Genomic DNA, 72089 nt, shown 5'->3' with positions numbered 1-72089 from the left:
AGAGAGTCTCGACCTTGAGCTAAGGTGGCCTCGAGGTTGGTCAAGAACAGTAAAGCAAGAACAATTAAGTAAAGAGACAATTCTGATGAAATATGAGCCAAAAAGTAAGAGAGTATATTCTTTGTCAATAATCGATGATGTTTACAAATGATTGGGGTCCCCTTTATATAATAGGGGAACCCTAAATAAGGTACATTTCTATTTACAGTAAAGAATCTTATTGGGACAGTTGTCTAACCGCCTAGTACAGATTCGTATTCCAGGATTTACGCCACGATCTTGGGGATGTGGCAGGAATCTTGCTCATTCTATTATAAATTCATAACGACATTATCTCGAGGTTGAGTATACTCGGCTTCGAAACTCATTGCGTACTTCGATACTCATGCCTTGTACTCTATCACCGGGCTCGAGCCTGGTCTATCAAGCTCAAACTCGACTCATCCTAAACTCGGGCTTAAGGCAATCTCTCGAGCCCGTAAAATCGGGCATACCTGATTTCGACAGTATATAGTTTCATTTTCATATAGGATTCAAGCAATTTTCATGTAGAAATTTACGGCTCCAAAAGGTTTTCACGTTGAAACGTTTTCAAATTAATTTGAAAATTTTGGAGGAAAGGGTTATTAGTGCAACGAAAAATCCAGTTTTGATGGTCTGTTCATATGCTCTATGCTACTCCATTAATGAGAATTTTTGGATAAATGATCTGGATACACTTCATTAATTTGAGTTGATTAGATTGAGGCCACATAAATAGTGTATAAAAAAGGGTTTGAAGGATAGATTATTAAAAATATCCTTCTTATTTATAATTTTTTAATTGGCATGTAAAAGATAAAGTTGACAAGTAATATGGGACACGGAGTATCACGTTCGTCAAGTAAAAAAATATCTCGTTGCACTAAACTTTCACTATATATAGAGTTCCAGAACTATTATATGCAATCTTACCCTGTATTTCTCTAAGAGATTGTTTCAACCCTCTCAAAAATCCCTCCTCTCTTCACATTTTGATAAAAAGGGAACCACATTTTTCTACACGTAATTGTTTTCACGTTTAAACATATAACATCCTCATCACATATGTAACTAACTCTCCTTCACTTCCCATTTAGATCGAGACAGGAAATCACAAGCAACAAAATCTCTATAAATAGCAATATTTGAACTCCACAATTTCATGCAATAACAGAAGAAAATGAACTCCAATTTTCTTCCCATTCTTTACCTTTCTCTCTTCCTTTTCCTTTCTTTTCCCTTCCCTTCTCACTCAGTGAGATGCAATCCGAACGATAAAAAAGTCCTTCTAAAAATCAAGAATGACTTAGGTAATCCCTACCATTTAGCCTCATGGGATCCCAACACAGATTGCTGTGATTGGTACGTCGTACAATGTGACCGGAAAACCAACCGGATTAATGCTCTCACCGTCTTCCAAGCCAACATCTCCGGCCAAATTCCGGCCGCCGTCGGCGATCTCCCTTTTCTCCAAACCTTACAATTCCATCATATCACAAATCTTACAGGAACCATTCCCCCAACTATTACAAAGCTCACAAATCTGAAAGAGTTAAGACTCAGTTTCACTAATCTCAGTGGCCCTATTCCTGAATTTATTAGCCAACTCAAGAATTTAACTTTTCTTGAATTAAACTACAACCAATTCACCGGAACAATCCCACCATCACTTTCTGAACTCCCTAATTTATCAGAAATCTACTTAGACCGCAATAAACTCACTGGACAAATTCCAGAATCATTCGGAAAATTCAGAGGACAAATCCAAACTCTTTACCTTTCACATAACAGCCTCACTGGCCCAGTACCAAAATCTTTAGGCAATTTGAAATTTACAACACTTGATTTCTCCAGGAACAAGTTAGAAGGTGATGTTTCTTTCTTGTTTGGAAAGAACAAGAAAATTAGGTTAATTGATTTGTCGAGGAATACATTAGAGTTTGATCTTTCGAAAGTGGAGTTCCCGGAAAGTTTAACGTGGTTGGATTTGAACCATAATCGGATTTTTGGTAGCTTACCAGAAGGATTGAAAAATTTAGAGTTACAGAATTTGAATGTGAGTTATAATAGGCTCTGTGGACAGATTCCACAAGGTGGGAAGTTGCAGAGCTTTGACGTTTACTCTTATTTGCCTAATAAATGCCTTTGTGGCTCCCCGTTGCCGGCATGTACGTAATTCCGGTGACCGGGAAAGTGTTACCTTTGTCGGCTACTTGGTAAGTAGGAGTACTATATTAGGTTTATAGGGGAAATGTAATGTTTTAGACTAGTATTCGGCTATTAGCTCAATAATAACGAGAGTGCATGACAGCTTTTGGTATGTACTTTCACGTCGTAATATCAAAATTATTTTGTATGGCCCTATAAACGCTTAAACATGCTTTGTCCACATTCTCTTCTGATAAATCAACATGCTTGGTTTGTGGTAACTGGTAAGTTATTAATACTACTTGAGATAAGATCACACTGTCCGTTGCCAATTTTGGCTCACGGTTGGAGATGAAAAAATTGGTGATAAAGATGATTTTTTGTGAGATCTAATAAAAAATTTGCAACAATGAAAGGTAAAAAAAAAAAAGGCTTATTAATGGTGGTAAAATGGAAGGGGAATGAACTATGTAATGAAACATAAAGAATAAGGTGGAAGAATGACGCTGGGTGAGATGCCATCCACTTCAGTGAAATGTCATGCCACTTACTCACTTAGGATGGTGTTGCCATGGTAGAGGGCTTCAACGGCAGAGGGGTAATTTTGTATTAATTTTGTAACGTGGGGCAGTAGTGAATGAATAGTATACGGAAGATATACTTAATTCTTCTTTTCTTACAGTAAAAAGGGTATTTTTGAACATTTTCCTTTATGATTATATAGAGAGCTATACAGCTCTATCATTTTGCATGACCTGATTTGATGACAACCCCACAGTGGATGAATTTTATTATTAGAGAATCAACTTGCCTTTTTAGTGCAAGTGGTTGAGTGCTTCTTTCGCAAAACTCGAACGAGAATTCTGAACTTAACTCTAACCACTTTCATATTGAATATCGCATTTTTATAGGAGAATTACACTCCTTATCATTTGGCTCAATAGCTCATAAAAAATGGTCCATCTTTGAAGCCCTTACCCAATATAGCCCAAGTTGTATATAATATGAAAATTACTTTTCACACATTAGCCCACTCCTTTTAATTTTTTTTTTCTTTTCTCTGTTCTTCTTCTCCTCGTGTCCTAAACTTTCTCTATCATTATTATTCTCCATCAACGCTCCTCCAGATTCAAAGTGGATAATTACTATCTGGATGAAGAAGAAAAAATAATACATTAAAGAATTAGTTTTTTGGAGTCATATGTAGATCACTTCCTTCAATGGAGTGGAAAGAACTATGTTTGCACTAAAGAGATTCATTTGGTCGGTTGTTGGATCACCAAACTAGAAAGAAGTTATTGGCATGGTCTCAGGCTTATCCTCATTCCACGTGTAATTCTAATTCCAGTTGTTGATTAAAAACTTGGTAAATAGAAGTCACGATTAAAGGTGTTTCAAAGCTTCGATTTCAGAAATTGCGTTATTTGATTTGTTAGTTGTTTGGATTGGGTGTTGTCCCAATTGATTGGAATAATCAAGAGGAGTTCAAAACTTAAATTTGAAGTGACTTGGAGAAGATTTAGGCTAGATTTGAGTTAACTTATGATTTACCAGGTTACAGGGGGGAGACCAAAAAAATGAGAGTAGATTGACTGGTTTTTCCAGTCAAGTATAGTTGATTTCAGAAGATCCCCAACAAAGAAGAAAAACATGTGACGCTCCATTGATAGGATTCATCTGTATAATAATATATAAAATTGTATAAATAATATATAATAGTATATAAACAACTCTCATACACAATAATACATTATTTACATGTATTTGGTAAATTTCTCACATATTCTCTTCTACACGTATATACATAGGTATCACGAATATTTTTTTATAGTGCTTATACATCTTTATACACTTTTATACAACTATATACATAATGTACCTCTTTGTATAAAAGTGTATAATGTCGTATAAACATCTCTCACGAACTTCTTATACGATTTCACTTGCAATTCTGTGACGACCCGACCGGTCATCTTAAGAATTAATGCTTCGATCCCCTATTAATTGATTTTCCAAGTTTATTTCTGCTATTTTAATTTGCCGGAATGTTCGATTTTGAGTTTCGGAGAGTTTTGGGACACTTAGCCCCAGAATGAGAGCTTAAGTGTTGGGAAGTTGACCGTAGTCGGAACAGTATGAAGACGGCATCGGAATGTAAATCTGACGGTTCTGTTAGCTCCGTTGGGTGATTTCGGGCTTAGGGGCGTGATCAGATTGTGTGTTGGAGGTCCGTAGCTAATTTAGGCTTGAAATTGCGAGAGTCGAATTTTTGAAGTTTCCGATCCGATAGTGAGATTTTGATCTAAGGGTCGGAATGAAATTCTGAAAATTGGAGTAGCTCCGTAGTGTTGAATGTGATGTGCTTGCAAAATTTCAGGTCGTTTGGACGAGATTTGATAGACTTTTTGATCGAAAGCATAAGTTAAGAGTTCTTGGAGTTCTTAGGCTTGAATCCTATGTTAAATTGGTGATTTGATGTTGTTGTGAGTGTTTCGAAGTTTTGAACAAGTTTGAACGATGTCATGGAATGTGTTGGTACAATTGGTTTGAAGTCCCGGGGACTCGGGTGAGTTTCGGGATGTTTTAGGCCGAAAATCATAGCTGTTGCAGGTCCAGAAGAGTTGCAGGCCTAGGAACCCACCAGTGTGGTCCGCACAAAGTCCAGTGCGTCCGCGGTGGGGCCTGTACAGCCGCACAAAATGCAGTCCGGTCCGCGGTGAGGAAAATTTCACTGGTCCTACTTCGGAAACTCATATCTTTTGATCTACAAGGAATGTTGGGATGATTCAAAAACGTAAGTTGTAGCCCTTCGTGTCTAGTTTCCAAAAGGGTAAAGAAATCACAATTTGGACATCTATAGAGAAAGTTATGGCCAAAATATTAAAGCTTGTCACTGCAGTCAAAACCTATGCGGACAACAGTCATTTTTGTGCGGACCGCACAGGTTTTGTGCGGACATCACTCATTTTTGTGCGGTCCACAGTGGGGGAAATCCGTAGGGTGTCCTATAAATACGAGGTTTTGGGTTTTGTTTCATATTTTGACCTAGAGAGCTCGGATTTTGGCGATTTTTTAAAGGTTTTTCAAGAAATTCATCGGGGTAAGTGATTCTAACTCAGATTTGGCTAGAGTACATGAATCCATCATTGAATTCATCATTTAATTCGTAATTTGTGATGGAATTTGGGAAGAAAATTTGTGAAATCTTTCAAAAATATAAAATGATGATTTGAAGGACCAAATGGTATCGGAATTGGATAATTTTGGTATGGTTAGACTCGTGAGGGTATGAGGATTCTGAAAATATAAATTTTACCCGATTCCGAGACGTGGGCTCGAGGGGAATTTTGGTCATTTTACCTAATTTTGTGTATTAGCTTAGAATTTCTTCATAGTATCAGTTACTTGAAGTGTTATTTATATTATGCAATTGAATTGAATAGATTTGGACTATTTAGAGTCGAGTACTCGTGGCAAAGACGTGATGTTGGGTTGATTTTGAGCCGGTTCGAGGTAAGTGGCTTGTCTAACCTTGTGTAGGGTACCTTCCCCTTAGGATATGATATATTTTGTAATCGAAATGCCTTGTACGTGAGGTGACGAGTGCGTACTTGAGCTAATTGTTGAAAATCCAGTTTACTTTAAGTATTTCAATTGAGTTCTTTTTTCCTGCTTTATCTACTTGCGAATTCAGCCTGTTGTAGTTTAGAAAAGCATGTTTAGTTGACTTAATTGCCTATTTGCTTAAACTGCTTTAATTGCATTACGTGAAACATGTTAGGCTAGAATTAACTGTTTACTTGGTACGAAATTTGCATTTTATTGAGTATTCTTGGGTTGCTTCTATGTGTTTTTTTTTAATTTGGGAATAAAAAACGACATCTCGGGAGATCCCCTATACGTATTTATGATCTGGACTGAGGCGCGGGATACCAAGAGATCCCTGACACGTATATTGAGGATACCAAGAGATCCTCGGGATACCAAGAGATCCCTAGCATATATTGAGGATACCAAGAGATCCTCGGGATACCAAGAGATCCCTAGCATATATTGAGGATATCGAGTGATCATCGGGATACCAAGAGATCCCTAGCATATATTGAGGATACCGAGAGATCCCCGGGATACTAAGAGATCCCTAGTACATGTTGAGGATACTAAGAGATCCTCGGGATACTGAGAGATCCCCGGTTACTTTCCTTGTGGTTTGCCTTCATTTCTGTTTCTGTTATTGTGCTCTTATTATCCTGTGTAGATTCTTATTGTAGATTCTCAATTGTACTGCTTATCTTATCCTATCATCTTTATATTTATCTAATCTCAGTAGGGCCCTGACCTTCCTCGTCACTACCCAATCAAGGTTAGGCTTTGGCACTTACTGAGTACCGCTGTGGTGTACTCATGCCTCTTCTGCGCATGTTTTTCATGTGCAGATCTAGATACCTCTACTCAGGCTTACCATTCTTAAGGCGAGGCAATTCTACGGGACTTCGAGATATATCTGCTGCGTTCGCAGACCGAAGAGTCTCTTTCTATTCCTGCATTTTAGTATTTAGCCTTTTTGTACTTTTGTTTTTGTTAGACATTCCGGAGTTAGAGCTATGTAGTATTTCTTTTTTTTTCTTAGATTGTGATTCGTGGGTTTTTGGGTCTTGGATTTGGATATTGGTTTCGAGATTTATATATGGCGTATATCGAGTGGCACATTTAAACACTGTTATTGCCTTATTTCTGCTTTAAAAATTGTTTTACTTCCGCAAGTTTTGGTTATCTTTCGCAATTTAGGCTTACCTAGTCGTAGAGACTCGGTGCCGTCACGATGGTTCACGGAGGGCGAACTGGGATCGTGACAAATTCTTTTTCAAAACTAGTCCAAAACTCCATCGAATGACTTCAAACTTTGTATACAACCTAAGCCTATTAATCGGGTCGGATGACCCGTTTTTAGCCCGCTTCAACCCGGATCAGCCCGGTTCAGCTCGCTACTGTTCACTATTGGGCGGGTTGGGAAGGGTTGGTTAGGGGGGTGGATTGTGGACGTTCACGATCAGCTTAACAGTGCACCTAACCCGCTTAACCCGATATCGCTTAACGGGTTGAACACGGGCTGCAGCCCGTTATCAGCCTGGTTACCGTTGGAATTTTTTTAAAATTTAATTGGACCGTTCCCAACGGTTAAATTGAGAAATGACCGTTGGGGAACAACCAGAGTTTGCAAAAATGGCCATTTCGCTTTCCCTCCCCCTCCTATTAAAAATATAGCCCTCACACCCCTAATAATTGAAAAATTACATTTTTAACCTTTTAAAATCTATCCCCCCCTTCTTCTTCATTTTTTGTCATAATTCACTCTTTTACTACTCTAATTCTCTCTTGATATTATAGTTCTTAAATTCTCAAATCTGAAATTCTCAATTATTTATTATTTCAAGTTTCATCAATTATTTAGTTTAGCCATTACAAAATTATTATTATTATCAAATATCAATTATTCAAGTGAAGTATGGTATCAAGTATTCAAGTATAAAGTATCAACTATCAAGTTTCGGTCTATCAATTGAAGTTTGATTTTTGATATCAAAAATTCAAAATTAGTGCGGTATCTGGAATCCCGGTACACTCGTTCCATTTCTTTCTCTTATTTGGTGTACACTTATTTTATTATTTAAGATTATTAATTTAGTTTCTTAATTTAATTTCTTACTTTAATTTCTTACTTTAATTTATATAATGGATTTACTTAGAGTGGCCAAAAAAGCGTGCACTAGTAGAGGTGGTAGTAAGAAAACTTCAAAAAGAACAAGAGGTGGTGTTGGTTCTTCTAGTAGTTTTACACATATTTCTGAAAGTTTACCTGAAAATTTAAATGTAGATTATGAGCGAATGCAAGAAAATTATGGTGTAGATGATGATTTAGATGCTATGTTAGATGATATTCAATCACCCGATATCTTGAAACACCACCACCTACACCTGGTAATGCTAGTCAAACTCAAAATATTAGGGGTGCAACAAGTAGGCCTCCTCTCCCTATTAAGAAGAATCGACAATTAAGAAGTAAGTGTTGGATGTTTTTTTAAAGACTAGAAGATCAAAAAAATTATGTAAAATGTAAAATTTGTAGTGAACATTATAAACATGAGCCCGGTAAAAGAGGGGGAACAGATCAACTTTGTAGGCATATGGAAGAGAAACACCCTCTTGATTGGGGAGTAGATGAGTCATCTGGACAACAAAAACTTAACCCGAGTACTGGGGGGTTATTTGGGAAATACGATATTAAGAAAGATCGGGAAGAATTAGCTAAAATGATTATTTTAGGTTGTTTACCTTTTAGTTTTGCTTCTTCACCGTATCTTGTTACTTATATTCAAAGAATTTATAACCCTATGTTTAAAGGTATTCCTAAATGTACCTGTAGAACTGATATCTTTAGGCTTTTTGGACAATATCAGACATATATAAGTTATTTGTTGGCAAGTCTTCCTTGTAAAGTTTCTCTTACTTATGATATTGGTCGTGCTGTGAATGAAAATGATTATTTGACTGTTACATGTCATTGGATAAATGATAATTTTTGTATGCAAAAACGTATTATTGCTTTTAAACATGATGAAGATCAAAGTCATACTGGTGCATTTATAAGTAATACTATACATGAAGTTGCTATATTTTATAATCTTGCAGAAAAAGTTTTGTGTATGTCATTTGATAATGCTTCTAACAACAATGCTGCTATTACAATATTAAAATTGCATCTACACCCACCACTTCCTGAAATATTTCATGTTAGATGTGCATGTCATATTTATAACTTGATTGTGAAGAGTAGCCTTGAATTATTTAGAAATGAAATTATTTTAGTTAGGAGAGCTGTTGGTGTAATTCAAGGAAATAATAGAAGTGCTAGATTAAATGTATTTAAGGAAAAATGTGTACACTATGGACTAAAACCAAGACTCATGCCTAAAGAAATAGTTACTAGGTGGAATTATACTTATTTGTTCTTAAGATGTTGTTATAAATATAGAATGCCTATAACTGAAGTTGCTAATTCTCATTGTACCGATCCTAACCGTTTGTTAACATCTAGAACTTGGGAAGTCATTTATGATGTTGTACAATTTTTATAAAATTTTTATGTGGCTACACTTGAGTTTTCTGGAGCTTTTTATCATACCATTTCAAATGGTTTAGTTCATATTGCTGAAATTTCTCTTTTACCACATAATTTGAAGCAGAAAAAAGGATATGCTATTGTTGTTGAATCTATGCTAGATAAGTTTAAAAAGTATTTCTACCTAATTCCCTATATTTACCTAATTGGTGCTACTTTAAACCCTACTGTCAAAATGATAAAGTGTCGCCAATTAATTAGAGCTTTATATACTTATATGGATATTGGACCAACTGAAACTCCTGATATTGACACTTGTATTTCTGAGCTACACACACATTTACAAACTTTATATAATTATTATGCTAACATTGTTGATGCTTATTCGGTTGTAGATGCAAATATTCTTTCAACTAATCCTTCAACATCTGGAACAACTATGGATGATAATGATTGTGTTCAAGATTATCTGATTTGGTCTACACTAGGAGAGCATCAATAAACCAGTAGCAGGAATATTGATGAACTACAATTCTACTTGCAAAAGTCACCAGAGCCCCTCACAAAGGATTTTCTACCGCTGGGTTGGTGAAGGAGCAACTCAAATCAATTTCCTGTTCCTTCGGCCATGGATCGAGATGTGCTAAATGTGCCGATTTCAACAGTCGCATTAGAGAGCGCATTTAGCCAAGCAAGCAGCTAGGAGATACTCGTCATTCATTGGGCAACAACGTTTTGAAAATTCTAGTGTGCTTCAGAGATTGGATAAGATCAGAACGGCGAAATCAAGGGCGTGACGAGGTAGACGACAAGGAGGACCAAGAAATTGGAGATATAATGGTTTATGGTTCCAATTCAACCAATGCCGGAAACCAAGAACCTCATGTTGACATGGAAGAACTTACAAGAATGATGCAAAGCATGTGATGTACTATTTCTTATCTTTTATAATTATTGTAAACTTTTAGTTTGCAAGTTCAAAAATAAAAAAATCAAAAAAGAACTTGCAAATTAATTTGAAGTATTAAAAATATAAATGATAGCCTTCGGAGTTTGTTCCTTATATTGCTTATTGGTCTTATACTCTTATTAAATAATTTTTTATAGCCACTTACTTTCTAATTTTAATTTTATAATTTTAAAATACAAATTTCAAATTTAAAACTTCAAACTTTAAACGGAAAAGGTCCAAAAATATCCCTAAACTATGGTATATAGCTCACTTTTGTCCTCCATTAGTAAACTGGGCCAAAAATATCCTCCCCGTTAGCACAATGAGCCACAAATATCCTTCAACCTAACAGCCCTCCACACAAGCCATTTTAATCCTACATGGCATCCACGTAGCTGTGACATGGCAGCCACATAAGCGGGCAGCCTTCTAAACCTGCTCCGAAACCCATTTCCGACGATGGCCTGAAACTCAACCTTTGGAGTTGGTGTTTTTGCACAAGAAAGGGATGTTATTTTCTTCGCGTTTTTTGGGTGGTTTTAACTTTTAAGTGAGGTTTTACGGCTGGTTTCTTGTAGTTTTGGAATGAGGTTGAGCAGCGTTTCTTAGCTGCCATTTTGGGTCATTTTGTGGTGTTTTTGGTGCTTTAATGGTGCTGATTTCACAGCTTGTTTTGCTACATTTTTTGGGGTGTTTCGTGCCTGTTTCGTTGCTGAATTTGGTGATGTTTTGTGACTGAAGTTTGCTGCATTTTCACCAGAGTTTTTAGAGCTAAAAGTGCACAAATTCATGGCTGAAATGGGCTAGAGGTGAGTAGCTTTTTGGAGGAGAAAATGGTGGCTTTCATGGCTGGTTTTTTCAGCAGCAACACAGCTATTTCGACGGCTATTTTGGGGATCGTTTTTGGACAGAGAAGAGGGCTGCTTTGGCGGTGAAAATGGAGGCGCTAAAGTGAGGAAAATGGTGCTTCAAAGTTGCATTTTCATGGCTGAAAAATGGGATATGCTGTTTTCATGGCTGAAAAATAGTGCTTCAAAGTTGCCGAACTGTTTCGACGACTGCTTTGGAGCAGAAATTTTGAAGGGAGATTGGGTCTAGGAAGAAATTTGGTTTTTGTTATGAAATGGAGTTTGGAGTTGGGGTTACGGCCAGATCTTTCTTTGGAAATGGGTGTCGGAGCGGGTTTAGAAGGCTGCCTGCTTATGTGGCTGTCATGTCACAGCTACATGGATGCCATGTAGGATTAAAGTGGCTTGTGTGGAGGGCTTTTAGGTTGAAGGACATTAGTGGCCCATTGTGCTAATGGAGAGGATATTTTTGGCCCAGTTTACTATCGGAGGATAAAAATGAGCTATATACCATAGTTTAGGGATATTTTTGGATCTTTTCCGAACTTTAAACTTTAAAGTTTAATTCTAACCCTTAAAAGTTTGCAAATACTTAACTATCAATAACATTGAATAAGAAAAATAAAATTTCATTTAAAAAAAATAACTGGAGCCCGGCCCACCCGAATCCGCTAAGCCCGAACCCGTACGGGCCCTAAAAAACCCGAAATTTCCCAACCCGCCAAGAGCCCGTTTTCCCAGCCCATTAACCAACCCGCCCGCTAACCGAACGGGCTGGGGTTTTCCCCGTTCAACCTGTCCCAGCCCGCCCGATAAACACCTTTAATACAACATACTTAGACTATTTCTAATAAGTTCAAATAATACTCACTCCAAATTTCTCACAAAATCATATTTAAAATTTAATAAGATTTGCATTGAAGAAGAAGAAGAAATTTTAGGTTTTCGTGTCTGTTTTTGCATTTTTATAGATGTGATAGATATGTATAAACTTGAGGAAAAAAGGAGATGGAAACTCAAGGATCTTTCACGCCGGAAGATTTGGAGAATAAAAAAGGAAAAATAATTCGGATATGAGTTTATCTATATTTAGCTACACATTTGCAAACTTATAATTGGGCTAAAATACTGCAAGGTCACCTTATGGAGTGATCTATTGCGTAATTCTTCCCATTTTTTATTATTTTGATTTTGATTTTGATTTGCACGACAATCATATCTGTTTTTCAAAGTAGTACTTAGTAGTTTGACATGATTAATAAGCAATGGAGACAATAAACTATTTCTGATAAATCTTTTTCTTTCCTTTTCGTTTCTTCTGTGAGCACGTGATTTTTTGCCTCATACGAATTACTCTAAAATAATTCCCAGAATTAGGTCTTTTCTTTAATTATGTGTTATTTTAGGAATTAATGTGTGATTTTCCTGATTTTTTGCATATTTTGAGTGTATATTTAATTTATACATAAAAAATACAAAAATATAGCATCGACATGTGGAATTTGATTTTACATTTTTTTTGGTTATTTTAGTAAATTGTTGTTTTACAAAAATGAAAAAAACAAATCACAAAAAATAACGTATTCTGCATTTTAGTGTTTAATGTCAAAATTTTGTGATTTGGTATTTAATTATTTGTGATAATTATTATTTAGAGTTAATTAGTATTTTTTAAGTTAATTTGGATTTTATAATTTAATTTAGGATTTTAGTTTTAATTTTTTGAAAAAAGGAAGAAAAGAAAAGAGAAAGAATTAATAAAAGATAAGAAAATCGGAATTGGGCCAAGTTTTAATTTAATTCTTCAAGCCCAAGTGAAATTCTCCCATACCCATCCAAAACCCGTAACCCGTTTTCCCCAGATCCGACCCGGATCCATCTCTTAAATTAACTTAGAATACACTAAAGAGAGGAGCAGCCGCAATAGACCCATCACCCCACCCCCTCGGCTTCGTCTCCTTCAAGACCCACCCCTCCCTGAAAAGACACAGTAGAACACTGCTCCAAGACCACATTTTCTTCACAAGAACAGTCACGCATATACTTACGGGAGAGACAGAAAATCGGGACAAAGGGAGAGGAGAAAAGTTCTAAAGGGACTTCGATTGAGGTTTGGTTCTGAGTTCGTTCGTCGATAGGAGATTTCCGTTGCCAAGTCGAGTTTCGCCAATTGGTTCGCGGTCTCAGCTGCATTCTGTTGCTTTATTGTTGATTTCCTTCAACTTTTCTCCATTGTATTCATTTGGGGAGCATTCGAGCTAATTGAAAGTTCATTTGAGTAAGTGTTTTAGGATACGCTTAGAGTGTTTCAACATGGTAGGATTATATGCTCCTCGTTGATTTCCATATGGTTTTGAGTGTGATTTTTTGTATCATGGACATATATATACTTGGGTCTTAAGTGGAATACGCTAATTTTTTTCTGTTAAGTATGAGCATGAAGCGGGTTTAATTGTTCTCTCTATGTGATTTTCAGTCCACGGTTTAATTTGGTCAACTTAAGGTTGATGGATTGTTCTTATTATTGCCAAGATCAGTTTAATCTTCAAAGATTTAATTTCATGTTTAGTGTAGTTAAATATACATTTATATATGTTGCTTTAGGATCTTCATGTTAGGATATCACGAGATTAGTGCTCTTTGTCAAAGTTCAGATGCCCATTTTCCCTTTGCTGCTTGATAGCTCCATCCTGATAATTGCTTGGGTTGGTTTTCTTGTTTGATCAATTGGTAGTACTGGTTAGCTTTCTTGGAATGTATATTTGGCTTAATAAGTACGTTTTCAAAAATTGGCAAGTGTTGAAGGAGGAGAAAAGTTACTGAATTCTTATTATTTTCCATTTTGGTTGTACCCTGGGGCTATATAACATGGTCCAAATTTTCTCCTTGGTTTGAAGCCTGATCATGCTTAATTCCATTTCTGATTCGTTGGCGTTGATCTGTTATGCTTTCTTCATTTTACTAGTAGTATTAAAATTTTGGACAAATTATATTGCGTTTGAGTTTTTAATTGGTTACTAGCTACTGCTGATTTCTGTAAGCTCTTGTTGAAAAATTCTTTGCAAGCTTGTAATCACATTGAAGGTTGTCGATTAAGCATATACTAGAATAACTTCTGGTTCTGAGTGTAATTTTGGTTTCAAATTTGCATTTTGTTGAGAAGCTGAGCGTAGAGGGTGTTGAACTAAGTTTAGGAGATTTAGTTGTCTAAAAGGATTCAAATTCCAACTGTGGTTAAAAGTAATCAGAAAGTTTTTAAAGATAGCCTAAGAATTGTTTAATAAAAGGGATTATCTACCTAACCAACTAAAGAAGCTTCTAGTAGTGGTAGGGTTTAGATTTCACTATTGAAAAATTTAATTCAATAAGGTTTGAGTGGAATCAACTTTTAAAATGATGAAAGGCCATTTTGTGAATGAAAGGGCATTCTCCATTGCCTATTTAAGGAGTTCATAGATAGAGAAAAAAAGACGAAGATAGAAACACAAGAGAGAGTCAAAATAGACACCAGAGAGAACAATATAGAAAGTAAAGAGTCCAAAGAGGGAAAGAAAAAAAAAGAGAGCTGAAAACAAGTTCTAAAATTCAAGAAATGAGATTCCATATCTGAGAATCATAAGCCAAGAAAAATAGAAAGAAAATTGGAATTTCCGATGAAGATTTGAAGAGAAATAATTTGAAAAATTCGATTTTTTTCTTTCTGGGCTTCGAAAAGTTGCTCTTGAGCTGTGGAATAGCTATATCGTCGCTGTTGTTGCTGCAACCGTACTGAGCTCTGTTTGGTTTCGATTTCGCCTTTATTTGGCCAACCTGTTGGTGATTTCACTGTTCAGCTAGGTCAGTTCTTAAATTCCTTGTATTATGTTTTCGTTGAATGATTGACAATCGGGCGAATTCCAATTAACTATTTCATATATGCCAAAGTTAAGAATTCTGTTACTTTAATGTGCCATGAATGTATATTTTTAATTTGATTGGAACGTTTAAATGACTCAAAAATGAGATGTTTTATGTGAATTACTCATTTCATGCTCTCAATTAGGACATTGTTGTTAGTTGTGAGTTTTTGATTGGTTGGATTTGTAACGTCAAAGCTAAGAGATATGCTCTAAGAGTAGTTCATATGCTGCTGGTAAGTTATTGTATGCAAATTTGACATTAACTGACTCTCAACGATTTCAAACATCATTTCTATCCTAGTTCAGTAAGGTAGTTCGTCACTGGCGGATGGATTTTGAATTGAGTTTCATCCGTAGGAACAGCTTCGCATTTTAGTCTTGAAAATATTCTGTCAGGTTCAAAGCGATCCATAGTTGCGGAAAATTAGCTCCAAGACAGATGCATTACTGCTGAAAATCAGCCGTGAAAACTCCATTTTTCCGCCACGGAATCCAATTCTTAAAGCTACCTTAAATCACTCCAAAATCTAGCCATAACAAGCAGTAAAACGCAGCAAAACCCGCTGCAAGGCTGCCGAAAAACAAATCCAAAGCAGGCCCAAATCTGCGCCCCAGAAATGCTGAAAGCAGATCGCCAAAATACCCCCAAAATAGCCCAGTAACGACCTAAAATACAACCCTTCTTCTTGGTGAAAATTAGCTACAAAACAGCCCCCAAACTACTCAATAACGAGCTCATATCCACTCCAAAAATGCAGCAACACCAGCTGCGAAGATCAGTTGCAAATCAGTCCAAATACTACATTAAATTCCACCCCAAAATAGCAGCAAAAACAGCTACAACACAGCCCCCCCCCCCAAGACCACCCGTTAACCACCTATTGTGGCCATTTAATACCACCAATAACTTGACTCAATCCAAGTTCTTAATCTTTTAAGTTTTGGTTTGTTCTAGGTTTTGGTTCAAGGTCGTTGTTAAGTTTGTGGTTGACCGATTCTGTTCCATTAGAAGTTCCGTGTTTCGCCTTTTGATTGGAGAAAAATCAAAACTACCCGAATTCCTTGTATCGTTGCATCACCAGAAGTTCTTGCATCTAAATAAATTTCCAGCAATCAATGTCCACCTCTTACGGCTTATTTTTTCATATTCTCTCATTCTTGTTATTTAAGAAATGCTTGATTAGTCTATTTCGTGGCCTTGGAGTGTTTTGTTAGTCAAATTTCTTCATAATAGTTTCTTGAATTGGTGTTTTATATTTTTACTCCATGACAATGAAATACTCCATGAATATATGAAGAAAGTACGGTAAAAAGGTTTGTAGTACAAGCTTGTTCAATATAGTAAATAGAAAGGATCAGTTTTTCTGTCATCATGTTACCTTCTTTGCTAATCATATTCTGAAATTACGCTTGTTAATTTGATTTGATTTGGACACTACATAAGTTAAAAGGGTTGATGACAAAGTTATTTTAGTTGATTTGTTTGAACTTACAACAATCCTAAACTTAGGAAATAATTAATTCATGAAAATCGTAGCTTGTTTTAGGCACGCTATATTAAAAATTACCTTCCTAAACTCAGGTGTGCATTTATGTGGCCCAAATTCAAATCTCAACAACGTTAGATAAAATATGTCGCGGATCGCGGGTGCACTTTATGCAACATGATTACGGGTTCCATAATTAAGACCAATGTATGCATTCGCGCAACGTTGGGCAAAACAATCTTAATCTTAATAAAATATCGTGGTTGCGTACATGTTCGCATGACATAATTATGATTCTAAAAATAAAATCAGAGTATGCGTTCGCGCACCTTTGGCCAAAATTTCTTAATAATAATAAAACATTATTAATTGTGGACACGTTCGCGTGACATGATTCTTGACGCGCCAAAAATGGGTACACGTACGCGTGATCCATTTAAGGATAATTTTCTTAATTTAAAATGCGGTAAAAGGTAAATTCACATAGGTTCTAAAATCAGTAATTAAAAAATTTAGTCAAGCCAAGTATAATCAAAGCGACCGTGCTAGAACCACGGAAGTCGGGAGTGCCTAACACCTTCTCCTAGGTTAACAGAATTCCTTACTCGGATTTCTGGTTCGCGGACTGTTAAACAGAGTCAATCCTTTTCCTCGATTCGGAATTTGAACCGGTGACTTGGGACACCATAAATTATTCCAAGTGGCGACTCTGAATTTTAAATAAATAAATCTCGTTTCGATTGTCACTTTAAATTGGAAAAAACTCCCTTACACCCTTTACGGGGTGTAGAGTAAAAAAGGAGGTGTGACAGCTCTAGCGACTCCACTGGGGAACAAACCCAGAATCTCTGGTTCAGGGTTCCAGAATTTAAGCTTAGAATAATTGTTATATTTGGCTTTATTTTTATATAGTTTTATTCACATGTTTATGCTTAATATGCGAAATTTTGCTTTTTACCGCTTTGATATTATCTGAACTGTATATATAAACTGTTACGAAACCCTTCTTCTTTCTGAGTCTTCTGAATTTATGGTGCACACGTGCGCGTGGCCCACCTTTCTGTTAGAAGTCATACCAAATAGAGCGAAGTTGGGCCAAGTAACTGGGCCGGGTAGACTTTCGTGCTCCAGGTATGTTGCCCCCACTTCGGCTCAAGCTATCCGCTTGGGTAAGCCAGGTCCAAAACAGTATACCCCAGGTTTTACACTTAGAATAACTCAGCTTCATGCCGGATCCCTAGTAGGAACGTTTGTTTGCATCATGTGCATTTGACTTCGGAGACTCAACACAGGGGTTGGGTCTGTCTAGAACAGGTGTACCCGAAATAAAAAGACCATCCTGATGCATCTTATTTGCTACTTGTGCATTCATTTATTTCGGATTTGCATATTGACCAGCTTATAGGAAAAAGTTAGAAAAGGAAAATCAATGTGAGAACCGAGAAAGAAAATTGGTTGTTTTCGAAAAAAAAAGCAATTTCCAAAATATTTTGAAATTCTGTCGAAATTTTAAAAAGAAAAGGAAATGTTGTGTTTCTTTTAAAAATAGTTTTATTATTACGAACTACGTAAGTTTGATTCTCGCCGGATGTGAGACACGTAGGCAACCCACATCGGGCCCAACTAATTTAATTAAAAAAATAAAAAAAATAAAATAATTAGATAATAAATAAATAAAAAATGTGGGTACAAAAATATCGTTTTGTTATAAGTAAGGCTATACCATTCTTGTCCAAAATATGCAGAATGTCCCCAAAAGGGCGCTGGAAGGCTGTTTTTACAAGAACAACCGCCTTTGGTCGTTTTGTTTTTTCAAATAAAAATAAAAATAAAAATTTGTCGGCTAGTAAACACAGCCTTTAAATCTTCTTCATCGAAGTGTTTTTTTTATATACGAATTTTTTTAGAAATATTAATGATTTTTTCAAAATGAGTCTTGATTTTGGGTTTTTAAAATCTAAATCACTCACAGGTACAAAATGAGCACCATCCAAAACCCACCGTTCACAGATGTAGATGAGTTTCTATTTCGGCTTCAGATGTGGTGGCATGAGTTAGGAGGAGATGGTCAGAAATGAGTCATTAAGTATTTGGGAGCTCTCACAGATATTATGAAAGTTAAACCACACGATGATTTGATTACGGCGCTAGTGACTTTTTGGGACCCTGTTCATAATGTCTTTCGCTTCTCTGATTTCGAGCTTACTACCACATTAGAAGAAATAGCTGGATATTTCGGTTTTGACAGAGATTTGAGAAACCAGAATCTTATATTCCCAAAGGCTCCCTCAGTACACCGATTCTTTGGTCTTCTAAATATCAGTAATCAAATCAGAAAAAGCAATGTTGTCAAAGGGTGTTGTTCCTTCAACTTCCTATATTCAAGGTTCGGAAGGCCGGATGGATTTGAAATTCATGAAAAGGGCCTCACTAACAAACAAAACAAGGACACCTGGCAGATTCACCGTTGCTTCGCTTTCATTGTGGCTTTTCTGGGAATCATGGTCTTCCCAAACAAAGAGCGGACGATTGATATTCGCATAGCCAGAGTCGTACAAGTCCTCACTACCAAAGAACATCACACTCTTGCCCCGATCATTCTCTCAGACATTTATCGGGCGTTGACTTTGTGTAAATCCGGTGCAAAATTCTTCGAAGGTTGCAATATTTTGTTGCAAATATGGTTGACTGAACATCTTTGACATCACCCCAAGTTCATACAGTATGGTCCAAGCAAGGACAATTTCATCAAGAGTTATGAAGAAAGAATAAAAGATTATAAATCTCCAGAAGGGGTGGAAGCCTGGATATCCCACTTAAGATCTTTAATGGCAAGTCAAATTGAGTGGACTTTAGGATGGCTCCCGGTAAGAGAGGTGATACACATGTCAACCTTGAAGAGTTATTTGTTGCTGTTAGGTTTAAGAAGCGTCCAACCGTATGCACCACAGAGAGTTTTAGGACAACTAGGAAGATACCAAGTAGTGCCTGATGATGAAGATTTGAGTGTGCAAGTGATCGAACTACACCCCGAAGCTACTCTCCCTGAGGCTTTAATCCAGCAGATTTGGAATGGTTATCGATACTTGAAAGATGATACCCAAGTTCCAAATCCTGCAAAAGGTGAGATAAATCCGGGTTATGCTAGGTGGTTTGAGAAAAGATCTCGTGTGGATGATGCACCAGAACCTGATCCTAGAAGGCCCGTAAAAAGACCGCATGTTCAAGCCTTTGATGACAAAATCCAAGAATGGTTGGCTTGGGGTGAAAAGGAGAAGGGGTACAAAGCAACTATTCGTGCCTTAGAAGAAAGCCTGAGGAACCTCAATTTGGAGAGAGACTTACAAGCACAAGAAGCAGAAGGTGAAAAGAAGAGTCTGATTAGCCAGAACAAAACTCTCCGCGCTCAGTTTCAACAGATGAAGAAAGCCTCTGAAGCGCCAGTGAGAAGTTGGAAAGATCAGAAAATCATTGCCAGTCTGATGGAAAAAATGCAAGATTATGACTCCATCTTGACAAAAACTGAAAAGGCGTTAGACAAAGCTAATGAGAAAATCATACAGTTAAATGAGGAGGCCAAATCTAGTAAGGAACGCCAAGCATTGAGATGTGAAGAAGAAATGGTTCAATTCAAGAGAGAGAAGGACCATTGGATACATTCAGAAGCTCAACTCCATGCACAGTTAGAAGAAATGAGAAGGTACAATAGAGAACATCAACACACAGATATTGATAGGGAAAGAGCACAGGCAAGACTCGATCAGGCCAGACTTCGAGCTCAATTGGAGTCAGCTTTAGATCGCGAATACCACATAAGAGATATAGCCACCACTCGCCAACAGCAATTGAAAAACCAAGACCAAAATCTCCAAGATTTCAGAGCACAAATCCATGATTTGGCTGTTTACACCTCTCAAAGTTATGTAAACTGCCAAGGGATGAATTATGGAAGGTTTCTAAAGCATGCACCTACTTTTGCCCGTCATCTTGCGATGGAGTTAGAAAGAATGTACCGTACACTAGGAGGTCAGCCGGGTCAAGCCCCACCGTGAGCAGATGTTCCAGTAATCAAAAGCAAAAGATTGTGGAGTGAAGCGTGGTCATAGTTGTTGGAACTTCTTGTATAATAGTCATGTTTGAGTCCGTGTCGAGTCTTTTAAACCATTTTCTTAAAATGTTGTCCAAATGTAATGTCATTTCTGTCTTTGTATTGTTTCGTTTGTCAGAAATAAATGAAATTATTAATAATTGTTTCTACCAGAACTACGCTCGGTCTGATTCATGCAGGGTCATGATACGTAGGCAATCTTTATAAGATTCGACCACAACCAAAAGAAAAGAATAAAATGAAAAGGGGAGGGAAATAAAAGATAGGCGACAATAAAAGGTAAAGGTCAGGAAAAGCTGGGATGACACAAGCAACCGAGCAAATACATGATAGAAAATGGTTAATCGCCTAGGTGCATTGCATCCCAACGTGTAATTGCATATGTGTTAAACTCTCAAAACTAACAAGTTTGTTGTTTTGCTAGAGAATTTAAGCAGTTAGTTTATCTAGAGTATACTGGCACATTATCATTACCAAACCAGATCAAAAGGACCAATACCAGAAATCATGTCTATCCCGGATGTCGACACAAGTGTTGAGGTAGAGGAGTTGGACGTTAGTAAAATGAGAGAGGAGATGATCAAACTTAAGCAACAGATGGCCGAGATGTATCAGACCTGGTCTAAAGGACAATCACCCCCAGCTTACCCTGCTAACCCTGCTTCCACCCCACTAACGGCTCAAACTCAGGATCATCCTGCCACCGATCTATCACCGAGCTTTCCCATTTACCAGCACTACCGAGGCACCACTTCTCATACACCACAATCTACACCCCCTAAACCAATTCCATACCCTCATCCACCAGTAACTCTTATCTTCGTAGCACCTCCACCAGCTACACTCCACAAATCTCCTAGCGAGCCTATGTTCCAGGCCCAAGACAACCAATACTACTCCTCGGAACCCACTTTCAAAGCTCCAGAAACCCATTCCTATACTCCTTACTTTGACCTCCCGATAGAAGCGGATAAACTAGTCAAAAATACCGAACATGAGGAGATGTTTAGGAAAGTTAAAAGCTTAGAACAATCATTCAGAGACATGCGGGGGTTAGGAGGGCAAGTCAGCGTGGCCTACAAGGACCTATGTCTGTTCCCATATGTGCAATTACCGGCAGGTTTCAAGATGCCCAAGTTCGATCTATACAACGGGCACAGCGATCCAGTAGCCCACTTGAGGGGTTTTTGCAGCAAGATGAGGGGAGCTGGAGGAAAAGACGAATTGTTAATGGCTTACTTCAGTCAGAGTTTGAGTGGATCAGCATTGGAATGGTATACCCGCCAAGACCATGGGAGATGGTACACATGGGATGATCTGGCGCAAGCCTTTGCTTGTCACTTCCAATACAATCTTGAGATCATTCCAGATTGACTGTCCTTGACTAAACTTGAGAAGAAGCACAATGAAAGCTTCAGAGAATATAGTTTCCGATGAAGGGAGCAAGCAGCAAGAGTAGATCCCCTAATGAAGGAAAGTGAGATGGTAGATTACTTCCTACAGGCTTTGGAACCTACTTACTATGGACATTTGGTCTCAGCTGTGGGAAAGTCATTCAACGAAGTAGTAAAGATGGGGGGCATGGTAGAAGAAGGCCTCAAGTCGAATAAAATCATGAGCTATTCGGCTATCAAAGCGACTACTCAGGCTATTCAGGGCAGCATAGGAGGGATTGGAAAGAAGAAAAGAGAGGAAGCGGCAATGGTTGATTCAGGAACTTGGTCCGGCTCCAGAGGTTCACCTTACCACTACAATCAACCTCGACCCCACCAACAAACTTATCACCACAATCCACCCCAACACTACTATCCCCCACCAGAACCTCATTTTTCCGTCCACCATGCACAAGCATACAACCAACCTCCTGCCCACACTCAATGGCGTGCTCCTGTCCTACCAAATACTTATCCACATTCACGAGCCTACCAAAACACTCCCAGACCAAGTTTCAGGCCGAGTCAAGCACTCAAGGGTGAAAGGTTGCAGAAAAAGAAAACATTTACTCCGTTGGGAGAATCCTACACTAGTTTGTTCCACAGGCTAAAACAGCTAGATATGCCGATACAGTCCAAACTGCCAAATCCTCCTCCAAAGAATCTTGACTATACTATTAGCTGTGAGTATTATTCTGGTACCCCGGGTCATGATACAGAAAAGTGCTGGCACTTGAAAAGTGCGATACAGGAGTTGATTGATATCAACAGAATTGAAGTTCAAGCTCCTGAAGCACCCAATATCAACAGGAATCCGATGCCAGCCCATCAGGAGGCAAATATGATCGAAATAGTGCATGCGGAGGGGGAACCGAAGAAGCCATCACAGACCGTCATGATGATTCAGTCCAGTGGAGTCAGGACAAACGAACAATCAGTAGATGAGAAGTTGGTGCTCAAGCAGATCAAAAAGAGTGTTGAGCCATCTATGGCAGTAGCGAAGGGGTCTTTAAGCAAAGTTGCGACGAAACAGGAAGGGGTAAAGGTGATTGTACCAGGAGCGGCCAGCAAATCCATCATAATCGTGGAAGGAGCCCGCGCAGATTGGGTTATTATCAAGCCAGTAATCCAATTACCAATAATCAACAGCAAGGCTATTCCATGGAATTACGAGCGGGTAACGATGATGTACAAAGGGAAGGAAGTCAAAGAAGAAATCTGTGAAGTACAGGGTTTGACTCGCTCGGGAAGGTGTTTCACTCCCGAGGAGTTAAGAAGAGCTAAAAATAATCCAGCACTAATAAAGAAAGCCGTAACTGGAGAAGAAGTAGAAGAATTCTTGAGGAAGATGAAGCTGCATGACTACTCTATCGTGGAACAATTAAGAAAGACGCCCGCTCAAATTTCCCTATTGTCATTATTGATCCATTCGGACGAGCACCGTCAAGCTTTAATGAAGATCTTGAATGAGGCGCACGTTCCCGATAAGATCTCCGTGAATCACTTGGAAAAAATAGCCAACAAAATCTTCGAAGCAAACAGAGTCACATTTTCTGATGATGAATTGCCTGTAGAAGGTATTGAGCACAACAGAGCTCTTTACCTCACATTAAAATGTGAAAACTCTATGGTGACCCGGGTATTGGTTGACAACGGGTCAAGCGCAAACATCTGTCCTCTCTCCACCCTAAGCAAGTTGAAAATAGAAGATGAGAGGATCCATAAGAACAGTATTTGCGTGCGGGGATTTGACGACGGAGGTAAAGATTCGGTTGGGGACATAGTGCTGGAGCTGACAATAGGGCCAGTCGAGTTCACAATGGAGTTTCAGGTACTGGATATAGCTGTTTCATGTAACTTACTATTGGGTCGTCCATGGATCCACGCTGCTAAAGCAGTCCCATCAACATTACACCAGGTAGTCAAATTTGAATGGGATAGACAAGAAATAGTTGTGCATGGGGAAGACAGCTTATGTGGTCGCAGCAATGCCATTGTACCAGTCATTGAAGTGGAAGATGAACAGGGACCGTGGGTCTACCAGGTTTCTAACACGATGTTGGTAGAGAATGTTCCGGAGGGGACATACATCCCAAATCCAAAGATAACCGTCACATCAGTCATGGTAGCCTATGAGATGTTGAAAAATGGTTTTGTACTCGGTAAAGGTTTGGGCTTTTCTTTGCAAGGCATCATACAACCGGTGTCTCTTCCCGAAAACTTGGAAACATTTGGTTTGGGATTCAAGCCCACTGCCGCAGACATAAGAAAGGCCAGAAAACTAAAACAGAAGGCCTGGGTCCTTCCAAAGCCAGTCCCACGTCTTTCCAAATCATTTGTCAAGTCCGGTACCAGAAGTCGCCCGGTAACAACAATTCCCAGTTCTATGATTAATCCTGACGAGGAGTTAATTGAGAGATTTAAAAAATTGTTTGATGGTGTGAACATGGTGGAAAGCGGTGAAGGTCCTAGCAACGTAGAAATTCAATTCGTTGGGCCAGAAACAAAGCTTAATAATTGGAAAGCCACTCCTCTCCCCATTCGAAGGGAGTCTTGGTAGTTTATTTTGATTTTCCTTCAGTTTGTCTGGATCATTCCAGGGTTGTAATCCAGATTTTTATCTTCCATTCTGTTTGAAGTGTGCAAACCTTGTTACATTCAATGAAATGCAGTTTCCCTTTCTTTATCATTCCTGATAGTTTTTCTTTTGTTTTTCTTTTCTTTTCTGTACAGTTCTTTTTACGTCGGCTCTAGTGATATGTCATGCATAAGGAATCCTCAGCCTAGTCTTAAAAATCAATCTGATTCCAAAATAATAGTTCGAGAAGTAGATTGTGATTACGAATCAGAATACGATGAAGATGAGGCCTTCGAAGAGATTAGTAAGGATTTAATTCACTTCGAAGAAAAACCCAAACCCAACCTGAATGATACAAAAGCCGTCAATTTAGGAGACACAGATAATATCCGAGAGACTAAAATAAGTGTCCACCTCGAGCCAAAGATCCGGGAAGAGTTAATCAAAGCACTCATCGAATTCAAAGATGTTTTTGCATGGTCATATGACGACATGCCGGACTTGAGCACTGATTTAGTGGTCCACAAATTGCCCACCGATCCAGTATTTCCTACCGTCAAGCAAAAATTGAGGAAATTCAAAACTGATATGAGTGTGAAGATTAAAGAAGAAATCACCAAGCAGTTAGATGCAAAGGTCATTCGGGTCACTCGATATCCTGTTTGGTTGGCTAATGTCGTACTTGTGCCAAAGAAGGACGGAAAGATCAGAGTATGCGTCGATTACCACAATCTCAACAAAGCTAGTCCGAAAGACAACTTCCCACTACCCAATATCCATATTTTGATCGATAATTGTGCCAAGCATGAGATAGGATCTTTTGTGGATTGCTACGCTGGGTTTCATCAGATTCTAATGGATGAAGAAGATGCAGAAAAGACGACATTCATCACGCCGTGGGGAACTTATTGCTAACGGGTAATGCCATTTGGTTTGAAGAACGTCGGGGCAACTTACATGAGAGCAATGACTACAATATTTCATGATATTATATATAAGGAGATTGAGGTATACGTGGATGATGTGATCATAAAATCAAAGCATCAGGCCAACCACGTTGGGGATTTGAGGAAATTCTTCTTGAGACTTCGCAGGTACAACCTCAAGCTTAACCCTGCCAAGTGCGCATTTGGTGTTCCATCCGGAAAGCTGTTGGGATTCATAGTCAGCTGGCGAGGCATCGAGTTGGACCCATCAAAGATCAAAGCCATCCCAGAATTTCCACCTCCGAGGAACAAAACTGAAGTGATGAGTCTGTTAGGGAGGTTGAACTGCATCAGCAGGTTTATTGCTCAGCTCACGACAACTTGTGAGCCTATTTTCAAATTGCTAAAGAAGAATGCTGGACTGATGAGTGTCAAGAAGCATTTGATAAGATAAAAGGATACTTGTCAAACCCACCCGTGCTGGTTCCACTAGAACTAGGAAGACCTTTGATTCTTTATTTAACAGTCTTAGAAAATTCATTTGGCTGTGTACTGGGGCAGCATGACATCACCGGCAGAAAGGAATAGGCCATCTACTATCTTAGCAAGAAGTTCATGGCTTATGAGGTTAAGTACACTCATCTGGAAAGGACATGTTGCGCCCTAACTTGGGTGGCTCAGAAATTGAAACATTATTTGTCATCCTACACTACCTACCTCATTTCGCATTTGGATCCGTTGAAGTATATCTTTCAAAAGCCTATGACGACATGAAGACTTGCGAAGTGGAAAATCTTGCTCACAGAGTTTGACATCATCTATGTGACTCGAACTGCGATGAAAGCCCAAGCATTGGCCAATCATTTGGCCGAAAACCCCGTCGATGAAGATTACGAGCCATTGAGAACTTATTTTCCCGATGAAGAAGTGATGCATATCGATGAACTGGAGCAAATTGAAAAACCAGGCTGGAAACTCTTCTTTGATGGTGCTGCTAACATGAAAGGAGTAGGGATAGGAGCCGTGCTTATTTCTGAAACAGGGCATCACTATCCTGTTATAGCTCAACTTCGTTTTTATTGTACCAACAATATGTCTGAGTACGAAGCATGCATTTTGGGTTTAAGTCTAGCTGCAGACATGTATGTCCAGGAAGTCTTGGTCTTGGGAAACTCGGATCTTCTGGTACACCAAATTCAAGGAGAATGGGAAACACGATATTTGAAGCTCATACCGTACTGACAATGTTTACATGATCTTTGTCAACGGTTCGATCAGTAAAGTTCAGGCATATTCCCAGGGTCCATAATGAGGTCGCCGATGCTTTGGCTACCCTGGCATCAATGTTGCACCATCCAGACAAAGCTTATGTCAATCTACTGCATATTTAAGTCCGAGATCAGCACGCTTACTGTAACATGATTGAAGAAGAACTTGATGGTGAACCATGGTTCCACGATATCAAGGAATACATCAGAATGGGGATATATCCAGTGCAAGCCACAGGGGATCAAAAGAGAACAATTAGACGGTTGGCAAATGGATTCTTCTTAAGTGGAGGAGTTTTGTATAAGAGAACACCAGACTTTGGATTCTTAAGATGCATAGATGCTAGACAAGCTACGATTGTCATGTCCGAAGTACATTCGGGAGTCTACGGACCACATATGAGCAGATATGTGTTGGCAAAGAAAATTCTCCGAGCAGGCTATTATTGGATTACCATGGAGCGAGATTGTATCAATTTTGTGCTTAAATGTCATCAGTGCCAGATACACGGAGATTTGATTCATTCTCCACCATCGGAATTGCACACAATGTCGGCATCATGGCCCTTCGTCGCTTGGGGCATGGATGTCGTTGGACCAATTGAGCCAGCAGCATCCAACGGGCACAGGTTCATTTTGGTAGCCATTGATTATTTCACCAAGTGGGTTGAGGCCAAAACATTCAAATCGGTGACCAAGAAAGCAATGGTCGATTTTGTTCACTCAAATATCATCTGTCGATTCGGAATCCCAAAGGTGATCATCACAGATAATGGTGCTAATCTTAACAATAACTTAATGGAAGAGGAATGTCAACAGTTTAAGATTACACATCACAATTCTACCCCATATCGGCCCAAGTCGAATGGAGCAGTCGAGGTAGCCAACAAAAATATAAAGAAGATACTTCGGAAAATGGTAGAAGGTTCGAGGCAATGGCACGAAAAATTACCATTTGTGTTGTTGGGATATCGCACTACTATTCGCACTTTGGTAGGTGCAACTCCTTATTTGTTGGTATATGGAACTGAAGCAGTGATACCTGCGGAAGTTGAGATCCCGTCCCTTTGAATTATTGCTGAGGCTGAAATTGATGATAATGAGTGGGTCAAAACCCGTTTCGAGCAGTTGAATTTGATTGATGAAAAATGATTGGCAGTAGTGTGTCATGGCCAGTTATATCAAAAAAGAATGGCAAGAGCATACAACAAAAGGGTGCGTCCCTAAAAGTTTGAAGTGGGTCAGCAAGTACTGAAACGTATTCTTCCACATCAGGTTGAAGCAAAAGGCAAGTTCACCCCGAATTGGCAAGGGCCGTTCATTGTGACCAGAGTATTGTCCAATGGTGCTTTATGTTTAACAGATATTGAAGGAAAATGCATAGACATGGCTATCAATTCTGATGCAGTAAAGATATATTATGCATGATTTTCTTTGGTATAATTGTTGATTGTTTGTATTTGGCATTGTTTCGAAGATTGAAATGACGAAGGCAATTTGTTTTGCTATCTAAACACTTTACCCTTTGTTTCCCCTTTTGAGCCGTATTTGTTTCTTTCATACCTCTCTTTTGGAATCAATAACAAAAGGAAAGGGAAAAGAAAGAAAAAGAGAAAAGAGAAAAGAGAAAAGAAAATAAGTGAAAAGAGAAAGTATAACAACAAGGAAATTAGTGTGAACTACGTTTGACCTAATTTCTATTAAGGATACGTAGGCAGCCTCACTGCTCGGTCATAGTAAAATAAAATATCAAAAGATCCCCAAGCAAGAGACTGGGGCAGAAGTTGTACTTGTAATAAGAAATGTGATTCCAAGAGTTGTAATTTTAAACCCATATCAAATTGTTTTGAGCCTTTGATACCCTTTCTTTCTAACCTCATCCAAAAGCCCACATTACGGTCCAAAGAAAGACCTTTCAATCAATCTTCGAGAAATGCCGAGTCGAGCAAATAGAGGTGATTCATATCAAAATAACGCTCTGGTCCAAACAGGAAAAGTAATAAAAATGAGAGAGTCTTATCGGTGAAAACCTTCGCGGGCACCATAAGGCGACAAGGAATTGAGGAACAAACAAATGAGAGAGGTTTGCCGGTGAAAACCCTTAAAGGCACTGCAAGTCGAACAAGGTCCGTAATTTGGCGGAAAGTAAAATTGGGTTGTGAAAATCTTGGAGAACAAAGTAAAACAATTGGAAAAGAGATTGGTTAAATAGACTGGGCTGATTAATTCAAAATGCATACCATGATTATTGGTGCCAGTGACTCCACTCAGATAAGTTCTTTTTTTTTCCTATCTCCAACAGTCATCCAAATTTGGATTTTCTTCTTTATTCTTAATTTCTCAAAATCGTCGCATTTCATTGCTGTTAAATTTTACTCCTCTAAAGTTCTTCCAAGGTTAGCTTTGTTCCAACAAATAGGAAGGAATGTCAAAGTATACTACCAAGATTCGAAATTGCAAAAAGCAAAATACGGCTAGGACATGCTGGAGATAATATGATGAAAAATGAGACATAGGGTGTAAGCAAAAGTGGAACCGTTGGAATGGTTCAGTAATGTCATGGGATATATACGAGTTCAAACAGAAGGGTCAGAAGTGAAAACAACAGTTGGGGATCCTGCAGTTAAGGATCAATCACGGGGTCAAAACAATCCTTTCGGCTGGTTCAAGGCAGTTTGTTGAAGCAAAGCATGGCAAAGAGAAAACCCTCCCCAACAAGAATGCCACAACTAACCACCACATTTTAAACTGACAAGATTTTCTTGATTTGAAATAGGGGCAAAGATGGCATTTGTTTCAGGAAGCACCCTGTGAGGGAAGCAAGTACCATGCAGGTTTGATCGTATAAATTCTCAGGACCCTCCTGAAAAATGGGACTTAGTTTAAAATTTAAAACAAGCATGAGTAGCAAGATCTAGTATAAATGTACCCCCAAAAGAATATAAGTTGGCTTCAAAGTTTTTATTGCTAGGATAAGATTTAATTTGAAGTTTTCAGGACCCTCCTGGAAAATGGGACCTAGGTTAAACCCTAAAACAATCATAAGTAGTAAATATAGGACAAATATGCACCAAAAGGAATATAAGTTGATTTCAAAGTTCACATAAGAGTTGTCAAGACCCTCCTGGATAATGAAACATGGTTTAAAACTGGCTTAGATAACAAGATTTAACAGAAGTCATGCCTTCAAAAGATATAGCTTAGATTTAAAATTGTCGTTTAGTTAAGAGTTGTCAGGACCCTCCTGGATAAATGGGACCTAGCTTTCAAATTCATATTAATATTTGGTAATATGCTTCAGTTTAACACTCACAGATGTGCCCAGCTACCAAACTGGGGCAGAAAACTTTCTTTTGTTTTGTCTATTTTTGTTGCAATCAGGCGTCCACCTGGAGAACAAGGAACAACAGTTGAAGTATCAACAATCAGGCGTCCACCTGGAGAACAAGGAACAACAGTTAAAGTATCAGTAATCAGGCGTCCACTTGGAGAACAAGGAACAACAATTCAAGTATCAGCAATCAGGCGCCAGCCTGGAGAATAAGGGAGTACAATTCAAGTTTCCACTTTCAAGTTCTTACTGATATTTGGTAACATGATTATATATGCCCATCTACCAAACTGGGGCAGAAATTTTTCTTTGCTTTTGTCTATTTTGTTGAAATCAGGAGCCCACCTGGAGAACAAGGGAATACATTTCGAGTCGCAACAATCAGGAGCCCACCTGGAGAACCAGGGAATGCAATTCAAATTTCAAATAATCAGGAGCCCGCCTGGAGAACAGAGGAAAGGAAACAATAGTCAAAGGAAGACATTTAAAGGGTCAGCAATCAGGTGCTCGCCTAGAGAAGAAGGGAAGACATTTCAAAGAATACCATTCAAGTCAGCCACAAAGGAACTTCTAAGGAAAATACAAGTCAACGAGGCAACATCGGTCACAAGATCAAGTTTGAAAATAAATCTTTGCAAAGAATAAATTATAGCTTAGTCTAGCTTCTTCATTTTTGTCATGGTGTAATAAGGAGGACATTAGGCAGTATCAGCAGCAACAACAGCAGTAACAGTAAAACCAGCTTTATGGTAGTCCCAGCTACCGAAACTTCCCGAACTACATTGACCTGATTTCTTTATAGCCAAGGATATGTAGGAAACCTTTGAAGCAAAGGTTCGGTCAAATCTTTCAAAAAATGCTTCCCACGGAGTGTTCAAACAGGCAAAAATCGCTCGTATCGGCTCACTTTATCTTTGCACGAAAACCCTTCGTGTTTCCGGACAAAGAGGGGCAGCTGTGAGCACGTGATATTTTGCCTCATACGAATTACTCCAAAATAATTCCCAGAATTAGGTCTTTTCTTTAATTATGTGTTATTTTAGGAATTAATGTGTGATTTTCCTAATTGTTTGCATATTTTGAGTGTATATTTAATTTATACATAAAAAATACAAAAATATAGCATCGACACGTGGAATTTGATTTTACATTTTTTTTGGTTATTTTAGTAAATTGTTGTTTTACAAAAATGAAAAAAACAAATCACAAAAAATAACGTATTCTACATTTTAGTGTTTAATGTCAAAATTTTGTTATTTGGTATTTAATTATTTGTGATAATTATTATTTAGAGTTAATTAGTATTTTTTAAGTTAATTTGGATTTTATAATTTAATTTAGGATTTTAGTTTTAATTTTTTGAAAAAAAGGAAGAAAAGAAAAGAGAAAGAATTAATAAAAGATAAGAAAATCGGAATTGGGCCAAGTTTTAATTTAATTCTTCAAGCCCAAGTCAAATTCTCCCATACCCATCCAAAACCCGAAACCCGTTTTCCCCAGATCCGACCCGGATCCATCTCTTAAATTAACCTAGAATACACTAAAGAGAGGACCAGCCGCAAAAGACCCATCACCCCACCCCCTCGGCTTCGTCTCCTTCAAGACCCACCCCTCCCTGAAAAGAACCAGTAGAACACTGCTCCAAGACCACATTTTCTTCACAAGAACAGACACGCATATACTCACGGGAGAGACAGAAAATCGGGACAAAGGGAGAGGAGAAAAGTTCTAAAGGGACTTCGATTGAGGTTTGGTTCTGAGTTCGTTCGTCGATAGGAGATTTCCGTTGCCAAGTCGAGTTTCGCCAATTGGTTCGCGGTCTCAGCTGCATTCTGTTGCTTTATTGTTGATTTCCTTCAACTTTTCTCCATTGTATTCATTTGGGGAGCATTCGAGCTAATTGAAAGTCCATTTGAGTAAGTGTTTTAGGATACGCTTAGAGTGTTTCAACATGGTAGGATTATATGCTCCTCGTTGATTTCCATCTGGTTTTGAGTGTGATTTTTTGTATCATGGACAAATATATACTTGGGTCTTAAGTGGAATACGCTAATTTTTTTCTGTTAAGTATGAGCATGAAGCGGGTTTAATTGTTCTCTCTATGTGATTTTCAGTCTACGGTTTAATTTGGTCAACTTAAGGTTGATGGATTGTTCTTATTATTGCCAAGATCAGTTTAATCTTCAAATATTTAATTTCATGTTTAGTGTAGTTAAATATACATTTATATATGTTGCTTTAGGATCTTCATGTTAGGATATCACGAGATTAGTGATCTTTGTCAAAGTTCAGATGCCCATTTTTCCTTTGCTGCTTGATAGCTCCATCCTGATAATTGCTTAAGTTGGTTTTCTTGTTTAATCAATTGGTAGTACTAGTTAGCTTTCTTGGAATGTATATTTGGCTTAATAAGTACGTTTTCAAAAATTGGCAAGTGTTGAAGGAGGAGAAAAGTTACTGAATTCTTATTATTTTCCATTTTGGTTGTACCCTGGGGCTACATAACATGGTCCAAATTTCCTCCTTGGTTTGAAGCCTGATCATGCTTAATTCCATTTCTGATTCATTGGTGTTGATCTGTTATGCTTTCTTCATTTTACTAGTAGTATCAAAATTTTGGGCAAAGTATACTGAGTTTGAGTTTTTAATTGGTTGCTAGCTACTGCTGATTTCTGTAAGCTCTTGTTGAAAAATTCTTTGCAAGCTTGTAATCACATTGAAGGTTGTCGATTAAGCATAGACTAGAATAACTTCTGGTTCTGAGTGTAATTTTGGTTTCAAGTTTGCATTTTGTTGAGAAGCTGAGCGTGGAGGGTGTTGAACTAAGTTTAGGAGATTTAGTTGTCTAAAAGGATTCAAATTCCAACTGTGGTTGAAAGTAATCAGAAAGTCTTTAAAGATAGCCTAAGAATTGTTTAATAAAAGGGATTATCTACCTAACCAACTAAAGAAGCTTCTAGTAGTGGTAGGGTTTAGATTTCACTATTGAAAAATTTAATTCAATAAGGTTTGAGTGGAATCAACTTTTAAAATGTTGAAAGGCCATTTTGTGAATGAAAGGGCATTCTCCATTGCCTATTTAAGGAGTTCATAGATAGAGAAAAAAAGACGAAGATAGAAACACAAGAGTGAGTCAAAAGAGACACTAGAGAGAACAATATAGAAAGGAAAGAGTCCAAAGAGGGAAAGAAAAAAAAATAGAGCTGAAAACAAGTTCTAAAATCAAGAAATGAGATTCCATATCTGAGAATCATAAGCCAAGAAAAATAGAAAGAAAATTGGAATTTCCGATGAAGATTTGAAGAGAAATAATTTGAAAAATTCGATTTCTTTCTTTCTGGGCTTCGAAAAGTTGCTCTTGAGCTGTGGAATAGCTGTATCGTCGATGTTGTTGGTGCAACCGTACTGAGCTCTGTTTGGTTTCGATTTTGCCTTTATTTGGCCAACCTGTTGGTGATTTCACTGTTCAGCTAGGTCAGTTCTTAAATTCCTTGTATTATGTTTTCGTTGAATGATTGACAATCGGGCGAATTCCAATTAACTATTTCATATATGCCAAAGTTAAGAATTCTGTTACTTTAATGTGCCATGAATGTATATTTTTAATTTGATTGGAACGTTTAAATGACTCAAAAATGAGATGTTTTATGTGAATTACTCATTTCATGCTCTCAATTAGGACATTGTTGTTAGTTGTGAGTTTTTGATTGGTTGGATTTGTAACGTCAAAGTTAAGAGATATGCTCTAGGAGTAGTTCATATGCTGCTGGTAAGTTATTGTATGCAAATTTGACATTAACTGACTCTCAACGATTTCAAACATCATTTCTATCCTAGTTCAGTTAGGAAGTCCGTCACTGGCGGATGGATTTTGAATTGAGTTTCGTCCGTAGGAACAGCTTCGCATTTTAGTCTTGAAAATATTCTGTCAGGTTCAAAGCGATCCATAGTTGCTGCAAATTAGCTCCAAGACAGATGCGTTACTGCTGAAAATCAGCCGTGAAAACTCTATTTTTCTGACACAGAATCCAATTCTTAAAGCTACCTTAAATCACTCCAAAATCTAGCCATAACAAGCAGTAAAACGCAGCAAAACCTGCTGCAAGGCTGCCGAAAAATAGCTCCAAAGCAGGCCCAAATCAGCGCCCCAGAAATGCTGAAAGCAGATCGCCAAAATACCCCCAAAATAGCCCAGTAACGACCTAAAATACAACCCTGCTTCTTGGTGGAAATTAGCTACAAAACAGCCCCCAAACTACTCAATAACGAGCTCATATCCACTCCAAAAATGCAGCAACACCAGCTGCGAAGATCAGTTGCAAATCAGTCCAAATACTACATCAAATTCCACCCCAAAATAGCAGCAAAAACAGCTACAACACAGCCCCCCAATACCACCCATTAACCACCTATTGTGGCCATTTAATACCACCAATAACTTGACTCAATCCAAGTTCTTAATCTTTTAAGTTTTGGTTTGTTCTAGTTTTTGGTTCAAGGTCGTTGTTAAGTTTGTGGTTGACCGATTCTGTTCTATTAGAAGTTCCGTGTTTCGCCTTTTGTTTGGAGAAAAATCAAAACTACCCGAATTCCTTGTATCATTGCATCACCAGAAGTTCTTGCATCTAAATAAATTTTCAGCAATCAATGTCCACCTCTTACGGCTCATTTTTTCATATTCTCTCATTCTTGTTATTTAAGAAATGCTTGATTAGTCTATTTCATGGCATTGGAGTGTTTTGTTAGTCAGATTTCTTCATAATAGTTTCTTGAATTGGTGTTTTATATTTTACTCCATGACAATGAAATACTCCATGAATATATGAAGAAAGTACGTCAAAAAGGTTTGTAGTACAAGCTTGTTCAATATAGTAAATAGAAAGGATCAGTTTTTCTGTCATCATGTTACCTTCTTTGCTGATCATATTCTGAAATTACGCTTGTTAATTTGATTTGGACACTACATAAGTTAAAAGAGTTGATGACAAAGTTATTTTAGTTGATTTTTTTGAACTAACAACAATCCTAAACTTAGGAAATAACTAATTCATGAAAATCGTAGCTTGTTTTAGGCACGCTTTATCAAAAATTACCTTCCTAAACTCGGGTGTGCATTTATGTGGCCCAAATTCAAATCTCAACAATGTTAGATAAAATATGTCGCGGATCGCGGTGCACTTTATGCGACATGATTACGGGTTCCAGAATTAAGACCAACGTATGCGTTCGCGCAACGTTGGGCAAAACATTCTTAATCTTAATAAAATATCGTGGTTGCGTACATGTTCGCATGACATAATTACGATTCTAAAAATAAAATCAAAGTATGCGTTCACGCAACTTTGGCCAAAATTTCTTAATAATAATAAAACATTATTAATTGTGGACACGTTCGCGTGACATGATTCTTGACGCGCCAAAAATGGGTACACATACGGGTGACCCATTTAAGGATAATTTTCTTAATTTAAAATGCGGTAAAAGGTAAATTCACATAGGTTCTAAAATCAGTAATTAAACAATTTAGTCAAGCCAAGTATAATCAAAGCGACCGTGCTAGAACCACGGAACTCGGGAGTGCCTAACACCTTCTCCCGGGTTAACAGAATTTCTTACTCGGATTTCTGGTTCGCGGACTGTTAAACAGAGTCAATCCTTTTCCTCGATTCGGGATTTGAACCGGTGAGTTGGGACACCATAAATTATTCCAAGTGGCGACTCTGAATTTTAAATAAATATATCCCGTTTCGATTGTCACTTTAAATTGGAAAAAACTCTCTTACACCCTTTACGGGGTGTAGAGTAAAAAAGGAGGTGTGACATCTTCTACTTAATTTTTATAAATAATCTACCTAGATTTTCAATTCCAGAATAGTGAAAGCATATATCTAACTATTTCCGATCTCCCAAATTTACTAACACATGGAAACACTCCAAAATGATAGTCGACTTTTACATTTTATAGAATATATGTATTTTGATTTCTTAAATAATTTCAAAACAAAATTTCTAATACACAAAATGTTCATCAAAACACTATGAAATTTACTAACACTAGTATCAATCTTTAATAAATAATTTTCTCACTAACTAAACATCGAACAAAAAGTTCAGAAAAAATTGACTAACTTTCCAAGACATTTTGGGGAGAATGACTTCCGTGACATTGTATTTCTTATTTTGAAACATTTTCTTTGTTACAGTACATGATTTAGATTAGGGATAGCCAGACAGGCATCACGCGGCGAAGGTGTCTTCCTATCGGTCAGATTTCATTCTAAGATCCATCTTTGAAGTTTGAACGTCAAAAGCCAGTATTAGATATATTGTGGGCACACACTATACAATTAATAATGTAACTTGGTTTTCCTTGACCAAGTCCATAGTGCTAAAATAGGAAACACGTATCCATTGATAGTATAAATGAGTTTTTAGACAATCAGCGCAATTATAAAAGATAACTCGTTTTATTTTTTTCAAATTACTAATTGAACATTATTAACAATTATCTTTAGTAGAGTACATTTTAATGATTTGGTAATGTATAAATTAAGACCAACAAGAAAAGCTGGACCCCTAAATGGACCAGACTTATAATCTAATGGTATGGTATTGGTGGAAGTTTCTAGGGCATTTGCATTTATACCCGTTTTTTAGGTCACATTTTAACTTGTGCTCGCTTTGCAAAAAAAATTACAAGCGTACCCATTTTTTCGTGCAAAGGCAATAAAGTAAAACTTCAGCATTCTAGTAGACAGGCCTGAAGTAGCAAAGGCAATACGCTGAAGTTTTTTTGTCCTGGATAAGCTTTTTCAAACACTTCAGCAGAAGATGCTGAAGTTATTTAGTTCATTTGTAAAAGCTTCAGCAACTAGATTCATTAGTTTTGTCATAAAGCTTTTTCAAAAACTTCAGCAGAAGATGCTGAAGTTATTTAGTTCATTTGTAAAAACTTCAACACTAACTAAGCTGAAGTTTTTTTTGTCCCGGATAAGCTTTTTCAAAAACTTTAGTAGAAGATGCTGAAGTTATTTAGTTTATTTGTAAAAACTTCCACACTAAATAAGGTGAAGTTTTTTTGTCCTGGATAAGCTTTTTCAAAAATTTCAGCAGAAGATGCTGAAGTTATTTAGTTCTTTTGTAAAAATTTCAGCACTATATAAGCTGAAGTTTTGAAAAAGCTTATATAGTTTTTTAACCCATACAATCACTATATTGGATCTTCATTTCTTTTCTTCTTTATGAACGTTTTTATGGAGCAAATCAGTAATTACATTAGAAAAAAGTGCCTTCGGTGGAAATAAATTAAATAATCATAAAGTTTTAGTGATATAAAGTGAAACTATTACTTTAACCCCACAGATCAATTCATTTGATTCAAAGAAAAAAGGATTACATAAAAAATGCGAAAAAAATTAAAAGAAATCGTGCAGCTTATGTTAGTTGATTCATTGTTATTGATAAGTCGTAACAATGAAGACCAGATGTTAACCTATGTTATCGTACTGAAAATATCTTAAGAAAATGAAGGACGAGAAGGATGAGGAGAAAAGGGCTGAAATTGTTTAAAAAGTGGGTACAAGTTAAAACTTTTTTTAAAAAATAGGTATAAATTAAATGGGAGCGACCAAATAGAACGTCTCATGCAATTTTTACAAGTTTCTCATACAATGTGTGAGTGGAACTCTTTGTCCCCCTCTACCCTTCCTTGATATGGGGGAACGCCCTATTTTGGATCATTATTTAAGTCGTACCGAAAGTTATTCTAAAAAAATTATTTTACCCACTTTGGACACTACTTCAGATATAAAGTAGCATAATATACGTCTAAAGTTGTGGAATATAGAGGAAAACGTCTTAAGTGCATACTAAAAATTAAAATGGCTGCACTTAAATTCGTCTTTAGTGCAGTGCAACCAATATTTTTTTTTTGGTATGCACTTAAGACATTTTTATCTGAAGTTCAGATGTATAATATGAATTTTTTTACCTAGAAATAGAAATTTGTTTTTCAAATTTCAATAATCCAAAATACGATTAAATGCCCAAATTTATTCCAAAAAGTTTAAATTTAAAATATAAATTTAAAATATGTATGTATATATATATGTATATATATATGTATGTATGTATGTATGTATACGGTGGAAATCGACGGCTCAATTTCACAGGCATCAAGGCATCTCGAGGGCTTCCAGTGATCGACTCCGAGAATTCTCAATGGCCGACTTCGAGACAGTTCGACTTCGAGACAGTTCGACTTCGAGACATTATAATTAATCACCGGCCCCGAGACATTGTGAATAATCGGTCTCGGCAGATCAAGGTGGAGTTTCCAAGGCACGTGCATATGGCAGGTCAAGTTTAGTGGACTAGCCCAAAAGGCGAATCAAGGCACTTAATGGCTGTACCAGCCTCATATCTTTGTAATTAATGTGTTTGTACTATGCTGGAATTCCCCCTCATATATAAAGGGGATCCTTATTATTTTGTAAATACTTATTGCTCCATACTAAATATACTTGAACATTCTCTCTGCTCTCTAACATATTCTCTTGATCTCATTACTTCATTTATTGCTCATATTTATTGTGTTCTACTTTAAGTTCATCATTTATTGCTTATTATTGGCCATAAAGAGCTGTCATTGATTTATTTATAACTGTTAGTCTTCATCGACCACCCTCGATAGCTTCCAGCCGAGCTTCAGACTCGACCCCAAGGCCCTCAAAGAAGCAAGCTCGAGGCCCCGATTGACAACGATTCGGTTTGATTAACATCTCGTTTCTAAGTTCTTTTCTTGATTCCAAGTACTTCACATAGCATCAACTGCCTAACAACTAAATAGATCACATATTTTTAGAACTGCTAAATTAAATTTAATTGCTATTACCATTTTCATGGTAAACAGTTTGGCGCCCACTGTGGGGCTAAAAATAATAGTGATTATTTTCTTGCTGGTTTAACTACATAACACAAGTTATCTTTCACACCTTTTCTCACCCAAGATCTTTGATTCCAGGTCAAAATGTCTGACTCAGTAAGCAACAATCTCGAGAACCATGGAGAAAATGGTGTGGACATTCCAGGTGTTGGTGTACCGCCACGAAACCCTGAGAATGCACCAGAACCAATTCCCGTGGACGCGGTCTCACGCGATGCTCAATACATTGACGTAAGCTCCAACACTAACATGAGCGTGCACGAAGGATACCAACAAGAAGCTCAGAAAACCTTGGCTAGGGAAGAACGGGAGGTTAGCCTTCACATTATTTTTGAAATGTTACAGGCACAACAGCTAGCGATTGCTCAACTGCAAAGTTACCAGAAAACTCCCAGCATGGTGGCGCCGGGGACGGCTCCCCCAGCCGAGCAGGTACCGAAGAGATCAAGTGACAACGGGTTGGTAGTCGACCCCGCCATCGTAAAGATGCTTGAGGACCTCACAAAGAGTATCGAACCGGGCGAGAAGAAGATAGAAGCCAATGACAAAAAGGTCGAGACCTACAACTCTAGGGTTGACCAAATCCGGGCGCACCCCCGATCCTGAAAGGTATGGATTCGAGGAAGTTCATACAAAGGCCGTTCCCAGAGGAAGCGACTCCTAAACCCATCCCAAAGAAGTTCAGAATTCCAGACCTTCTGAAATACAATGGAACCTCAGACCCCAATGAGCACGTTACTACTTACACCTGTGCAGTGAAGGGCAACGACCTAAAGGACGATGAGATCTAGTCCGTCTTGCTAAAGAAGTTCAGGGAAACACTCTAAAAAGGGGCCATGATGTGGTATCACAACCTAGCTCCTAACTCTATAGACTCATTTGCCATGCTGGCAGATTCTTTCATAAAGGCACATGCCGGTGCCATCAAAGTAGCAACAAGGAAATCTGACGTCTTCAAAATCAAGCAGAGAGAGAATGAGATGCTGCGACAGTTCGTATCTCGCTTTCAAATGGAACAAATGAAACTACAACCAGTCTCCGACGCCTGGGCAGTATAGGCCTTCACTCAAGGTCTGAATGAGCAAAGCTCGGTGGCTTCAAAACAACTAAAATAGAATCTGATTGAGTATCCCGCCATGACCAGGTCAGACGTTCACAATCGATATCAATCGAAAATTAGGGTTAAGGACGACCAACTAGGAGCCCCCTCGGGCTCGGTATACCCAAGCAGGCTTCTGGCGAAGGAGCCAAAGCCAAACAAAGAAAGGTACCAGCCATACACCAAAGACAGGAGAAACACCCCGAGGCGTAACATACCCCGCATTGATCAAAGAATGGATCGAGGCCAGAATCCTCAGGGACTCGACAATAGAACTGGGTTCGATAGGTACACAGGACTGACGTAAGTGCCTCACTTGTCGGAATACAATTTCAACATCGATGTATCAAACATCATGTTCACCATCAGTAAAATCAGAGATACCAGGTGGCCAAGGCCTGTACAATCGGATCCTTCACAAAAGAACCACAACTTAGTGTGTGAATTTCACAACACACGGTCAGAGGACAGACGATTGCCGACAACTCCAGGAAGAGGTAGCCCAACTACTCAGCAAAGGTCACCCCCGGGAATTCCTCAGTGACTGAGCCAAAAATCTGTTCCGGGAAAGAGAGGCGACCAAAAAGAACGAAGCACATGAGCCGCAACATTTCACCCATATGATCTTTTAAGGTATCGGTTCCCTATAGGAGCCCACGGTCAGGAGAACGAAAACATTTCTCACTAGGAAAAAGCAAACTCGAGGCTCTATCTCAGCCCCATAACGACGAACTGGTAACTTCTTTTCTTGTGGATACATTTCAAATTAAAATTGTGCTTGTGGGTTAAGGTAGCTCGGCCAATATTATCAGGTCGAGGGTGACAAAGCAGCTTGGACTGCTTGACCAAATTATGCCCGCCCCTCGAACCCTCAACGGATTCAACACGGTGACCACAAGGCTTATTCTCGGCTGTTTTTGAATGAACAAACAAAGGGCCGTACCACATCCTTCGAGCGGATAACTAAAGGCCTACCGAGGTTCAAAGCGCCATTGCCACTAAGGTACAACCATCTCCCATTTCAAGTTGCACCTTGTACTCACCTTTATGCAGGTGCCCAACTGAGACAGTCGAAACGTTAACCCAACTTGAAGACCTTAAGGTTTTAAAGCATCTATTGCACTCTTTTCCTTAGACCGAGTTTTTATCCCGAAAAGGGTTTTACCGGTAAGGTTTTTAAAGAGGCAATAACTATATGCTACATAAGGAAGATCAAACAAGTATTCAAAGGCTTCTTTTGCAATCAACTTCGAATATTGGGGGGCATCCCCCCGGAAGGACACCTATACGGAGAAGCCAAGATACGCCAAATGAGGTCTCGACAGGAAAATAATGTACCGGGCCAAACAGTCTAATGAACCGTGTCCGTATAGAACAACTAAGCCTTTAATATCAAAGGCATGTATGTTTGTGCCAAGTAATCGAAGAATATTTCCCAAAAACGCCCTGAACACTCGGGGACTAGCGTCAACAACTCGAAATAGTATGACCCCCGGGTCGGAGCTTCAAACTTGTAAGCCCTCAATGAGGCAACATCAACATCGCAAAGTGGCTCCAGAGCCAAAAATGTCCCAAACACTCGGGGATTGGCGTAAAAAATGCAAGGACACATGACCTCCGGGTCAGGAACTTTGAAATCGTAAGCCCTTAATGAGGCAATACCAACTTTACAAGTAATGGCTCCCGAGTCGAGGAATCCTCTACCACTCGGGGACTACCGTCAATCGCCATCTCCATCGACTTATCAACCCCGGTCTCGTAAGACCTACATAAGGCAACAACAATATCTATAAGACCTCAAGCAAGGCATAAACCATGCTTGTACCAAGTATCCAAAACTGTAAGAACTCAAAGGCATGTAAAACTTGTAAGACCTTATTAAAGGCATAAACCTGATCTCAAAGTTTAGGCTATATATCGAACTTGTAAGACCCTAAAAAGGCATACCCTCGATATAGATGTCGATACTACTTCACTCGGGACTTAAAAGCTTCGACCAAACACAAATGACTCCGGTCACAAGGCTGTACTAGCCAAACTAATGCGACTCAAGAAAGCCCAACCGTCGATATAAAATCACAGGCCTTCAATTACTTCGAATATTCTTCGAAAGGAACCGGTTAAACAGGCTACCCTCAATATAGGCAAAAGAGCTTCGACCATGTCAGCTCCTAAGCACTGGCTTTGAGATACTCAGCCTCCGAGCCAAACCTCCTGAGGTGCTCGATCATCGCCACATAATGACTCACAATCGAGGTTTTTTATTAAACTGTCGAAGAGTCGGGCAAACACTATTTCAAAAAATCCTTATCGAGGGAAAAAAAGCCTACATAAAAGGTCGTATCGACACAAGGCATAAGAGCCACTGTCGCCATACCACATACATAAAAGTTTGCATCGACTCAAGGCGTAAGAGCCATTGTCTCCAGCCCACATAAAAGGTCGCATCGACCCAAGCCATTGTTGCCAGCCCGCACAAATTCAAAAACTTGAGGGTCGAATGAGCTCAAGTCGAAACCCAATTCAGAGACTGAACCCAAAATAGTTAACTAAATATGCCTAAGAGCAAAAACGTAAGAGCCATTGTCGCCAGCCCACATAAAAGGTCACATCGACCAAGCGCATAAGAGCCTATGGGCTAGCCTAATGAGCCTCAGGGACATACCGTGAATCTAAGGATTCCTCTCAAAGACCAGTTCATCTGGCTAGAATCAAGGCAAAAAGAAACACAGAAGATACAAAACCACGAGGTTTCCTCTTTATACATACATCTGAAAAAATACAAGCTCCATTTATAGCATATTTTGAAAGTACTATATACAGAAAACAGAGAAGGAAATATACGTCCCCTTTGGGGACTATGGCCCCACGGCCCCTTCCTCGCCATCCTCGGCATTGGACAGAAGGAATTTAGCATCGTGTTCTTCCGCCTTGGCTTGCTTGATCTCTTCCGAGAGGTCGAAGCCCTTGGCATGAATTTCCTCGAGGGTTTCCCTCCGGGATTTACACTTCGCCTACTCTTTACAATTGATCTCACGATCAAGAGCTTTCCTCAGCTCAGCTCTAGCATCGGCAACGCCCTTCAAATAGGCCACCACTTTCTGGTCAGCCCTAGTGCGGCTCATTACAGCCTCAGCTCAGGCATTCACCACCTTGGCCTTCGCCTTCAAAAGCTCGGACTCGAGCCTTATGATCATATTCGCTCGGAGAATCATTTGCATGAGCATTCTGGACTTGCACCTCGAGGGTAGAAGCATTAGCCAAAACATTCTCCTTGGATGCAACATGGGCATCTACCTGAGCCTTCAACTCGTTAAACTCACGTTTGGCCCGCCCAATTTCGCCCCAAAGTCGTTCCAGCTTCTCCGTTTTGATCTCCAACTGACATATCGAAACATTAATCTCCGAAAATGAAAAGGGGAGCATACATCAACACGAAATATAGGTTACCTGTCTTTCAAAATAGCTTTCGCAGTTTCGACTTTGATCCGCCTCACACTTCAGGTATACCAGTTCACTTTCCTTTCTCGCACAAAGGATCCTAAGGGATTTCTCCCTGTCCAACGCTTTCCGCAGCCTGGCCTCATGGTGAAGCAGCTCGGACTTAAGCTTGTCAAAGGCCTACAAAGGAAAATTCAATAAGAAAGGAAGGGCGCAAAACCAAGATAAGCATATACCGGCTACCAAAGCTTACCATAAAGCCAAATTGTTGAGCCTCACCAAAAACCGAGCCAATGTCCTATGGCCTAGTATCCCCCGAAGCGCCTTTGGTAGAAAAAAAGGAAGGCGCCGCATGACCCTCGTTCCTCGAAGTACCTTCGATGGGAACGGGAAATGTTCTTTCGAAAACAGAGCCTCCAAAGCTGGAAGATCGACCGACTCATCTCTTTTGAACCTCAAAAAAGGACTCGCCCCGCCGTGAGCATCCTCACACCTCGGAGACTCTTTTCATTTATTATTGATCCTCGACCCTGAGATCGGCAGAGTCTACTCCTCCCTCAGGGGGCACGGCCTCATATCGGAAAAATCTCCAACACCTGTGGAGGCAGAGTTAGTGTGCTAAAAAGAAAAGTACCTTTCTAAGGAAATAAGCCACTAAACGCCTATCGTGATGCTTTGCCTCTCATATCCCCTTGGACAGGTCTCTCCACCTGCGCTTATCATAGGTCGAACAAGCTACCAGCTTGCGGGACCATTCAGCCAAATCAGGGACCTTATTCGGCAACCAAGGAATCGCTACAAAGAATGAAATAGAAAGATGACTTTATGGATCCCACCTCCACTATGGACAAAACGATAAAAATACAGGTATGCCACTTACATGGGAAATTCCATTTCTCAGGAAATGGCAAAAACTATCCATGGATAATATCGACTGTCCGTGCTCGAACGAAGTGGCTCATCCACCCTTGGTTCTCTTCCTCTTTATCGTTTATGGTAGGGGACCGAGTGGATCGACGTTGCATAGTAATCAAGCCCTGGTAATGCAGCGGCCGATATAACCTAACAAGATGGCTGAGGGTGAATTCGAGCCCGGCCTTATCCGCAAAGTACCTTATTAACAGCACTATCTTCCAAAGGGATGGGTGATCCTACACCGGGGTAACCTGATATCTCCTACAGAATTCAAGCACGACCCTGTAGGGGACCCGATGTAAAAGGATGCGTATACACGCTCAAAAACCCCTCAACATGGGTCATGATACTCTCCTCCGGGGAAGGTACCTGCAGTACCACTCCTTCTCCCCATCCGCAATCTTTTCTAATCATCTCGAGGTGATCCTCCCTTATTGAGGAGATGAAACTCGATGCATGCTCCCGATGCCTTTGAACATTGGGAGGTCTCTCCAACGTAAAGTCTCTCCTCGAGACAAAGCACCTCAAGGCCCGCTCACCGGGTAGCGACGGTGTACCACCGACCGAACACGGAATAGAGGCAGAACTCCCCTTTCCTTTATGGGCGGATGTCGACGTAGCAATCATGGCTACGGTAAAATAGGAAGAGGAGGATGAAGATTTGGGCAAAGGTTTTGAGTTGAAACGACGGGAGGACTAGTAGAAAGAACAAAGTTCTATGGAAGAAATAGTTAATCAGAGTAGTAGAATCTCCATTTGAGAAGTAAGCAAGTGAATATATAAAGGCAGGCAACGACTGCTCGCCTACTCAGAAGACCAATTAATTCTGGCCATGACAGTGTCACATTTTTTGGGAAATGTACTGGTAGGACTACCCGGGGGGTCCCATTATCAGGTCGCATGAAAGTTGTTATCACGCAAAGTTCGGGAGGTATCGAGACCTCGAGGTTTTCCTGCTATCATAAGCATCGGCCCCAAAGGAGCCATCGACCTAATTTTAAGATAGAACCTGATCTCGGGGGCCCCGATTACTCCAAGTACGAGCTCCAAAGAGCTAACATAAAAATTCAAAGGATAACTCCGCAAGAACGATAGAGTATAAAGAATGGAAAGACTTGAAGCATAAAGATTCTCCTGCATTGCCAAAAAATATATTTACGTGGGGCGTCTTTACAAGACTTGTTTCCCCGGGAGTACATACACAAAAAGAAAGAAGAAAAGCAAAGACCGCGCATGCCTACTCTTCATCGCCACTAACCTCCGAACTATCTCTGGGACCTTCATCCAAAGCGACTAAGAGCGCCCAATTTTTCTCCGATTCTCGGGCCTTCTCGATCTCAGTTGAGAGATCGACACCTTTGGCACTGGCTTCCTCTAAGGCTTGCCTCCTAACCTTTGCACTAGCGTGAGCGACAGCCCGAATCAGTTTTTGCTTGGCCTCCACCGATATACTTCGGGCTATTTGATTCGCAGTGGCGGCGTCCTTCAATGGCACCGGCCAAACTTTTCTTCCTCTTTTTGCCTTTGTCAGCATAAAGAATATGGGGAAGAAATGCAAAAACATAGTGAAAGCGGCAAGACAGATTTTACCATGGTTCTTGGTGACCCACCACATTTTGGCCAGGTCAGGCCAAGACCGCCCAAGATATGGGAACAAAGCATCCAATCACCTGATCCATCCCGGCAGATCCTGAACCGCTTCGGGATACCAAGCGGCAGCTACAAAAATCGAGGGGAGATCATTTTTTTTGGAAGAAAGGTTAGAAGACCACAAAGCACGTTCGAAGGAAAAATACTAACGCTGTATATTCCACTTCTCCGGGAATGGCATCCTCCCGGCTGGGATGATGTCCGAGGTCCTTACTCAGATGAACCTGCTCATCCACCCTCGATCCTTGTCCTCATTAATGCTCGAGAAAAATGATTTTTTGGACCGATGGTGAAGCTTAATCAAACCTCGATAAAATCAAGGACTATACAATCTTATCAAATGGTCGAGGGTAAAAGTCACGCCCTCGACCTCATTGGAGAAGTGGCGGAGCATGTAGACTATCCTCCAGAAAGATGGATAGATTTGACCAATCGTCACTTGGTATTTGTCACAGAAATCAATAATAACTGGATCTATCTCCGGGGAAGAAGGGTTCGAAGAATCGACTGGACCAAAAGTGAATGAGTAAGTATATACATAAAGGAAACCAGCTTTTGTGGTCCATTACGCTCTCGTTAGAGCGGGGGATCTCAACCAGCACTGCCTTCCCCTATAGGCAGTCTTTCTTCACTTTCCTTATATCGATCACTATGCTAATATACCGGGACACTTGCATCGGCCCGGTGTAGACAAAGGTTTGTCGACGGTGAAATCCTTCGTCTTATCGAACCCAATATGAGTGCACTGCTCAATGATGGGTATCACTTTGCATTTTCCTTTGGATGTTCGGGATGAAGAGGCAGCCTCATCTTTCCGAGGAACTGTTTTGGAAGTTCTAGCCATGGTGATGGTAAAGCTTTTCTGAGAAAGTAGGCAAAAGATCAAGAATGGATTAAGAAAAGAATGTGAAGGGGGATGGATTTAGCCTAGAAAATTTGAAGATATTGTGAAAGTATGAATTATCAAGCGACTGATGCATTTATAGGAGCCGTGTGGGCAGCGGAAAGGATGAACCAATAGTGGGCCGTGGGCTTCTCGATAGTCGTGTTTGACAGCGACCCTTGCGCGGCTTTTTGAAGTATGGCATTTAATGCTCTGAATGGGCTGACATCATAGCGATAATGCTTATGGAGTAGGAGCTCAAAATTGTTTCCTATCACTTTGTTCTAGGAAACGCGGGGACTATCTATATACGGTGAAAATCAACGGCTCAATTTCACAGGCATCAAGGCATCTCGAGGGCTTCCAGTGATCAACTCCGAGAATTCTCAATGGTCGACTTCGAGAAAGTTCGACTTCGAGACAGTATAATTATTGACCGGCCCCGAGACATTGTGAATTATCGGTCTCGACAGATCAAGGTGGAGTTCCCAAGGCACGTGCATATGGCAGGTCAAGTCTAGTGGACTAGCCCAAAAGGTGAATCAAGGCATTTAATGGTTGTACCAGCCTCATATATTTGTAATTAATGTGTTTGTACTATGTTGGGATTTCCCCTCATATATAAAGGGGATCCTTATCATTTTGTAAACACATGTTGCTCCATGCTAAATATACTTGAACATTCTCTCTGCTCTCTAATATATTCTCTTGATCTCATTACTTCATTTATTGTGTTCTACTTTAAGTTCATCATTTATTACTTATTATTGGCCATAAAGAGCTATCATTGATTTATTTATAACTGTTAGTCTCCATCGACCACCCTCGATAGCTCCCAGCCGAGCTTCAGATTCGACCTCAAGGCCCTCGAAGAGGCAAGCTCGAGGCCCTGATTGATAGCGATTCGGTTTGGTTAACATCTCGTTTCTAAGTTCTTTTCTTGATTCCAACTACTTCACATAGCATCAATTACCTAACAACTAGCATAAAAATAGATCATGTATTTTTAGAACCACTAAATCAAATTTAATTGTTATTATCATTTTCACGGTAATATATATATATATATATATATATATATATTAATATTAATAACAAATCTAATATAAGTTTCACTCACCATTCAAACCTTCATGTTAGAGATGCTTTCAAACGGTTAATTATTCTCCAACAGTATAAATAATTAAGAAGATGAAAGGAGGAGAAGAAAAGGAAGAAGAGGAGGAGAGGCTGAGGAGGAGGCAATATATTTTATCTGAAGTTTACTAAATTGGGAATATATTAAATATATTTTAAGATGTGGATATAAGTTAAATAATAGTGTACAAATAGGGTTTGGTATGATATTCTTAGTCATCGATCTTTAAGTCCAACATAGTATCTTCTTGTTTTGAGGGATAAAAAAGATAAAGCTAACTAGAGTCCCCTCCTCAATGTTTTTATTTTAGAGGCCAACTACTATGAGCCCGTTTGGCCAAGAAACTTTTTTTAATTTTTTCCGAAATCTGTGTTTTGGTTATAAATTTGAAGATAAATTTTGAAATATTTTGAAAACTTCAAAAAGCTGTTTTTTAAAATTTTCACTCAGATCACTCATAAATTTTTTAAAAATAAGTCAAAATTATATTCATGCTCAAATACAATTTTAATTTTCAAATATCATTTTTACTTTAGAAAAAAATAGCTTTTTTCAAAATTTTACCATTCTTATGTCCAAACGCCCACTATGTTTCCGTGGTTCGCCAATTCTTTGCTAGGTGCTCCGGAGTCAAAATAATGCGCCAAACTGCCAGCCTGAAAAGCACCTACCCTTCGTTTTGTTTTTTAGCCTCTTTTTGGGGGGGGGGGGGGCGTGGGGTGCAGGAGGGCATTAGGGATAATAACTGGAATAGAGGGAATAATATAAACAAAACGTAAAGGTGCTTCAAACATGTACTACTAATAGTTATGAGTTCACCACTTATTTCGAGGAGTGGTTTTTTTAAAATTATTTTTCTCAAAAATATTTTTGGTGAAAACCGTTAATTTTTGACTAATTAACTTAAAATTACTTTTGATCAATAATTAGTGTTTGATCAATCTTTTAATAAGTGCTTTTAAGTATATATTTTTCAAACATAAAGGTGCTTCAAACATGTACTACTAATAGTTTTGAGTTCTCGATTTATTTTGAGAAGTGTTTTTCTCAAAAATATTTTTGGTGAAAAATAATTAGTGTTTGGCTAATTAACTTGAAAAATATTTTTAAACAGTAATTAGTGTTTGACCAAGTTTTTAAAAAATGTTTCGAACATATACTACTAACATAAGTCTTTCCAAAATTATGGTACAGTGAGTAAAACTCGTTGATAGTGTGTAAAATTGATTGGAAATGTAATTTAGGTTTTTCTGTACTCTCTCATCTATACCCAGAAGCAAGCCCTCTTAAACAAAATCCTATAATAATATACTTAGATGAAGACTGGGATTTTGTCAGTGCAATAAGAAAGATAAGAATAAAAAAAAAGTATGTACTAGTAAATAATATCTCTTTTCACCTAATTTATGTGAAGGTGTTTGAATATCAAAAGTGAAACGAATTATTTTTTTAAATACTTTGTATCATTAATTATTCTGACTAATAATACTTTTTATATAGTTTTCATATAAATTTTATTTCGAAAAATTTAAATTTTTTATGTTCAAATATCTAGTCAAAATTTAAAAAATTGAATTCTAAAAAATGAAAAGTATCACATCGATGTAATAATAAAAACAAACATAAAGATGCTTCGAATATGTAGTATTAGCAGTTGTGTGTTCTCTATTTTCAAGATCTGCCTATCAGTCAAAAATGGAATATCAATATCAAGTGCTTTCTCAAAAACCCCTCATCACTTACCATTTCGATTGAGACGGAAATCACAAGCAACCAAGCTCTTTTTTGGCCGTCGATTTTAGTAACCTTTTTTTTAAAAAAAAATTATTTTGAAAATATTGATTTATTGTTCATACAATATGATCAGTTTTTGAAATAATTTTGATTTTTTTTTCAAGTTCCCAAAATTTTGTTTAGGACAATTTTTTGATAGAAAATATTTCTTTCGCTCACAAAACTTCTAAGTTTTTTTCAATTAAAATGCACATCCAAAATAACTTCAATTTTCGAATTTCAATACAAGTTAAATTTTTTTTTTCAAGTTTCAATCAAATTTACATACAAACGCTAACCAAATAACTATAAATAGAGATATTGTAACTCCACAATTTCATGCAATAAGAGAATGCAATTTCTTCCCATTCTTTTCTTTTCTCTTCTCCTTGTTTTTTCTTTTCCTTGCCCTTCTCACTCAGTGAGATGCAATCCAAAAGATAAAAAAGTCCTTTTAAAAATCAAGAATGATTTAGGCAATCCCTACCACTTAGCCTCGTGGGATCCCAACACAGATTGCTGTTATTGGTACGTCGTAAAATGTGACCGGAAAACCAACCGGATTAATGCTCTCACCGTCTTCCAAGCCAACATCTCCGGCCAAATTCCGGCCGCCGTCGGCGACCTCCCTTTTCTCGAAACCTTACAATTCCATCATATCACAAATCTCACAGGAACCATTCCCCCAACTATTACTAAACTCACTAACCTCAAAATGTTAAGACTCAGTTTCACTAATCTCAGTGGCCCTATTCCTCAATTTCTTAGTCAACTCAAGAATTTATTTTTGCTTGAATTAAACTACAACCAATTCACTGGAACAATCCCATCATCACTTTCTGAACTCCCTAATTTATTAGCAATCCACTTAGACCGCAATAAACTCACCGGACAAATTCCAGAATCATTCGGAAAATTCAGAGGTCAAATCCCAAGTCTTTACCTTTCACATAACAGCCTCACCGGCCCAGTACCAAAATCTTTAGGCAATTTGAATTTTACAACACTTGATTTCTCAAGGAACAAGTTAGAAGGTGATGTTTCTTTCTTATTTGGAAAGAACAAGGCAATTCAGATAATTGATTTGTCGAGGAATACATTACAGTTTGATCTTTCAAAAGTGGAGTTCCCGGAGAGTTTAACGTGGTTGGATTTGAACCATAATCGGATTTTTGGTAGATTACCAGAAGGATTGAAAGATTTACAGTTACAGAATTTGAATGTGAGTTATAATAAACTTTGTGGACAGATTCCACAAGGTGGGAAGTTGCAGAGCTTTGATGTTTACTCTTATTTTCATAATAAATGCCTTTGTGGCTCTCCGTTGCCGGAATGTAAATAATTCCGGTGACCGGAAAGTGTTGCCTTGTCGGCTACTTGGTAAGTATATTAGGTTTATAGTGGAAATGTAATGTTTGACTGTATTAGGCTATTAGCGCAATAACGAGTGCAGGACAGCTTTCGATATGTACTCAGTACTTTCACGTCGTAATAAGATAAAGATTTTATATTTTTGTATTTAGCGTTTTCAGTTTTGGCTGTGGATATTTCACGAAAATATTATTAAAGGTTTCATAAAATTTAAGAATGTTTTTTTCTTTTTAGAACTGATTATAATATATTTAGTGAAATTTCTTAAATAATTTCAAAACAGTAAAATCTTTACTACGCAAAATTTTCATTAAAATATTATTGCATTTGCATTGAAAAGTTATTTTTCACTCAGCAGCCAAATATCGCCAAAAGAATCAGAAAATAACTAATTTTGTTTCTCAATTTTCAATCATTATCCAGTTGATTTAGCCAGAGGCTTCACGCGGCGAAGGTGTGTTCCTAACTCGATCAGATTTCATTCAAGGGTCCCTCTTTGAAGTTTTAATGTCAAAAGCCACCGCATTTAGATATATTGTGGGCGCAGACTATGCGACTAATAATGGTAACATGATTTTACTAGTGCTAGTACAGGAAATCACCGATAACATAAAGTTTTTACTCAATTAGCGCAATTATAAAAGATGACTCGTTTTATAGGAGGTTATAGAACTCAGTAAGGATGTTTTTTTTTTTTTTTTAAAAACTGGATGCATATTATAAAACAAACTAAAAACTAACCGTTAGGGGTTACAGACAGATTGTTTGCGGGTGAATATATCAAATTCCCCACTTCCTAGCCATCATTAATAATATTACAGTCCATAATTTGTCTTTTAAAAACAGTTCCTGCAATGTCTTCCCAAAAGACATGCGTGACAAACACCGGAGGAACTGCTGTTAAAAAAAAATATCCTCAAAAACGTTCTTGTTAGTGCCCTCATTTGCCAGCAGGTCAGTAACTCTGTTGGTCTCCCTGTAGTTGTGCTTCACCACCACGACGCCTAGTCTTTGGATGATTGACCTGCATTCATGAATAAGTGAGTCAAAAAGGAGGTTCCCATTGATTAGCATTCTAATTACCTCAGTTGTATCAATATTTTTTTCAAACGGTGTTAACTGTCTCTCTTTTGCAATTTGCAGCCCTTTCAGAATTGCTAGCAGTTCTGCGTGAGTGTTAATGGTGTGCTAGATGGATCCCATGTAGCCTAGAACCCAGTTTCCACTTGCATTTCTGAAGGCTCCTCCCAGTCCTCCCCTTTCAGGATTTCCTGTTGCAGCTCCATCAACGTTGGGCTTGTAATTGTTGGTTTTTGGTGGCTCCCATTTGACCCATATATTTTTTTTTTAATTTTGGGTGCTTTATTCAACATAATGGTTACATATTCAGTTGCCTTAGCTATAGCACTTTTAGAGTCCACCCTTTCCTTTCTGTTATTGAAAAGATTGTTGTTCCTTGTGAGTCAGATTTGCCAGAAGCAGAATGGTAGTAGCTCTTCCCAGGTGATGATGCTGTTATAGTTCTCTTTCTTAAGGGATGCTCATGCGTTTGGCCAATCCCTAGCAGTGAATGATGGTATAGGAGCATTGTTGTTGTTTGTGCTTTGAGAGAGGATTGTTTGCCAGAAAAAATTGGCGTTTGTGCATTCAAAAAAGATGTGCCGTGATGTCTCATTAGCCTCATTGCAGAAGCTGCATGTGGGATCTGGTTGCATCCCACCATGATGGAGAAAAGCTCCAGTGGGGAGCCTATCATGGAATAGTAGCCAAAAGAATGATTGAATCTTTTTGGGGACTTTTAGTTTCCAGATCCATAAAAAATTGTAGCTCATGATTTCCTCTCTTTGGTGTTGAAAGCTATCCAAGAGGGAGTAAGCTGATTTTGTGGAATAGATTCCATTTGAGGTGGCTCCCCAGATCATTCTATCTTCCTTAATTGGGTTAGGTGAGATGAAGGTGTTGTAGATGGATTTTTGGATGTTTTGAGGGATGGTAAGAGAGATGGTAAAAAGATCCCAAGTTCCATTATGATGAGCAAAAGCTACAGTTTTGGCCATGTCTTCTCTTATCAAAGGTCTTTCTATTAAGGACCTTATAGCTAGAAGATTATTTATCCAAGGGTTATTGAAGAAGCTGACCCTGTTCCCTGAATGCACTACCCATCTTTTTGCTTTCATACAAGTTTCTCATCCCTTTAGAATGCATTGCCATGTGTTGGACTTAACTTTTTAGGGGGTTACTCCAGTTGCAGTGCTTTGCAATCAGAGTTTTTGCCCATAGGGCTAATGGATTCTGGTATTGCCTCCAAGCAAGCCCTAAGTGAAGGGCTCTGTTTTTCAATTCAGCTTTCTGAATCCCTAGTCCCCCTTATCCTTAGGTATAGTGACTGTTTCCCAGGAGACAAGGTGCATCTTTCTTTTAATGGGAGTAGTACCCCATATGAAATTCCTTTGTATTTTGTCAATCTCATTGGTTGTTTTTGCAGGCAGCTTAATGTATTGCATTACATGATTTGGGATGGAGTTCATGGATGCTTTTGCCAAAGTGGTTCTCCCAGTCATGTTCAGCATGCTTGTTTTCCATCCAACCATTTTAGAATGGATATTGTAAATGATGAACTGGAAATCATTGTGAGTTGGTCTTTTGTGGAAGATTGGGAAGCCCAGGTATTTTTTAAAGTTTAATGAAGCTTTTATGGCAAGAGTGTTTGAGATGAGTTCTATTTGTTGAGGTTGACAATTTGCACTGAAACAAACTTTAGACTTGGCAAGGTTGATCTTTTGCCCAGATGCCAAGTTGAAAGAGTTGAGAGTACTCATGATTGTGTTACAACTGGCTTGGTTAGCTGTTGCAAAAAGGGTTAGATCATCAGCAAAGAATAGATGAGATATCTTAGGGCTACTTCTGCTAATGCTAATGGGGAGCCACTCACCCTGGAGAACATTTTTGTCAATGTCTCTGGAAAGTCTTTCCATACACAGGATAAACAGGTAGGGGGAAAGAGGGTCACCCTGTCTGATGCCCCTAATAGGTATGAAAGGGTTCGTTTGCTCTCCATTAACAATGACAGAGATGGTGGAGGAACTGACACATGACATGATGAGATTGGTGATGGTATTTGAAAATTTGAAAGCATGAAGGGTTTGCTTAATGAAAGACCATTCTAGTATGTCAAAAGCCTTTTCCTGATCAATCTTTAGAATCAGTTAGATTTGCCCTTCATTTTCCCAAAGTGTATGATGTATTCTTGGACAATGATAGCATTGTCTGAGGCTTTCCTGTTGGAGAGGAAGCTATCCTGACTAGGGCTAATGATGTGAGGGAAGTAAGGCTTGATTCTATTGATAATGATTTTTCTCACTGTCTTGTAGACAAGATTGCATAAGCTTATGGGTTTGTAATTTTTTATCATTGAGGCTTGGGGGCATTTGGGAATGAGGCATATGAGGGTTTCATTGATGACTGGATTCATTGTTGATGTGGAGGAACAATTTTTGCAGAATTGAATGATATCCTTACCTACTATGTCCCAGTATTTTTGATAGAAGAAAGGGTGAAGACCATCAGGGCCAGGGGCTTTGAAGGGATTGAAGGACATAGCACATTTAATTTCACTATCCCTAAGAGGCATCCCAATTGTTGTTTGTTGAATTTGAAGAAGCATTGCCCCTGGATTTCAGAAAAGGATAGGCCATTCTATGACTGGGGAAGGGATGTTGTGTAAAGCTCTTGAAAGAATTTTGAAATTGATTGCTTTATTTCCCCAGGCTCAAACATCCACTGTCCTGAGTCATCTTTGAGAGATAGGATTTTGTTCCTCCTCCTTCTATTGAGGGTAGAAGTGTGGAAGAATTTTGTGTTGGTATCCCCATATGAGAGCCAACTTATTCTAGACTTCATTTTCCAGAAATCTTCCTCATTCCTTAGGATTGAGCTAAGCTCCTCAATGAGGTGCTCTCAAGGGTTTGCATGGAGGTGTTAAAAGGATAATAAGGGGATTTTTAATCTTTGCTATCCTTGCAAGTAACCTTTTCTTCTTGTGGAAGATATTACCAAAGGTATGTTTATTCCATTTGAGAGCATTTTCCTTGAACAAAATGGTGGATGAAATTAGAGAAGAATCAGGCTGGAAAGACTCCCTAATTAAGTTTTGAAACAATGGGTGGTTTCACCGCATTGATTCAAACCTAAAGGGTTTATTGAGAGTGTAAGCACGTGATTTTTGCTTCACGGACAATCACTCCAAAAGAAAGCAAAAATAATGACAAATGGTCTCGTTGTACAATTTTCGATTTTATGTGACATGTGCTGGTAGTCATTTGTGGTTCTGTCCATTTTTTCATTTAATCTTATCAAACAAAATACAAAATATGCATGTCATGTGTAATTAAACCATAATTCGGGTATTAAAAGGAAATTCACAAAAATATGCATCTTTTATTCTATTTTTGTCGCTAGGGTGTGATTTTACCTATTTGAAATATTCTAATATGTGTGTGATAATTGTGCTAAGTGTTGATTAATGGGTGTTTTAAATTCATTTTAATTTAGTTGTGTTTTAAAATTAGAAAACAAAAGAAAAGAGTGCAAATTATTTAGAAAATCGGATTGGGCCTATTTGTTTTAAAAATTTTGAGGCCCAGAAGCAGCCCAAGTCAGCCAGCCTAACAACCCATCCCCAGGCCACCAAAACGACGTAGTTCAACCCCAAAACTACGTCGTTTCAGGGCGGTTCATCTCAGCCGTTCAAACCAGGTCGATCTGACGGCCCTCATCCCATCTCCCTTACCCATTCCCTAACCCGACCCAATGAAACCCAGTTCGATCCGTTGATCCCGGACCAACCCGATCCCCTATTAAGTGGAACGACGCCGTTCTGCATCAGCCAGGGGATCCTGGCCATTGATCTCATCAGATCGAACGGCCCAGGATCAATCCCCTCCCCCATATAAAAACCTCGATCCTTCACCCCAGCCCACCATAGCCAGACCCCTCTTCGTCTTCTGAAGCTCAGAGGCAGGTTCCCATGGAAACCCTAGCCGCCACCCCACCCCTTCGCCTGAAAGCCGGCGGCAACGGTGCTGTTGGCCCTGAGTCTAACACCCCTGAACCACCATGACCCCCCTCTCCAAATCCATACTCAGCTTACCTCGAATCTTCCCCGAACGTCTCGAATCTTCATTTGAAGGTTCGAGCAGAACCCCGATCTACACCAACCCACCCCGGATTCATACCAGCCACTACCCTGACCTCCCTCGTGACCAAACCAAGCTTGGTTTGGTCCGAATCTACCCACAAATCCTCAAATCCCAAATCTGAAGATTCAAACCCTAGAGCACAAGAACCTGGGGAATCCGGCCAGTTTTAATAAAGGGTTGAGGTCTAATAGACCTTAATCAAGGTGTTCTCGGTCGAGAACACCCCGATTAAAGTTTGTTCGGCCTCAAATGGTCAAACCTAGTTCAGACCTGGGTCGTCCTTTGTTGAGCTTTCCCGGTAAGTTTTCTTTCTCTTTTCTTTTGGTTTAAAATGTTGTTTTAGTGTGTCAGCATGTTTGTTTGGTTTACTTGGTATTTCTGATATGTGTTTTTCAATTTGTTCCCCATTTTCATAAGACCTTTTATTTGGTTGATTGTTTTCTGTGCATGTTTGAATACGTTTTGTGATATACATGTTCGATTAGATTAGTCGTCGCATAGATAATTCATATGGCCTCCCAGTGTTGTGCAAAGTTGTCTGAAGCCATTTGGGACCCTGTACGTGTTGTTTATTTAATCGACTGATTATTCCTTGTTATAATTAGTATAGTCGACTTGATAAACGTCGTCGATTAGTTTCCTATGACTGAATGTTCAAATATTCTAATTCATACAATTTCACATGAGTGAACGAACCTGTTGTTGTTAATTGGATGCTTGACATTGTTTGAAAGTAGTTTGTAACTGCATTACAAACAACTAAAAATTCAGTCTAGGGCAGCTGCAAACTGAACTCTCAGAAGTTCAAATTTCCTGCTGTTGAAGCAGGGCAAGGCAGTAATGATCATGGGTCTGTTGGGTAATTTCGTTTAGGCAAAGACTGATTAAATGTTCAGGATTAATGAGCTATCAATTGTTTAATCAAAAATACTATTAATCTAGTATTAGTGGGGACAAAACATAAGAGCATGGGAGTTTAAAATGAATACTTAAATGAACCCATGACTCTTGATTAGAGCAATAGGCCAGGCATGGGGAACCAAATAACTTTCATCAAGAAGATGCTTAGGCATGGGAAATGAAGGGGATGGGCAGACCTGGGGGCTGTGAAATTCTAGGCAGACCTTAGGGGTTCTCTTTCAGATTATAAATAGAGCTATTTTTAGCTAAGAAGGGGCTGGACATTTTTTAGTCTTCAGAGGAAAAACATAAAGAAATTTCAGAACACTGTAACTAAACACTGTCTGAAACTGCATAAGAAATTAAGTTGGTCAGGCTGTCTTGGCCAAGTCAGTTACTCTAATTGGGCTGCTACCACTCCATTAGGATATTCTGATTTTCTTTGCGGGATTACTACTATTCTGGACTTCTATATGCTGTTAGCTGGTTCTGGTCTTAGTGCCATTTGAGGTTGTTGTTGGTTATTTGCCGAGCTTTTGTGACTATTGAACTGCTGTTGCTATTGCATTGAATATTCTGGTTTTCTCGGCTGTTTTACTACTCTGTGTCTGGGATTGTTTGCTTGGTGCTCGACCACCTGTGGGTTTCCTCGTTGTTGAAACTGCTGCTGGTTGTTGTTGCTGTATTGTTGCTGTTTGGTTGCCTGCTGCTGATACTTTTCTTCTTCTCCTTCTTATTGTCCAAACATCTAGGTACACATTCTAAATTCACTGACGTAATGATGAGTTTGGAGCTGAATAAGAGCATAAGAAGTATTGCAGTCCAAACATTAGCATAGTTACCATTATTCTGCTGTTTGTAGTTTAGAATATTTGTGTATTTAACATGTAAAGTTTGGTTTTCAAACTATGTAATAAAATAGTTTTCATTCCATAAGGAGTTTGGTCTGGTAATCTATCGTTGTATGTTAGTCAGAAAGAAGCTAGCTGGATAGTACTGATACTCGGCCAACAATGGTTTCACATAGGGTCTGTTGAAATGAATGCAGTAATCACATTTGCTTCACCTTAACTCATCAGTAGATAATGTATATTTCGAAGGCATACTAGGCAATCTGGGTTATAACAAAAAGGAAAAAATTGTGTAGTCAAATATATAGCAATATCACACTAAGTTAGATAGGTTCGGTTTCAGTTGTTTCGTTCTTTTTAGTGTCAAGTATGTAAGGAATCATTAACTAAACCTCATATGCATGCCCGTCAATAAATAAGGTTGCATACGTCTAATTTCTTCATCTAAAAAATATCTGCTTCGATATTATTGTGCGTCAATCTCATGTTTCAGTGTTGTTAAATAATAGAATATAGAACGAAAGCAATCCCTCTTTGTACAAACTCTGCTGCAATTTCTCATTTATGTCAGCCGTAAACTAATAACTAATATGTTACACCTTTTCAGCATATAATTAATCGAGGTATTTTCTTTTGTTTTTAGAGACAAACCTAATAGAAAAAATGTAGTTGCTGTAGGTTTATCCTTAAAAGTAAAAATGAGATGAGCCTCGCCGAAAAATACAAAATCGCGGGGCCCCCAGTAAATATTTGTTTCAAAATTGCTTAGACTTCGGGATGGACTGTTTAGCAAAATTCCATGGCCTTCCCAAAATAATGATACGCTAGTCACTTTAGGCGCGTATTTAATAATGTTATCTCCTTAAACTCGGGTGCACATTTATGTGACCCAAATCCAAATCTCAACGAAATCGAAATGTGTCTCTAATTACGGGTACATTGATTGTGACGTGGTCTGAGATGCATTTCCATGACGTTGCAAATTCCTTTTTAAATAATGAATGAGACGAGCCTCGACGAACAAAAAATGCACAAGCTGCGGGGCCCTCTAAATGTATATACGTTAAAATACTTAGAATTCGGGACAGGCCGTTTAGCGAATTTTACGGCCTTCCCCAAAATAACAATACGCTAGTTGCTTTAGGCACGCCTTTAATAATTTATTTTTCTTAACTCGGGTGCACATTTATGTGACCTAAATCCAAATCTCAACCGAGTCGAGATATGGAAATAACCACGGGTGCATTGATGTAACGTGGTTCGAGATATGTTTTCACAACGTTGCAAGTCCTATAAAAAAAATAATAATTATGAAAGCAGTAAAAAGTTAAAATTTGCACATCAGTTCATATTTGTATAAAATCAGATTAATCAAGCCGAATATAACAGTTGAGCGACCGTGCTAGAACCACGGAACTCGGGAATGCCTAACACCTTCTCCCGGGTTAACAGAATTCCTTATCCGGATTTCTGGTGCGCAGACTATAATATGAAGTCATTCTTCTCCTCGATTCGGGATTAAAATTGGTGACTTGGGACACCCTAAATCTCCCAAGTGGCGACTCTGAAATAAATAAATAAATCCCGTTTCGATTGTCCTTTAATTGGAAAAACTCCCTACGCCCTCGCGAGTACGGAAAGAGGAGGTGTGACAGCTCTGGCGACTCTGCTGGGGATTAGACCCAGATCCACTGGTTCAGGGTTAGAAATTCGAGCTTAGATAAATTGTTATATTTGGCTTTATTTGATTTTTACATATTTTGAGCCTACTGTGCTAAATGCTGCTTTTACCGATTTGATATTATCTGAACTGTATTAAATTGTGCCGAAACCTTTCTCTTCTTACCTCCGGGGATGTGCTTACTGGTTGAGACTCCCTATTCTGTTAGTGTCATACCCTAAATAAAAGAGGCTCGGAAAGTTTCTAAGCCGACTGGCCTTTTGGTTCCCGGAAAGGAGCTCCTTCCTCAGCTCGAGTTGTCCGCTCGGGTGCACTGTCTAGAACAAAGACCCAGGTTTTTGAACATAGAATAACGTAACTTCATGCCGGATCCCTAGTAGGAACGCTTATTTTCATCATGTTGCATTTGACTTAGGGGGCTCAACACAGGGGTTGAGTTCATCTAGGACTAGCAACCTGAAATGGGAAAAAAGACCATCCTGCTGCATCTCATATGTTATACGCATTTGTCTGTTTTAAACTTGCATGCTGACCGGTTTTTGGAATCAAGAATTTCTGAAAATAAAAAGGGGAAAAATAGCATTGTAGGGAGATAACTACTTTTGAATAAAACCAATGTCCGAGTAGTATCCAAACTCTGCCGAAATCTGAGAAAAAAAAATGAATCTGTTGTAGTCTTTTTAAGAAAAAACCTTGTCTACAAGTTTAGTTTGCGTTGGGTGAACTACGCCGGTTTGATTCTCATAGGGTGTGAGATACGTAGGCAACCCCCGTCGGGTCCAACCTCCCATTTTTGAAAATTGATAAAGTAGCAAAAACGCCAAAGTATATTTCTCTGTCACAGGGTCGGGTGACGCCGCTTATATCAAAATAGCCAAATGTTCCCAAAAGGAACTCCGGAAGGCTGCCTTTGTACAAACGGCCACCTCTTGTTGTTTTTTTAAAATCACACAACCTTAAAAATCTTCGTTCATGAAGTGCTGAGAGGTCGTGTTCAGAAATCCTTTTGAGAAAAGTGAGCATATGTTTTTTTGTTTTTATCAAAATAAGTTTCGTTTGTTAAAATCTTATTAATAAATGTGCAGAATGAGCACGACTCCAAATGAACCCTTTTCAATCATGAATAAAATTCCCCTCCAATTACGGCTCTGGTGGAATGATTTAGGCAAAGAAGGGCATGACGAAATCAAGAAATATCTGAAAGGACTCACGAGTTTGTTGGATATCAGGCCACGGGGAGATATCATAAGGGCACTAATCCCTCACTGGGATCCTGCGCACAACGTCTTCCGCTTCTCGGACTTTAAACTTACCCCAACTTTAGAAGAAATAGCAGGGTATATCGGTAGTGCTGAGGCTCCATTGCGGCATAAATACCTGGTTGCTCCAAGAGCTGTGGTAATACACCGGTTTCTGGACTCATTGAAGATAGGTAGAACAATTCATAACCCTGACTTGGCAAAAGGTTTTTGCACTATGAGTTTCATATACCAAAGATATGGTCACATAGGAGGATTCGACAAGCCAGAAAACCAGTTGTGCAGCAAAAGTAACCGTCGAAAGTGGGATGAACATAGACGGATTGCTTTCATGATAACTTTCTTAGGACTCTTAGTATTCCCAAGAAAAGACGGGAATATCGACATAAAGATAGCAGGGGTCGTCAGTACTTTGCTCACACAGAAAGATAGCACGCTGGCGCCCATGATTGTATCTGATATGTTCCGGGCTCTCACGTCCTGCAAGGCCGGAGGAAACTTTTTCGAAGGTTGCAACTTGTTGTTGCAAATGTGGATGACTGGACACCTATGTCACTGAGCCCAGTTTCTGAGCCATGGATCCGCTGAAAAGACCTGCATAGAGGAGTTCTATACCAGAGTTAATGAGGCATACCTGCCGGAAGGAGTCTCGTCATGGACCTCATATTTCCGTGCCCTCAACGCCAGTCAAATACAGTGGACGCTGGGATGGTTACCGATCGACGAAGTCATATACATGCCAGCAGCCAGGTCCCATTTTCTCTTAATGAGACTTAAGATCATTCAACCATATGCGCCGCATCGGGTCTTAAGGCAACTTGGGAGGTGTCAAATAGTGCCAAAAGACGAGGATCTAAGCGCCCAGGTGATTGAGATCAGTCCCGATGGCCAGTTTTTTGAAGCAAGGGTTCGCCAAATTTGGAGCCAATGTCAATACTTAGAAGCAAATACTTGTGTAGTGAATCGGGCAAAAGGGGAAGTTTCGCCCGGGTATCAGGCTTGGTACAAAGGGGAAACGTCATCTGGAAGGCAGGCTAGAAGACCTCACCTGCAAGAATTTGCCAGGTCCTCACAAGAGCAGTGGGGCTGGTTGTCCAAAGAGCGGGAATACCTTGCCAAAACAGGCAAACTAAAACAACAAATTCAGGATATGAAGTTTGAAAGCCAATTACAGTTCGCTGCCCATAAGGGAGAAAAGAACAGATTAATCAGAGAAGGCGAGATCCTCAAAACTCAGATCAGGAGGATGAAGAGAGAGGCCGACAACCAACTGAGAAGCCGAGCGGATAAAAGGTTGATAGTAGGGTTAAGAAATCAGGTTGTGGAATGCCAGGAAGATTTGGAAAGATCCAAGGCTAGCACAGCAAGATTACGGACCAAGTGGGCAAAAGGTACAATGGCCCGGAGGCAGCGCCTGCAACAAGTCATAAGGGATTATGAACTGAGCATCGGGACATTAAGGGAAATGAACTCCACTCTTCAAGAGCGGATCTTCAAGCAAACACGAGATGCCCAAGCCGACGAAGGCGCTGTTACGATGCGATGACCAGAATGGAAAGGCAAATGGAGATGTTCCAGGATCAACTTGCCAACAATGCGCAAACACTAGGATTGAAGAACCGACAAATAAGGCAGTTGTTCGTTGAAAGGGACAACATTCGAGGAAGGATCGACGAGATTGGGCACTACATCTACATGAGATGCCTAGCATGCGAGCAAATGCCTCGGAAAACCCTCCTTGTTTCCATCATGGGTTGCGTCCACCGGATCATGAATGAATTGAAAAGCTTACAGAGAAACCTCACACCTAGAGCCGCGAAAAGGCCGAATGATGCCTCGTGGGCCCCTAATTTGGAAAATTAATCTTCGGTCGAGTCCTGTTCATTTGTCTTTGTGCTTTCCCATATGTTGTTTTCTTTTCTTTTAGCCAGGTCAAGTTAAAAACTGTGGAGTCTGTACTGTTGCTATTCTTTATTTGAAGTAATTTGTAATAGAAAATTTTGGTGATGAATTCAATGATTCCAAAAAGAATTTTGTGTGTCTTTACCTTATGGCAGAACTACGCCGGTCTGATTCGCGCGGGGACGTGATACGTAGGCAATCCACATAAGATTCGACCGCCTTTAATAAAGAAAGAAAGAAAAAAAGAGAAAAAAAGAGAGAGAAAAGAAAGAGAATACAAGAATAAAATAAAATACAAGGTTTCCCAAAGTGCTTTAAAAGGACAAATGAGCAAGCCGGGATGACGCTAGTTGTTTGAAGCAAAGCATATTAGAAACGGTTAACTACCTAGGAGCATTGCATCCTCAATGTGTTGTTGTCAAATCTGTTAAATTCTAACGCTAACAAGGTTTGTTGTTGTCTGATCCAGACAGTTAGTTGTTAAAGAATTCTGGCAACACACCCTTACCAAACCAGATCCAAAGGACCGGTAGCAACAAGCATGACTACTTCAGAGAATAGTACCGAGGAAGAAAGGCCGATGAGCCAGTTGTTAAAAGAAGCAATGGAAAAGATTGAAAGGATGGGACTAGAGATGAATGCAATGCAGCTAGCTCTAGCCAAAGCACAAAAGAGCCTTGAGCCACTGGGGCACATGCCGGAATACCCTCACTCCGGCCCTTCAACAAGCCTCCCGAATCCCCGTTATCATCAGGAAAGAAGCCCCCATGATTCCCAAGCTCCACCACCCCATCAACCTCTCCCAACACCAAATGTTCCCACTTTTGTGGGACCCACATCAGCCACCCTGCAAAGAACGACCAGCGAGCCATTGTTTCAGGCTCACGATACGCAATACTATCCCCCTGAGCCCACATTCCATGCCCCCGAACCACATGCCTACAATCCGCACTTGGAGGTACCGGCAGAGATTGAAAAGCTGGTTAAAGCCCCAAAACAAGATGAGGTATTGAGGAAGTTCAAAAGCTTGGAGCAGTCCTTCAGGAACCTGCACGGATTGGGCAACTAGGTCAGCGTGGCCTACAAGGATCTATGCCCTTTCCCGGATGTCCAGCTCCCGGCTGGCTTCAAGATGCCTAAGTTTGATTTATATGAAGGGCGCGGTGATCCCATGGCACATTTGCGGGGATTCTGTAGCAAAATGAGCGGGGCAGGTGGCAAAGATGAGCTGCTGATAGCTTATTTCGGCCAAAGTCTGAGCGGATCGGCACTAGAATGGTATACCAGGCAGGATTCCAGCAGATGGTACACTTGGGATGATCTGGCGCAGGCTTTCGCAGGTCATTTCCAATACAATCTCGAGATAGTCCCTGACCGTCTCACATTGTTGAGGACCGGGAAGAAGCCTGGGGAAAGTTTTCGCGAGTTCGGGTTCCGCTGGAGAGAGCAAGCGGCCAGAGTCGATCCTCCCATGAGAGAGGGAGAGATGGTGGACTACTTCTTGCAAACATTGGATCCAACCTACTTTGGTCACTTGGTGATGACGGTTGGAAAATCCTTCAACGAGGTAGTGAAGATAGGGGTCATAATAGAAGAGGGTCTGAGGTCTGACAAAATCCTGAATTACTCGGCACTCAAGGCAACGACCCAGGCTATTCAGAGCGGCTCGGAGGAGTGCTGGGAAGAAGGAAGAAAGAAGAAATTGCCACAATTGAGGCAAGCAGTTGGGCCAGGTCTGGAAAACCACACTACAACCAACCCAGACCTCACAGGCTAAACTACCCATACAGCCCACCACATCACTACTATCCACCCCAAGAACCACATTTCACCGTCCATCAAGCCCAGACATACACCCAAACTCCGGTTCGCCCACAATGGCGTGCGCTAGCTCCCCACAATACATACCCAGCTCCACATAATACCTACCCACCACCACAAAATACCTACCCTCCACCCAGAGCATACAGGAACCCTCCAAGGGCAGGCTTTCGCGGGAGTCAGGCTGCTAAAAATGATAGGCTACAGAAGCACAGAGCCTTTACTGAGCTGGGAGAGACCTATACCGCCATATTCCACAAGTTGAGACGGTTGGGTTTGGTGAGTCCTGTCGAACCTAGAGAGCAAAACCCCCCACCCCAAAATATGAACAGGTCAATAAGCTGTGAGTACTGCTCAGGAATGCTGGGACACGATACTGAAAAATGTTGGAGGCTAAAGCAGGCGATACAAGACCTCATTGATGCTAACAAAATCGAGGTCCAGACGCCGGAGGCACCCAACATCAACCAGAACCCACTGCCGGCGCACCACGAGACTCACATGATCGAGTTGGTGTATGAGGGAGGAGAGTTGAGAAAGCCCTCACAGACAGTGATGATGATCCAGGCCGCTCCGAAAGAAGGATCGACCAGTGGAGGAACGGGGGTACAGTCGCATGGAGAAGGCGTCAAGCTAGTAGTGATATTGGGAAAGAGCCCGTCCACCATAACAAGCAAACCCGAGCCAAACAAGTTGGTAATATCAGGGACTCCACCCACACCTGTAGTTGTGTTGAAAGGGGTATACAGGGAACTGGTCACCATAAAGCCTGTAGTCCAGCTGCCGATGATTGATAGCAAGGTCGGGCCTTGGAAATACGAGAAGGCAGTGGTGATGTACAAAGGAAAACACGTGGAGGAAGTTAGTTGTGAAGCGCAAGGGCTGACTCGATCAGGATGGTGTTTTGCTCTGGTGGAGCTGAGAAGAACCAACCCAGCTGCAACCAAGAAACCTGTGTCCGAAGAAGAGGCTGAGGAGTTCTTGAGGAAGATGAAAGTGCAGGACTACTCCGTGGTCGAACAACTGAGGAATACACCGGGCCAGATCTCGCTGCTGTCATTACTAATCCATTCTGAGGAGCATCGTCGGGCCTTGATGAAGATATTGAACGAAGCTCATGTGCCCAACGAGATTTCTGTAAACCACCTGGAAACCATTTCCAACAAGATTTTCGAGGTGAACAGGGTAACATTCTCAGATGATGATCTGCCAGTGGAAGGTACGGAGCATAATAAAGCTCTCTACCTAACTGTCAAATGTGAAAACTCGGTAGTTACTCGGGTATTGCTGGATAACGGTTCAAGTGCCAATATTTGTACATTATCCACCCTGAACTAGTTAAAGATCGACCACGGAAGGATCTACAAGAATAACATCTGCGTCCGAGGGTTTGACGGAAATGGAACAGCCACTGTGGGGGATGTTGTACTTGAATTGACCATCGGCCCGATCTAGTTTACCATGGAATTCCAGGTGTTAGAAGCCATAGTATCTTATAATATGCTGTTAGGACAACCATGGATCCACGCAGCCAAAGCAGTGCCTTCCAACCTACATCAGATGGTCAAGTTCGAGTGGGATAGACAAGAGGTCGTACAACACGGCGAGGACACGGTGTGCACCATGGGTGGCGCCATTGTGCCATTCATAGAGACCGATGATGACAAAGGACCTTGGGTCTACCAGATTTTCATTACAATGTTGGCAAACAAGATTTCTGAGGGTGAGATCCTCCAGTACCCTAGGGTAGCTTCCGCAACAATCATGATGGTCTCGAAAATGCTGGGCAACGGGTTTGTGCCGGGAAAAGGCCTGGGAGTTGAGCTTCAAGGGATTGTCCAACCTGTCTCCCTGCCCAAGAATTTGGAAACCTTCGGGTTGGGGTTCAAACCAACCGCAGCAGATGCAAAGCAAGCGCGGAAAATGAGGAAGAAAGTCTGGTATCTTCCCAAACCTGTGCCACGTCTCTCAAGGTCTTTTGTTAGAGCAAGTGCCAAGGGGTCACCCGTCCCAAATATTCTCGGACCATAGATCGGGATGGACGGGGACCTAAATCAGAGTTTCAAGAGGCTATTCGCTGATATTAGTATGGTAGAAGCTGGAGAAGGTTCCAGCAGAGCGGAGATACAGTTTGTTGGGCCTTAGGCCAAAACCAACAATTGGACGGTTACTCCTCTTCCTGTCCGGGGGGAGCCTTGGTAGTAGGCTTTGATTTATGCTTTTTTGTTCGGATTATTCCAGGGTGTAATCCAAATTTTACTTTCGTTTTGTAAAAGTGTGAACCCTTTTATCCCGCAAGTTTAATAAAGTTCTTTTCTTTTGTCTCATTTTAATTGTGTTTTGTTCTTTTTTCTTTCTGAACAGTTCTCTTTTTACTGGTTCTAATGACATGGCATGCACAGCGGATCTTCGACCTAGTCTAATAAATCAATTTGAGTCCGACTTAATGATACAAGAGGTCGTTTGTGACGATGAATCTGAATATGACGAAGATAAAGCCTTCGAAGAGATAAACCGAGAACTGTGCCAATTTGAAGAGAAACCCAAGCCTAACCTAAATGAAACTGAGGCTATGAATCTTGGAGACGCTGATAATGTCCGAGAAACCAAAATCAGCATCCACATTGAGCCGAATGTCAGGGAAGAATTGATCAAAACCCTCGTGGAATTCATAGATGTTTTTGCATGGTCATATGATGATATGCCAGGATTAACCACTAATTTAGTGGTTCACAAATTGCCCACTGACCCGGAATACCCTCCGGTCAAGCAAAAGCTAAGGAAATTTAAAACAGAAATGAGTGTAAAGATCAAAGAAGAGGTGATTAAGCAGCTGCAGGCGAAGGTCATTCGGGTCACTCGATATCCCGAGTGGTTGGACAATGTGGTACCAGTTCCAAAGAAGGATGGGAAAATCAGGGTATGCGTCGACTACCGCAACCTCAACAAAGCAAGTCCTAAGGACAATTTTCCATTGCCCAACATCCATATCCTGATCGATAATTGCGCTGGGCGCGAGATCGGATCCTTTGTGGATTGCTATGCGGGTTATCATCAGATCCTAATGGACGAGGAAGATGCGGAAAAGACAGCATTTATTACGCCATGGGGAACTTACTGCTATCGGGTAATGCCGTTCGGATTGAAGAACGCCGGAGCAACGTACATGCGAGCAATGACTACTGTGTTTCACAACATGATACACAAAGAAATTGAGGTGTACGTAGATGATGTGATCATAATGTCTTGGCGTCAGGAAGACCATGTAGCGGACCTAAGGAGATTTTTCCAAAGACTCCGAAGGTATGATATCAAGCTCAACCCGGCCAAATGCGCATTCGGGGTTCCATCCGGAAAGCTGTTAGGATTCATTGTCAATCGACGGGGTATTGAGTTGGACCCATCCAAGATCAAATCCATCCGAGATTTGCCACCGCCAAAGAACAAAACAGAGGTAATGAGCCTGTTGGGGAGACTCAATTACATCAGTAGGTTCATCGCTCAACTCACGGCAACTTGTGAACCCATATTTCGGTTGCTGAAAAAAGATGCTGCGGTAAGCTGGACGGCAGAATGTCAAGAGGCTTTCGACCAAATCAAAGGGTATCTGTCTAATCCACCCGTATTGGTTCCGCCTAAGCCAGGGAAGCCCTTAATTCTTTATCTGACGGTCTTGAAAAATTCATTTGGTTGTGTACTGGGGCAACATGATGACACAGGAAGGAAGGAGCATGCCATTTATTATCTTAGAAAGAAGTTCACAGTATATGAGGTCAAGTACACTCAACTCGAGAAAACGTGCTACGCCCTAACTTGGGTGGCTCAGAAGTTGAAGCACTACCTGTCCTCATATACTAATTATCTCATATCTCGTTTGGACCCATTGAAGTATATCTTTCAGAAGCCTATGCCCACAGGAAGGTTGGCAAAATGGCAAATTCTGCTCATAGAGTTTGATATCGTCTATGTGACGAGGACAGCCATGAAAGCCCAAGCGCTGGCCGACCATTTGGCAGAGAATCCCGTTGATGAAAAATACGAGCCTTTAAGAACGTATTTTCCCGACGAAGAAGTGATGCATACAAGTGAGCTGGAGTTACCCGAGGAACCGGGTTGGAAGCTTTTCTTCGATGGAGCCGCGAACGCAAAAGGGGTTGGAATAGGAGCAGTACTCATTTCTGAAACAGGACACCATTATCCTGTTACGGCTCAACTACGCTTCTATTGCACCAATAATATGTCCGAGTATGAAGCTTGCATTTTAGGTCTGCGATTAGCCGCAGACATGGATGTCCAAGACGTTTTGGTCTTGGGAGACTCGGACCTCTTGGTGCATCAGATTCAGGGTGAATGGGAAACACGGGATTTGAAACTCATACTATATCGACAATGCTTGCACGATCTGAGCAAGCGATTTCGATCGGTGAAATTCAAACATATCCCGAGAGTTCATAACGAGGTTGCGGATGCATTGGCCACCTTAGCATCAATGTTGCACCACCCTGACAAAATGTATGTTGACCCTCTACACATCCAGGTTCGTGATCAGCACACTTATTGCAACGCGGTGGAAGAGGAAGCAGATGGCGAGCCCTGGTTTCATGATATCAAGGAGTACCTCAAAATGGGGATATATCCGGAACAGGCCACTGGAGACCAAAAAAGTGCCCTTTGGCGTCTGTCGAATGGTTTCTTCCTCAGCGGAGGAGTTTTGTATAGAAGAACCCCGGACTTGGGATTGTTGAGATGTATAGATGCCGGTCAGGCCACGACGGTTATGGCAGAGGTACATGCTGGAGTTTGCGGGCCACATATGAGCGGATATGTATTGGCAAGGAAGATCCTTCGAGCAGGGTATTATTGGCTTACCATGGAGCATGACTGTATCACTTTCTTGAGGAAATGCCATCAGTGTCAGATACATGGAGATCTGATTCATTCTCCGCCAACAGAGTTACATACGATGTCAGCACCGTGGCCGTTTGTTGCATGGGGCATGGATGTCATTGGGCCTATCAAGCCGGCAGCATCCAACGACCATAGGTTCATTTTGGTGACCATCGACTACTTCACCAAATGGGTCGAGGCTAAAACATTCAAGTCGGTAACTAAAAAGTTAGTGGTGGATTTTGTTCACTCCCATATCATCTGCAGATTTGGGATCCCAAAGGTGATCATTACGGACAATGGTGCAAATCTTAACAGCAGTTTGATGAGAGAGGTATGCCAGCAATTCAAGATTACACACCGCAAATCCACCCCATATCGCCCCAAGGCGAATGGAGCGGTCGAAGCAGCCAATAAGAACATCAAGAAGATACTGCGGAAGATGGTGGAAGGGTCCAGACAATGGCACGAGAGATTACCCTTTGCTTTGTTGGGTAATCGCACTACCGTCCGGACCTCCATAGGTGCAACTCCTTATTTGTTGGTGTACGGAACTGAGGCCGTAATACCATTGGAGGTCAAAATTCCGTCCCTCCGGATTGTCGCTGAAGCTGAAATTGATGATGATGAATGGGTCAAAGCTCGACTAGAGCAGTTGAGCTTGATAGACAAGAAAAGATTGGCAGTAGTGTGCCATGGTCAGCTGTATCAGAAGAGAATGGCAAGGGCATATAATAAGAAGGTACGCCCCAGGAAGTTTGAAGTAGGGCAACATGTATTGAAGCAGATCCTCCCGCATTAGGTCGAGGCAAAAGGCAAGTTCGCCCCAAATTGGCAAGGGCCTTATATCGTGACCAGAGTGTTGTCCAACGGTGCTTTGTGTCTAACAGATATTGAGGGAAGATGTGTCGACATGGCTATCAATTCTGATGCAGTCAAAAGATATTATGCGTAATTTCTTTAATCATGGTAGTTATTGGTTCGTTTGTTTGTATTTGGCACTTATTGGATAATAAAATGACGGAGGCAGTTCTTTCTTCTATCCAAACACTTTTTATCCTTGTTTCCCCCTTTTGAGCCTTAGGTTATTCTTTCATATCCCTCTTTTGGAATCACTAATGGAAAAGATATGAAAAGAAGAAAAAAAAAAGAGTGAAAGACAAAGAAAAATTGTAAAAGAAAATGAAAAAAAAAGAAAAGATAAAAATCACAAGAAAAACAAAACCGTTGGGAACTACGTTTGACCTGATTCCTCAAAGAGGATACGTAGGCGCCTCACGGCTCGGTCATAGTGTACATAAGTGTGCATAGTATGCACAGTTGTGCGTAACGCACATAGCCCAACATAGTGTAAAAAATAGAATCCCTCAAGCAAGAAAACTGGGGCAGAGGTTATGTTTTAAAAGTTTCAACAAAGGTTTGATTCCAAGAGTTGTAGTGGCTCACCCGTCAAAGTTATTTCGAATTTTTGATAGCCTTTCTTTTAACCCCACACCAAAACCATCATCGATGTCCAAAAAAAAGACCTCCCGATCAACCTCCAAGAGGTGCCAAGTCAGGCAAATAAAGCCGAGAATAATACACTGATCCCCGGCAAAGAAGAGGATCATAAAACTGGAAATGAATCGATAGTCAAAAGGAATCTCCGGAAGAGAGGTTCATATCGACATCACTCCGATTCCCCGCTGAAGAAATAAAATGAGAGAGTCTTATCGGTGAAAACCTTCGCAGGCACCATAAGGCGACGAAAGATGAGAGATATAAAACGAGAGAGTCTTATCGGTGAAAACCTTCACAGGCACCATAAGGCGCCGGGAGATGAGAGAAAAGAGAGAGTCTCATTAGTGAAAACCCCTCGAAGGGCACTATGAGGCGACAAGACAGATCGACAAAAGGGTCCACGTTCTCAAAGAAATGGACACTCATTTATCCCCAGCAAGTAAGGCCATCAAGCAAGTGATTGATACAAATAGACTGGGTCGGGAATCTATGGTGCACGTTATAATCACAAGGACCAGTCATGTCATCCGGATAGGTTCTTCTCTTTTCCTTTTTCACCAAGTATTGGTTTAGAAAGATTTTTCTCCTTTTCTATCTTTTTCATTTTCTTTCTACAAATTCGTTTTGAAAAGGATTTTTCAAAGTTTACTACTAGAGGCCGAAGGGGTACAAAAGCAAAATACAAAAAGGATAGGCCAAGAGCCGAGGCAATAAGACAAAAGGCATCGGTTGCAAAACCAAAGGACGAATTGTGTAG

At 39.8% G+C, this 72089-nt stretch overlaps 3 protein-coding genes and 1 pseudogene across 3 annotated transcripts; 3 read left to right on the top strand and 1 right to left on the bottom strand.

Annotated features, from left to right (window-relative positions):
• Nucleotides 1–1007: 1007 nt before the first annotated feature.
• Nucleotides 1008–2383, top strand: LOC104224086 (polygalacturonase inhibitor-like). Its single transcript, XM_009775653.2, has one exon. The coding sequence runs from the start codon at nt 1202–1204 to the stop codon at nt 2195–2197; it is 996 nt and encodes a 331-aa protein (XP_009773955.1). The 5' UTR covers nt 1008–1201; the 3' UTR covers nt 2198–2383.
• A 16071-nt stretch (nt 2384–18454) lies between these two features.
• LOC138887135 (uncharacterized) lies at nt 18455–20707 on the top strand (annotated as a pseudogene).
• A 22587-nt stretch (nt 20708–43294) lies between these two features.
• LOC138887134 (uncharacterized) lies at nt 43295–46133 on the bottom strand. Its single transcript, XM_070168850.1, has 3 exons — nt 45777–46133; nt 43673–43783; nt 43295–43543 (listed from the first exon to the last, which is right to left on the bottom strand). Exons 1-3 carry the CDS (start codon nt 46131–46133, stop codon nt 43295–43297), a joined length of 717 nt encoding a protein of 238 aa, XP_070024951.1.
• A 4089-nt stretch (nt 46134–50222) lies between these two features.
• Nucleotides 50223–51480, top strand: LOC104210104 (polygalacturonase inhibitor-like). Its single transcript, XM_009758912.2, has one exon. The coding sequence runs from the start codon at nt 50315–50317 to the stop codon at nt 51302–51304; it is 990 nt and encodes a 329-aa protein (XP_009757214.1). The 5' UTR covers nt 50223–50314; the 3' UTR covers nt 51305–51480.
• Nucleotides 51481–72089: the final 20609 nt, after the last annotated feature.

This window comes from Nicotiana sylvestris, chromosome 3 (genome assembly GCF_000393655.2).
Source record: "Nicotiana sylvestris chromosome 3, ASM39365v2, whole genome shotgun sequence".
In the NCBI taxonomy this organism is placed as follows: domain Eukaryota; kingdom Viridiplantae; phylum Streptophyta; class Magnoliopsida; order Solanales; family Solanaceae; genus Nicotiana; species Nicotiana sylvestris.
Note: the sequence above shows the minus strand (reverse complement) of the source record. Positions and strands in the feature narration are given on the sequence as shown.

Coding starts and splice junctions, on each gene's coding strand:
- LOC104224086 (XM_009775653.2), top strand. CDS start 1,202: ATGAACTCCAATTTTCTTCCCATTCTTTACCTTTCTCTCTTCCTTTTC.
- LOC138887134 (XM_070168850.1), bottom strand. CDS start 46,133: ATGTGGTGGGTCACCAAGAACCATGGTAAAATCTGTCTTGCCGCTTTC. Junction 43,784..45,776: donor GTCCCAGAGATAGTTCGGAG/GTTAGTGGCGAT, acceptor TTTCCTTTGTAG/GCCTTTGACAAGCTTAAGTC. Junction 43,544..43,672: donor CGAGAAAGGAAAGTGAACTG/GTATACCTGAAG, acceptor TCGATATGTCAG/TTGGAGATCAAAACGGAGAA.
- LOC104210104 (XM_009758912.2), top strand. CDS start 50,315: ATGCAATTTCTTCCCATTCTTTTCTTTTCTCTTCTCCTTGTTTTTTCT.